Genomic DNA, 72,089 nt, shown 5'->3' with positions numbered 1-72,089 from the left:
TTGAGTAAAGGTAAAAAAAAATATATATATGTTCATTGTCCTACATATTGCCAGTAATGCAAAAAACAAACAAAAAAGCAATTGCTTTGCAAAACATGTATTAAAAAAACACTTATAGAGTCTGGTGACCACTAATTCGAGTTCTGCTAAAATACAGTTTCAACTAAGTAAATAATACACATAAAGATAAATAAAGAGAGAAAATGATGAAGCATTGCTTAATAGTAATAGACATTACCATTGCTGCTTGTAGAACTTGTTGATGTCCAAGCTGAGCTCCTCCTACATACAATTTCAATCGAATACCACAACCAAGCACAAATGCACACGCAAACAAGAACGCACCTTCAAGCACCCACCAACAAGCACACGAACACGAACACCTACCCCTGCACATGCACTCACACCCACACCTGCCCAAAAATAAAGCAAATCGAAGAGGAGAAGGAGAATGCGAAGAGATGAGAGTAGAGAGTCGGAGTAGGAGGAGGATATGGAGATGGTGGTTGAAGACTGAGAAGAATATGAAGAGAATAAGTAGAACAGTGAGAAGGGAGTTAGCGTAGGCATAGGAGTCAGACTCGGAGTAAGAGGAAGAGGAAGATGAGGAAGGAGGAGGAAAAAGGAATGAGGAAGGAGGAGGTGGTAGAAGGATGAGAAGAAGATGAAGAAAATGCGTAGAAGAGTGAGAAGGATGGTGGAGTAGGAGTAGGAGTAGGAGTAGGAGGATGAGGAGTAGAGGAAGGATGAGATGAAGATGAAGTGCGTAAAAGAGGTAGAATGGAATTGGAGTAAGCGTTGCAGTCAAAGTCGGAGTCAGAGTAGGATGAGGAAGGAGGAGGAGGCGGAGAAGCACAAGCACAAGGAGAAGTAAAGGAAGTAGTAGAAGAAGATGATGATGAAAATAAAGACATCGATGACGACGGAGAATGAGAGAAGATGATAAAAATGAAAGAGGAAATTTATATTTTTTAGGTTAATAAAATAAATTTAAATAGTCCCAATAGATGAAAAATTACTGAAGCAATACACATGTTATACCTTATTTGAAGCCATTAGAATGTTGGACGCGACTATTACAGTAAAATTCATGCACTTTATTCTTATATGATGGAAGAAAGGTCAAAACATATGTTCCTTGTCATTGATATTGCTTGCAATGCATAAAACAAACACAAAAAGTAATAGTGTACATGTATTAAAAAAATACCTATAGAGCCTGACCAAGTAAATAATACACATAAATATAAATAGAGAGAGAAATTGATGAAGCACTGCTAAATAGTAATAAACATTACCTTTGCATGCTTATAGAACTTGTAGATGTCCAAGCTGAGTTCCTCCTACATATTGTTTCAATCGAATACCACACAAACACATATACAAGCATGCACACTCACCCATTTGACCCACTGACCCACACCCACACTTTCACCCCTTGCACATGCACGCTTGCCCACACACACCCAAAGCCAAGCAAATTGAAGAGGAGGGAGAGGAATGCAAATAAATGAGAGTAGGGAGTTGGAGCAGGAGGAGGAGGATGAGCTGGTGGAAGAATGAGAAGAAGATGAAGAGAATGCATTAAAAAGTGAGAAGAGAGTTGGAGTAGGCATAGGAGTTGGAGTTGGAGTACGAGTAGGAGGAAGAGGAGGGAGGAGTAGGTGGAAGGAGGAAAGAGGAATGAGGTGGTGAAAATATGAGAAGAAGATGAAGAGAATGCGTAGAAGAGTTAGAAAGGGGTGTTGGAGTAGGGGAGGAGGAGGAGGTGGTGTAGAGGAAGGATAAGATAAAGATGAAGAGCGTAGAGAGGGAGAAGGGAGATAGAGTAAACATAGCAACAAGAGTCGTAGTCGGAGTTGAAGTAGGAGGGGGATGGGGAGGAGGAAGAGAAGCAGAAGCGGAAGCGGAAGGAAAAGAAGTAAACAAAGGAGTAGAAGAAGAGGATGATAAAAATGACGACGACGCTGACAATGGAGAATGGGAGAAGATGAGAAAAATAAAGGAGAAAGTTTATAATTTTTAGGTTAATAAAATAAATTTAAATACAGTCTATAAATGAAAAATTACTGAAACAATGAGTACGTTATACTAAAAAAGAACATAATTTTAAAAGTAAATATTGAGAAATAAGTTATACCTTATTAAAGCCATCAGAATATTGGACGCGACTGCAACAGTAAAATTTATGCACAAGGCTTCTTATATGATTGAACAACGGTTAAAAAAGAAAAAAAAAATATGTTCATTGTCTTGCCTGTAATGCAAAAAACAAACAAAAAAAGCAATTGCTTTGCAAAACATGTATTAAAAAAACACCTATAAAGCCTGGTGACCACTAATTGGAGTTCCTCTAAGATACAGTTTCAATTGAGTAAATAATACACATAAAGATAAATAGAGAGAGAAAATGATGAAGCATTGCTAAATAGTAATAGATTACCTTTGCATGCTTGTAGTGCTTGTCGATGTCCAAGTTGAGCTCCTCCTACATACAATTTCAATCGAATACCACAAACAAGCACAACGCACATGCGAATAAAGACGTTCCCTCACCAACCCACCAAGATACACACGAACACAAACACCTACCCATGCACTTACTTGCACTCACACCCACACCCACACAAAACCAAAGCAAATTGAAGAGAATGAGGATAATGCGAAGAGATGAGAGTAGGGAGTTAGAGTAGGAGTAGGAGTTGGAAGAGGAGGAGGAGGTGGTGGTGGAAGACTAAGAAGAATATGAAGAGAATAACTAGAACAATGAAAAGGGAGTTGGCGTAGGCGTAGGAGTCAGAGTCGGAGTAAGAGGGAGGAGGAAGAGGAAGGAGTTGGCGTAGGCATAGGAGTCAGAGTCGAAGTAAGAAGAAGGAGGAGGAGGTAGTGGAAGGATAAGAAAAAGATTAAGAGAATGCATAGAAGAGTGAGAAGGATGTTGGAGTAGGAGTAGGAGGAGGATAAGGAGTAAAGGAAGGATGAGATGAAGATGAAGAGCATAAAGGAGAAAGGAATTGGAGTAAGCGTAGCAATAAAAGTCGTAGCTAGAGTCGGAGGAGGAGGAGGTAGAATGAGGGGCGAAGAAGCATACACGGAAGGAGTAGAAGAAAATGAAGATGATGAAAATGAAGACATCGACGACGACAGAAAATGAGAGAAGATGAGAAAAATGAAGGAGAAAATTTATAATTTTTAAGTTAATAAAATAAATTTAAACAGACCCAAGTAAATGAAAAATTACTAAAGTAATGAGTACGTTATACTAAAAAAGAACATAATTTTAAAAGTAAACATTGATAAATAAATTATACCTTATTGAAGTCACCAGAATGTAGGACGCGACTGCTACAGTAAAATTCATGCACGAGGATTCATATATGATGGAAAAAAGGTCAACTTGTCATAGATACTGTATAGTGTAGCTGTATTAAAAAAAAATACCTATAGAGCCTGGTAGCCACTAATTGGAGTTCCTCCAAGATATAGTTTCAACCGAGTAAATAATACACAGAGAGATAAATAGAGAGAGAAAATGACGAAGCACTGCTAGATAGTAATAAACATTACCTATAGAACTTGTAGATGTCCAAGCTGAGTTCCTCTTACGTATAGTTTCAATCGGATACCACATACACACATACACAATCCACACACACGCAAACAAGCATGCACACTCACCCCTTGCACATGCACGCACACCCACATCCACCTAAAGCCAAGCAAAATGTAGACGAGGAGAGGAATGCGAAGAAATGAAAGTAGAGAGTTGGAGCAGGAGTCAAAAGAGGAGGATGAGCAAGTGGAAGAATGAGAAGAAGATGAAGAGAATGCATTGAAGAGTGAAAACAGAGTTGGAGTAGGTGTAGGAGTCGGAGTAGAGGAAGAGGGGGAGGAGTAAGAGGAAGGAGGAATGAGGAATGAGGTGGTGGAAAGATGAGGAGAAGATGAAGAGAATGCGTAGAAGATTGAGAAGGGGGTAGGAGTAGGAGAATGAGGAGTAGAGAAAAGATAGGATGAAGATGAAGAGCATAGAGGAGGGAGAAGGGAGATAGAGTAAGCATAACAGTTAGAGTCGTAATCGGAGTCAGAGGAGGAGGAGGAGAAGCAGAAGGAGAAGAAGTAAAGGAATGAACAGAATATGAGGACAATGGAAATGAAGACGACGATGACGATGGAGAATGGAAGATGAGAAAAATGAAGGAGAAAATTTATAATTTTTAGGTTAATAAAATAAATTTAAATAGTGTAAATGAAAAATTACTGAAGTAATGAGTACGTTACACTAAAAAAGAACATAATTTTAAAAGTAAACATTGATAAATAAATTATACATTTTTTAAGTCATCAAAATGTTAAACACGACTGCTACCGTAAAATTCATGCACGAAACTTCTTATAAAAAAAATAAAAATAATAAAAAAATAAAAAAATAAAAAAAAAAAAAGTTCATTGTCATAGATATTGCTTGTAATGCAAAACAAAAAAATAAAAACAATTGCATTGCAAAATAGTGTACATGTATTAGAAAAAACCTATGAGTAAATAATACACTGAAGATAAATCGAGAGAAAAAATGGTGAAGCAGTGCTAAATAGTAATAAACATTACCTTTGTATGCTTGTAGAACTTGTAGATGTCCAGGCTGAGTTCCTCCTACGTTTTCAATCGAATACCACACACATAGACAACTGCATGCACACTCACCCACCAACCCACCCACAAGTGCACACACCCCTGCACATGCATGCACAACCACACCTAGACCCACACGCACCCAAAGCCAAAGCAAAATTCATTGATCTATCTATCTAAATAAAAATAATAATAAATAAATAAAATCAAGAATAAGTTGAGAAGTAGAACAAGAGAGCTTCCAAGGATCAAGAGAAAATAAATTGAAGGAGAAGAGAAGAATATAAGTAGAAAAGAAGGTAAAGAAAGGCATAAGAGATAAAAATGATGAATTGGACAAAGAAGACGAAATGAAGATGATGAGAAGGCGAAGAAGAGAGTATAGAGTTGGAGTAAGAGTATGAGCAGGAGTAGAAGTAGGGATCTGATTCGGAGGAGGAAGTGGAGCCAGAAGTAATAGGAGAAGAAGTAGAGGAAGGACGAGAAGAAGATGAAGAGGAGAAGGCGAATAAGAGGGAGAAGGGAGTCGAAGTAGGTATAGGAGTAAGAGTAGGCGTCGTTGTCAGAGCAGAAGAAGGAGAAGCTGAAAATGGTGATGCTGATAGTGAAGAATGGGAGAAGATGAGAAAAATGAAGGAAAAATTAGAACTTTTAGATTAATAACATAAATAGAACATTCCCTAGTAATTGAAAAATTATTGAAGCAGACTACGTTATACCAAAAAATAAAATAATTTCAAAAATAACATTGATAAAATAAATCATACCTTATTGAAGCCATCAGAATGTTGGACGTGACTACTCTAGCAAAACTCATGCACCTTCTTATATGATGGAACAAAGGCCAAAAAATATGTTCCTTGTCATTATTGTGTAATGGAGAAAAACGAAAAAAAAAAAAAACAATTGCTTGTATTAAAAAAAGCACATCAAGAGCCTGACTACAACTAATTGGAGTTCCTCCAAGATAAAGTTTCAACTTAATAAATAAAACTTAAAAATAAATAGAGATAGAAAATGAGAAAACACTGTTAAAAAGTAAGACACAATACCTTTGCATGCTTGTAGAACTTGTAGATGTCCAAGTTGAGTTCCTTCTATATACAATTTCAATCAAATACCACACTCAAGCACACCCACCCACCCACCCACCCACACGCACACGAACACAAACCCCTGCACATGCACTCACACTCACACGCACCCAAAAAGCAAAATGAATAGGAGGAGGAGAATGCGAAAATATGAGAGTAGGGAGTTGGAGTAGGACAAGGTGGAGGAAGGATGAGAAAAAAATGAAGAGAATGCGTAGAAGAGTGAGAAGGGAGTTGGAGTAGGCTTAGGGGTCGGAGTTGGAGTTGGAGTATAAGTAGGAGGAGGGAGGAGCGGAAGGAAAGAGGAAAGTGGAGGGAGGAGAGAAGCAAAAGTGGAAGGAGAAGAAGTAGGGGAAGAAGATGACAAAGACTAAAGCGGTAGAGAATATGAAAAGATGAGAAAAATAAAGAAAAAAATTATACTTTTTAGGTTAATAATATAAATATAAATATTTCCCAATAAAAATGAAAAGTTATTGAAGTAGAGAGTACTTTATATTAAAAAGAAACATAATTTCAAAAGTAAACATTGATAAATAAATTATACCTTATTGAAGCCATTATGATGTTAAACGCAACTGTTACTGTAAAATTCATGCACCTTCTTGTATGATGGAACAAAGGAAAAAAAATATATATTCATTGTCATAGATATTGTCTCTAATGCAAAAAACTAACTAAAAAAGAAATTGCCTTGCAAAGTAGTGCATATATAAAAAAAACACCTATAAAAAAAGCTTGTTGACAACTAATTGGAATTCTTCCAAGATATAGTTTTAAGCAAATAAATAATACTCATAAAGATAAATAGAGAAAGAAAATGAGAACGCACTATTGAAATGTCATACCTTTTCATGCTTGTAAAATTTGTAGATGTTCAAGTTGAGTTCCTCCTATACAAAACAATTTCAATCGAATATTACAAACATGCACGTAATTACGCGCACACGCAAATAAATACGCACACTTACCCACCCACGAACACGCACTCCTACACTTGCATGCACACCCATACCCATACCCATACACAGATGCACCATGCCCATGCCCATATCCATACGCACTCACAACCAAACACACACACACGCCTACCCACACACGCACGCTCGCCCACATACGCACACAACTAGACACCCACCCTCACATATACACAACCAAATGCACGCACACCCACACGCACACCCCTCCCCCGCAGATGCACAGAACCACACACCCCCCATCCACGCATGCACAACCTCTCACACCCACGTTCTTTGAAATCATATGATACCCTAAATTTAGTTCAGGCAATTTGCCATGCAAACCAGCTTCATACGTTCCTTTTCCCCGAGAAATGAATTGCAAAAGGTTCTCTAAGTGTTGTACTTCAAACTATAAATTTCTACCATTTTCGAGAAAGCAGAATCAACCTAGATATTCAAAGTCAAAGATGGGCAGGACATCAAAAAGGTTCGATTACATTAACCACCACATCACAAACCATTCCTGGGTTTCAGACTTAAAACTCGCCATGATATTGACAAACATACAGGAAATAGTGAGATTTAAATGTTCAACGGGGAGACCGTTCCGCTGTTTTGTCAACGCCCCTGTTATGGGGCAACCAAACCTATGCCAACACCTGAAACTTTATTTTCCTCAATTTCAGAAATACCATGCTTTCTGGATTTCAACTCTAGATTTCAAAGTACAAATAACATTCCCAGTCCAAACTGAGAGTTGTCAAACAATAAAAAATTTTTAGGAAAAAACTTTTTTTTGAGTACCTGAAATCTCATCCTTCAGTGCGTCACCTCAATGTTCCTGGAAGAACTTCCAGATTCTACGATGGAGCAGAGAAGCTAAACCGAAAGCCAGTCTTGCCACGGTCATGATCATGTTGCTTGACTATGTAATAGAAGTTGCCCTCTAGGCGGAAAAGTTTTGTGGGGACAACAATCCCAACTCCTACAGAGCTTCGGAATGACTCTAGGAACTTACGAAAAGAGAAATTCCGAAACTCATTCTCTGTCAGTTTAGCAAGGTTTCCAGCACCAGCAAAAATAATGTGCCCATGGATTCCCCGGTATCTTAACCACTTAATTGGAAGATCAAAAGAAAGGTCTGCAAAAGCAGTAACAGCAAGGTCTCCTCCTCCAAGAAAATCCCTTCCAGGAAAATCAGAATTCAGATCATTAGTTTTATCTTTAATTTGCCTTCGCGACTCTGTAGGTCCCAATCCCCTTGTCTTAAATCTCCACACAGTTGTTGGGCCTCCCAAGGTGCAAATTGGAGAGAAATCACCCCCTAGGAAGAATCTTTCAGGCAAGGGCGATGGCTTGTCCAAAAATCCACGGCCCCATGGAAATATAATGAACCACCAGAGATCCCAAAGTTGAGTGCAGCATGATAAAAGCCAAAGGGTACAGCATAACGAAGATCTAACTCCTGACGCAAAAACCGCAAGCTCCTGGGTTTCACACTTAAGAATAAGTTCTCGTGAGTAAGAATATAAATAAGCTTACCTGAATCAAATCCTTTTCAATATCGACATTCATCATGTGGGTCCTAGTGATTTGCTCACCCTGATGATGCAACTTCTCAAGGGTCCTTCTTCTAGCATCTTCCCTGTCGTCCACTGTTGTTTATAGCATAATTCTCCAGTTCTTGACACTCTGTTTCTGCAATCCTCCCTAATCACGGAAATTATTTCTATATATCTCTTGCCACTGCAGAACTAGATAGAATACGAGGATGACGATGAAGAAGGCCCTCCTCTTCCATCATCATCGTCCTCCTCTTCAAAAGGGTTGGTATTAGAATTTGGGGTTATCGGCACATGTTCCGGAGCAGTTTGTCTTGCAGGCTTAGCATCAGATTCATTATCTGAATCAAAAGGGGTTAGTTATAATTAGAAGAAGATGGAAACCAGAATCCGCCGTTTTCTACTTAGAAACCCTATTGGCAGGCGATTTCAAAAATCCAACATTGTGACAACAAAATAAGATTCCTATAGCAACACGAATATTGCTTCGTTCAAGGTCTCTAAATCAAAAGAACCTGCCTTTCATTCAAGTGTTGAACCGAGAAACTTGGAGTTTTTGAATCAGTAAGAAAGGTGTGGATCTCTTTGATGGTTCAACTATGCTCTAATCTGAAAGAATGATATTATAGGATAATTTTGTAAATGCCACAATTGACTATTCATATAATGTGTTCTTCACGTGAAACTGCAAAAGACCCTTAATGACGAACAGCTTGGAGCGACACCCAGAATGCCATCACTTATGTCTACTCAATTTTTTTTCCTTAGATAAGTACTTTGAACTTTTAATTATTATAAGAAAGAAAACCCGGATGTTCCATAAGTAAGCATGGAGTTTAACAGATTTTTACTCAAATCATGTCAATACGAATAAAACATGGCAGAGATATAATTTGACCTTTTCGGAGACGATGTCTAGCATACTTAGGATAGATGCAGCAATGTGAATCAAGAACTATATGTCACACTAAATTACTTTTCTGAAAGCCAATGACAGAGAAGTAAAGATCCTAAGCACACACAGAGAGAGAGAGAGAGAGAGAGAGAGAGAGAGAGAGAGAGAGAGGGAAGGAAAATTAGAAATGGCACTACTGCATTGCATTGGTGTGCAAAAGAAAAAGATGTACCATTGAATACAACTAAAGCAGCCATTCCCCCTTTTTCTCCGCTACCAAAGAAAGCAAGAAAACAAACGTATGAGAAGGTAGAAAGATCGAGATCCTGGAAAAGAATCAGAAGAAAACAACAAAGAGCAGAGGAGTACCAGATGGGTGCCTGAAATCAATTACCAAGAAAGAAATTCGTACACGAACCAATCTCTCTCTCTCTCTCTCTCTCTCTCTCTCTCTACTTATGTGTGGGTGAAGAAGATGAATCACATATGAGAGGCGTCGAGGAAATGCAGTACTTAAACGTTGGAAGTTTTCGACTAAATTTCGGACCGTTGGAGTTCCTTGCCCTTTTTTTATTTTTTATTTTTTTATTTTTATTTTTTTTTATATATATATAGCCGTTTTTTGAAATTTTGGATCCGTTATTTTTTACTGCAAATTTCATTTTTTATTACGGTTATTTACAAGTTTTTTTTGTAAGGACGGTTATTTACAAGCTAATGGTACACAATAAACAATAAACACACCCATATGAATTGTCACTAGTATAAAACTATATATAAATATAAATAGAAATATATATTTCTTATTAAAAAAAAACCTCTATTTGCAAATTAACTCAAATTGTACTAAGATATATCATATAAAAATGATTTTTCGTGCAATCTATTTTTAAAAAAGTAGACTCCACCATGAAAATGTGTAAAAAATTACTTTTTTTTAATAAGACTAACAATTTTACAAAAGATCTGCACGGAAACTTGTTTATTTTGAATTTTTACCCGTTGGCATTACTCTATATCATAATCGTGGAGGATATAGAGACATAACACGTTAACACATATAAAAAATAAATAAATAAATAAAAACACATTAACAGATAGTTTTATTTTTATATTTTATAAGTAATTGGGGTAAAAAAAAAAAAAAAAAAGTTGTATAAATCATCTGTATGCTTATAATCTTCTCAGCATCCAATCATGGGATCCTATAACATTAGTACGTTGACGCAACAAAAATTACAAATAACAAAAGTATATATAAAAAATATTTAAATGGCATGCTTGTGGGTATTTAGTAGGAAACTAAACAACCTTCCAACAGAAATTTTAAGAAAAATAATTAGAATGCATGCATTTAATATAAGAAGCTATTTAGCCAAAGACCTATGGTCTGGTTAGCATAACCCCCAACCTCCAAAGTAGAGGTTTAGAGTTAGAAACTCCCCTCCTCCAAATCAAAAAAATATAAAAAGCCATTTAACACACATTTGTTGGGCTCAAGTTTAGATTAGTAGAAACCCGACACTCAAACTTAGCATGATTTTCAAAACTTCAACGTATGGTGATGGGTTATTGGAAAAAATGATAGATACATTTTGCACCCTCAGATTATTGTGATTTTATATTTTGTACTTCAAAAGACAAAATTAATATATTGCATTAGGAATAACTACATAATTTTATGTTCAGATACTTTGCAAAAGTACCCTTGCATAATTGATTATAAGCGATTAGAAGTTTGCATGGTACTTTTAAGTCCAAAGTGGTTTTTCATATTCAAGACACATCAATGGACAAAAATGTCTCTATCTTTGAACACAGTTGATTCATAAATTAATAGTGTACTATTGATCATGAATAAGCTAAAGACATTATATGTCGCATCTAACCTTTTATAATATCAATTATCAAATCCTCCATATATACATATTTTTAAAGTTGTCGTAGGGAGAGTAGTAGCATTGTGAATATATCCCAACAATCCCTCATTCACGATGACGCTTTTACATCTCAAACTCATAAATCTAGTTCTGATACCATTTGATGCACCGAGATCTGTCAATCCACCTCAAATCAATTAGTATTAGGGAAGACATTCAAATTTTTATGGCATTAGACTTGAACCATGTAGGCCAATTTTTAGAGTCATCGCAAGGAGCGACATTAGACTTGCACCATACATGCCAATTTGTTGAGAAACTAACGAGATCATTATACTTTGTCATATATTCTAAAAGATGTGATGCATGGGTCTAATGGATGAAGATGATGTTTCTAAGATAAGAGATTGGTCGTCGTATTCCCAAAACGGCAGAGTCACATGCAAGGGGTCACAGATTTCCTTTGTGTCTGGTCACTAGGGCAACCATTTTTTGGATAGCAAAAGTGGCGCATGCACACACGCAAAATCCTTCTGATTTGGAGCTTTTGGGTTGCATTTGGGTAATAAGATGATTTCAGATATTCTGTGAATAATAATAAAAAAGTAATGAAAAAATATTGAATAGTAGTAAATAGTAGTAAAAAGTAATGAATATTATGTGAAAAGTAATGATAAAATAATTAATAGTAGTGAAATGTTTTGAGAACACTCCAGGTGATGTCATGTTTCACTCACCCTTAGGCCGGGTTCCATCAACTCGGATCTTCCGATCTTCAGGCTTTTGGGTCTTCGGACCTTCACCTGCACACTTAAGCGGCCTTGGTGGTGGCCGAAGAGTCTCAAATGCTAAAGTTAGTATATCTCCTTAGTAGTTTGTGTGTGAGCTTAGAGGAATCAAAAAGAGTTCTTCGTACCTAGGGATCAACTTTTATACTAGGTCTTTGGTGGGGACGACTCGTACCTGACTTTGAGGAGCCTATGTCCTTTCCACAGCTCGTTTTGTTAGAATCCTTTAATACGGCATAGAGCATAGGGAGTGGCGCCATTAATGTGATGTGGCTCCCTGACTCACTTTTCCTTGCAGATGCTCTCTATTAAGCTCCTCCATATCTGCTGTCAAGAGATCAAGGGTTTCTCGTATTTTCCACTCGAGGGTAGTGTTTCAACAGGGAGGTGCCAGGCCGGCAAGTCTCATCTACCCCTACCGTCTGCTTTCTCCTAGCGTGGATTGTTTCATGGGTGAGTTTCGCTTATGGGCCGAGTACTTTGCAAAAGCTCACTGACTCTTTTTAGACGTTGGCCTCAGCCGGGCTCCCTGACTTACTTTCTAGAGGCCTCTCGTGGACTTGCCCTGTGGGCCGATAGGGAGAAAAACCCCCTTCCAACTCCACTATCCAAATGAGCAATTTGGGAAGTGAGATGAGATAAGAATTTTGTAAATAATAGTAAAATAGTTTGTAAACTGTAATGAGATAGTTTGAGTTGAGTATTTTTTAGATTTTGAGAAAGTAAAGAGAAAAAATTGAATAAAAAATATTATAAATTAAAATATTGTTAGAATATAGTTTTATAATATTATTTTTGCTTGGAGATTTTGAATTATTTTTTATTTTTTGTTTAAAAGTTTGGGAAAGTTGTAATGATTAGTTTGAAAATAATTGTATTTAAATTATGTTTAGGAAGAATATGAAATGAGATGAGACGAGAATTTTTGGAAGAGATCTATTTCTAAACAGAATCAATAGATTTGGAGGTTTTAGGTTGCTATTAGGTAGTGAGGTGATCTCAAATATTCTATGAATAATAATATAAAAAGTTGATAAAATATTAAATAGTAGTGAAAAATAGATAAAAAGTATTGTGAAAAATAGTAATAAAATATTGACGTGATAGAAATTGTTAATTTCCTGTGACGCTGAAAACCAACCCAATATAACTCAGCTTTCCCTTTCAATATTCGACCAAATTGGCCCTCCAAACCAGAATAATTAAAGAAAGTTAAAGGAATTACGTGTTGGGACTCAATTACAAACTAATTCTGATTCATGATTAGGCTTATGTTCTTATTGAGTAATATTCTTTTTTTATGACTTTTTTTTACTTGAACCTCTCGTTAATTATGATGTCATTGGCTCAAATTTTACAATATATATCCTAAACAACATTATATCTATGTCTTCTATAGAACCATAGTACTTTTAAGCTCAAACTTGCTGTTTCAAGATCAGGAACTTTCATCATGTTTCTCTTAAAATGTGCACTACAAACTTGGGTCTAAGTTTTTTGTTGTTCAATGATGCGATTAGTGTATAAATACATCATTTATAGTAAACCATATGAAACTATTTTTTTTTTCAAAAGTGTATATATATATATATATATAGAGAGAGAGAGAGAGAGAGAGAGAGAGAAATGTATGACTGCATGTAATGAGGTTAATGAAGTGACCATAAAATGATGAGGACAGTATCATAGAGGTTAGGATGGATGGCAACATCGGAATACATCATTGACGATGAAACTAGTCATGAGCAATTTTTGAAGTTCAATTCTTAAGTCGATTGCTCCAAGAAGAACTATTGATCGCGAGAGTTGTCAACTCTAACACACGGGTTAACAGTGTGTAACGACCATAATATTGATGAAGTAAAGGTAATGAATGATTGATGATGTTAAGAAGATTAATGTGTATGCTTGAAGATGAGGTAAAAGGATGTTTCTTAATGCCTTATTATTAATGTTTGATTTATGCTAGTTTAGGTGAAGTTTTTCTCCCTGATCTCTTAAAGGAAACCACTTAATTGCCTGTAACTGGAAATTTACACTTATTGACTAGATTGCAATCACTATTTAACTCTTTTTTTTATTATGTTTTTTTCGGCTAATTGATCAATTACATTAACTTGAATCTTAGTAGGGTCCTCTTTAACCTAATTAAACTAGATTGGCCCCTTTCTCGCTTGGAAGCAACGATTTGGTTGTGAAAATGGACATTCACGTACCGCCACTAAAGACGACTTAATTTTATGTAAAATTCAACACTTCCTGATGAGGTTTTTACTCAAAATAAAGCAATGAAACTTGTTTTCATTGGCTTGAGCTGGTTTAAATGTGATGAAAACTACTTTTTTTATTTCACTTTTTTTTTTTAGAAGCTAGGGTCGGGCACTACAACAAATAAGGTCTTTCGGAACAAAAAGTTTAGTCTCAAAAGACTGGAATTTCATTCCAAAATATATTTTGAGAAGAAAATGAATGTCTCAAGGTCGTCCCAATAAAACTGTCTCAAAATGTATTTTGGGATGAAAATCACAAATTCGTTCCAAAAAATACTTTTTTGGACGAAATTAAACTAGATCGTTCGATCACATTCGAACGGAATTTTTTTCTGGGACAATTTAAATTCATCTCAGAAAGTCATTTGAACGGCGTAAATAACGCTCGAACAATATTTCTGTTCGAACGGCTACTTCATGGACGATCGATCGATACCAGTCCATTCGACCGAATACATATGAAGAAACGTTCAAACAAACAAATTGATGATCGAATGCAAATAGTGAATTGCATGTTCGAACGCATTCGAAGGGTACACAACTTTTTTTACCATTCGAACTCTAACTTGTGATGTTCGAACGGTTGTGTCCGATTTATATTTGTTCGAACGTTTGACGAGAGTTCGAACGGTTATTATTTTCATGGACAATACTAATTTAAAACCAAATAGATATTTATATTTCAAAAATATATTACAAATTGTTCAATATAAATAAAACTAATCTAATAAATCAGAACTAAATAAATAAAATACTAATAATACTAATAAAATTATCAGTATATGATATATAATTGATCAATATGCAAAACATTTCTAATGAAAATCAATTGCTTGGAGGTCTGAATTGTTGCATAAGCATTTGCATTTGAAGTTGTATCTGTCTTTGTTGTTCTTTGTTGTTCTTACATTTGAAGTTGCAACTCTCGTTGTTGATCTTTTTGCTGTTTTATGAGCATCTCCATGTTTGTTTGTTTTATCAATTAAGCCTTTAACTCATGCTGTTTTACAATCAATTATTCGATCCTAGAATTTGCATTCTTTAACACAATGGCAGTAGTGCTTGACATTGATAAAGAGCCTGAAGGCTTTACATAGCAACCCAAACCCCTCAAATATCTTGAACGTTAACCCACAACTTGTGTAAAAATTTCAACATCACTTATTGATGAATTCTGATTTGATGCAGCTTTAGCACGAAGGGCAACAATTTTATCCTTTACTCAACATATAAAATTGAAATTGACACAATAATTTAAATATTTTTAATTAAAAGAAATTATAATACTTACATAATTCTCACGAGCATCGAAATGAATCCACTCTCCATTACTATTAGTATGTAATGCAGTATATAATTTTATCAAATCATAATTGGTGTCTAACTCTTTCTACAAGAGACATTGTTAAGATATAAACTCAATATTAAAAACAAACTATATAGAATAAAAAAAATGAGTACATTACCAATTTCTAAGAAAGCCGATGGAAAGATCTTGAGCCTGCATGATGATGAATCTTCAACTTCGATCTATTTGTTTTACTTATAGAATTTCACTCCTACATAGAAGTTGTAAAGTTAGTAAGTGAAAATTACAAATATGACACATAAAGAATTCATTTAATTTACCTTATATGATAAATCCTCAAACATGTCGTAAAGTTTTTCTCAATCTTCAAGTCGGACATCTTGAAAAGGATGCTGGCGTGCATCTTCCTTATTCTCGTACTTCTTGTAAAGCTCGTGACTCCTCGCCTTATACGTGCGGAATGCAGTACACATCAGCTCTTCGACAATCCTACGCTCCTCTCTCTGACCAAAATTTAATTCGAAGTTATCCTTGAAAAAATATATACAAAAAGATATTATCATTTAGAATATTAAATAATATAATATCAATATAAATTTATTATTTAAATATTACGTACCAAACAAAGTTTCTTTATAAGCTCTTTCACATCTTGCAGGATTTTATGCCATGAACTCGTAGTCAAAAGTGAATAAGTCCGTGTAAGAAAACCCAGATGCAATGCAAGCCAAGCTGCTTGTTGTCCCTTGCCTCCGGTATATTCGTTAGAATGTTAATCTTAATCTTACCTATTTTACGATATTTTTCCAATATCACGTCTCTTGTAGTGACTTGTCAATGACGAGATTGTAATGTTATTTCTATAAAATAATATTAGTTATTTACCTCGTATTAATTATCATATATTTTAATTATAAAAATGAGTATTAGCTATTTACCTTGTCCCGTAAAGTCAGTCTCTGATGGTGAGTCAGACATAAAGCTAAGAACAGGTGGAGATGGGATGCGAACTTCCTTCCTCTTTGGTGGCATAATTGCGAGATACTGTACAATGTGAATACAAAACCAGTCAATCATCTGTACCAGTTTCATTTATAAATTCTCTCTCATCATCTGTAGATACTTCAGATGACTCAACACTTTGATTAGCTGTCGCCACAACTATTTTAGCCTCAATATTTTTCCCATGTAATGTGATCATCTCATACTGGCTCAAATCCATAAATAAGTTAAAGGCAGGTAGCTCTCTTGGTATGCTTCTTGAGTAGAAGAATCATCTTCTTTTTCATCTTATCCCTCCGCCTCAACGATAACATCATAAATATTTTTAAGAGAAAACTTTTGTACTACTTGTCATTAATTTCCTAATTGATGATCGTCTAAAGAGAATGCTTGAGATGCTTGAGAAAGTCAAAATAAAATGATCATCTTCATACCATTTTTTTAACGTATTAATACTCAGAAAATATTCATCATGGCATTTTCCACTTCGATGATTGCTTAAATCTCATCAATCACACTTAAATATATAAATCACAAGCTCCCCCACATATCTCATTCCAATTATATTTACGATAACTCCATAAAAATCAATATTGTCTCCATCATGACTCATTTTAACAAGGACACTATTATTTTGTGTTTTCCTATAAAGTTCTCGATCAATTATGTGATACCTACTTCCTCGAGAAATACATGCAGAATATCGAGCAGTACGTCTCAAGGGACCATGCGCCCGTGCATATAGTTCGTCTAATATATCATTCGGATTACTCGCATGGATTTGTACAACCTACATATTACATAAAGTATAAACATTCAACCGTTAACAATCCAGTCTATTTTAAATATGTTAGCTCAAAATTGCATCTGTATTAATGTCATTACCCGTCGTTCGAACCATTTCGGGAACTCTTGTTCATATCTCAGTTCTATATCATTTACTCCTAGTTCTTTAAGCATGTTAATATGATCACTGAAATTAAAAATTACCAACAATAATCATATTCATATAAATGTTTAATAAGTAAATTCAATGATTAATTAACAATTAATTTGAACTTATTTGAAGAAGCTCTCTATCTTTAGGCAATTATTTAGCACGTACCATTGAGTTTTCTCGAACTCCATTTCACACAAATCATAATCACGCTGAGTACCAACTGGACGTACTTGTTGGAAAAATACAGAAAATCTATTCCGTTGTCTTGCTTGGTCAACATCAAAATTTCTTTCTAGCCGATCAAATCTTGTGTCAACGCCGTAAAAATATTTGAAATAGAATGTATGACACTCATCATCAATATATGTTTATGCAATTGGTCCTTTTAGATGGGTCTTATTACCCACTGTACATTTCAACTAATATAGTATATATTGGTAATATATACTAGATATCATATATATAGTATCATATAAATTATACTATACCAAAATATAAAGGAAAATATAAGATCATGTGTATTATCATATATATTATCATATATATTTGTAATCATATATACTATCATAGGTAAAGTATAGAGAAATTTATGACATCGTATATATTAGTAATCTATACTCTATATATGTTGTATAATATCCTATATAACATATATAGTAAAATATAATGGAATATATAGTATTATATATACTAGTTAAGTATAAACTCATATATATAATACTATATACTATCATATATAGATATATATATAATACTATATACTATCATATCTATATATATATATATATATATATTATCATATATATCACACTTCCAATAAAACTTGAATTTGCCCTCTTCCACCATGTTGGTCATCAAACCAGAGAAGACATCCATAGCTAAGACAAAAAAGAGGTAGGGTGACATTGGATCGCCTTGTCTTAGGCCTCTCCGTCTCGGTTTGAAACCATTTGATTCTCCATTTATGTTGATGGGGAACCTGGTAGTTGATATGCACTCCGAGATCCACCTGAGAATCTTCTCTGGGAGAGCAATTACACTCCACACCGGAGAGCAATTACGAATACCGTTCGAACGGTAAATAACAACGTTTGAACAGTCATTTAAAACCGTTCGAATGGTTAAATATAACGTTCAAACGGTTCTGCACATATAAGTTATCACGGGCGGAACTTCCTCGAATGTCGTCATCCCCACTGTTTGAAAACGAGAGAAAACGTTCGAATGCCCATCAATCACTGCCGTCTGCCGTCGTAATCACCACCTACATCAAACACTCTTCCTCCTAAATGAAGGTATGGACCTTAAAAGTTATTTTACTGTTTATTTTGATGGTTTTATGGTTTTATTTGATTTCTCTAGAAAAATTATATTTTTTCATCAATAGTCACCATAGAACACCACAAATCTATCGTAGGATGTTTAAAAATGAAAAGTAGCATGTGTTCTATTGAAGAAACCCATAGAATCGATGTGTTTTTAAGTATTTTTATGGCCGCTGAGTTGACTCAACCATGGGCGAGCTCATTCTGCTTTTCATTTGAACGCATTCAAACGGGTTTAACTTTGCCATTCGAACACATTTTTAAACGTTCGAACAGTTTCATTGTTTTCCGTTCAACCACTTTTTTATCATTTGAACGTAAAAAATTGTCGTTTGACAACTATATATTCCATTCGAACTATTTACTTTATATTAGCTAATTAAATTATTTTTATCATTTTATGAAATTGTTCTATCAATTAATTTATTAAATTGCTACTAATATATAATTTTGTAAATCTTTTCTCATATTAGATTTTATCACTAACGTTGAATATATATTTTATTTTTTAAATTTCAGGTTCATAATAATGCCTTATAGAGGCCATAAACATGGTAGATCAAGGGAACCTTCCATCCAAACAGTTCAAGAGCGGACTGTTTTACTTGAGCAGCAGGTAAAGTTGTTTGATTTTGTAACTTTTATATGGGAGGGTCATTCACTCCCATCAGTATTCAAAGGTCGTGGTTGGACACCAATTTTAAATAAGCAAGAAAAAGGAATGGAGCTCATTTCCTACATTGATATCGTTGCTGAGTTCTATAAAGAGTTCGGTGGTGCCAGCCCAGACGATGGAGTGGTATACAGGATCTGTGTCCTAGGAGCTCCTGTTATATTTTCAGTGGACGGACTCGCTGCATATCTTGGTATTCTTAGGCTGGTCAATGCCAATCCAAACCTACTACCTATAGAGTCTGATCCTCCAGGTGATGCATAGATGTCTCAGGATGAGAGACCATTTTATATAGATGAGGTTGATACACTTGCTGATCATGAGGTCAGAGACTTGATTGCTGGTCTAGATGCTCCAGTATACAATGGGATGAAGTGCATTAGGCAGGTAGATTTATCTTATTTTTTTAAGATCGTGAATTTTATCATCGCCAACAATATTGACCCTACACAACACAAGACCAAGGTTGGCATGGATTTAACGAAATTTATGATACGGGTCACTTATGGCATTCCGATCGACCTCATCGGGTATATATTTGAGAAAATCTGATCAGAGGCTTGATACATTACGACAGATATACTGTCGTTTGGGATCCTCATCACTCGATTTTTGCTACATTCAGGGGTAGAGCCAGAAATTACAGAGCATGCACGGGAGCCGAGGGGACCAATCAACAGCACTACCCTGTCATGAAGCACGGGACACTCGAGATTTCGTTTTCGTGGAGTTGTTCCTGACAGGACTAATATTCAGAAAGATGCACAGCCAGGAGATACTGGAGTATCGGCTGGTAAGGCATCTACATAGGCCGAGGCATCATGCACATTTACTCGAGAGGAGATGTCTGACATACTGCATGCTGAGAACGGCATACACACATCAGCAATGATCGATGCAGTACACACTGTCATGTTTGAGTTGCGTACCAAGATTATTGCTAGCGTCTCTGAGTTATGTACAAAGATTAATGAGTTACGTACAGAGATTAATGCCAATAATTCAACTCAGGTCACACTTAATACTCGACTGACACAAGTAGAGACACGATTAGCTGCAGTTGAAGATGTGTGCCGAGACCTCGCATCACAGTAATTTCTGTTTTTTATTTATATTTTCTTTGTTATAGTTATGGATAGTATATATGGTATTTTGGTAATTTGTTTTAGTTATAAATTAAATATTTAGTCTTTTTTGAAGTAATTATTAATTTATATATTTATATTATGTGGGGTATGGCTGATAATATTTATTTAACTAAAAATCTTATTTAACATAGAAGAAATCAATAAAATATTTTTAAATTAATTACATAAAATTAATTAATGAATTTTGTTATATGATATATATATTATATTTTAAATTACGTACCGAGATTAATATTATACGTTTGAATGTAAAAATGTAGTGTTTAATATGTTTGAACTAAATATATTCTGGTCGAATAGTTTAGAAATCTTCCCACCAGGTTTTACCACCAAATCTTTTCCATTCGAACAAAAAAATTTATCATTCGAACGGTTTTAAACTTTATCCGACATAATAAATTACTTCCCCACCAAAATTTTTATGTTCAAACATATTTTTTTTTGCTCAAACGAAAAGAATTTTTGAGACAATTTAATTCATCATAAAAAATACTATTCGAACGGATATTTATCCTATCGAACGATTTTGTAAAGTCGTCAATTTTTTTAGATGAGGTCCACTTTCATCCAAAAAAATAACTTTTAGGGATAAAATTTAGTTCACTCCTAAATAATTTCATCCCTAAAAGTCAAATTTGTTGAAGTGGGGGCTGCTTCACTTCTAGGTAGATGTTTAATTTGTATGTGAAAGATCAGATCCCATGATATAGATCATCCCCTTAAAATTGTTTAAAACCCGGGTAGAAACATTTGGATAGTAAAAGTATTTCATCTCATCATTATAACCATTTCAAATCGCTACATAAAATGCAATAATTAACAATTCAACTTTTTCAAATTCTAAAATAATAATAATATTAAAAAATAATATTCTAATAATATTTTATTTAACTTTCATCTAAGACCATCTTATCTCATCTCACTATCTAAACCATTGTCTGCCATTTAAAGTACTAGCTAGATCCCAAACTAGCCTAGCTAGCTAATATTCTTAGAAGAAATCAGATTCTAAGATGCCTTGGAATCTTATGATTCATTTTTCAAAAGTTGCTTAATTTGAGGCTTATCTTTCTCAATGTTTTTATATATTAAGAACAATATCGTTGGCTAGTCCATCTTGATCTAAATATGCAACTTTTTTTCAACCTGGGATGGCCTTAGCTAATTAGACTCGGGAGTTCAGTAAGTTCTTATTACAATTAATATATTCCCGACCATTTTGTTCAAACCCCACTTGGTTAATAAATATTCATACACTTGGAGAGAACATTTGGAGGCAATGTATCACTATCTGTGCATTATATAATATAGAAAAACTCAAAATGTAGGCATAAAGAAGTAGGTCTCATGCACGCCAACCAACGTATTAAGATTCTCACAATACACAATCGGGATCTAAAAAATTCTACAATAACAGTTAATTTGTATACATCCAGCAGTGTTGAACTCTAGAAAGAATCACTCACAATTTAGTCAATATAACACTCTTTATTGATGCGAGGAAAAAACAAACCAACTAAAGAGAATAGGAAGTGAAATGAAGACATTGAAGGGATGCACACATATTGGAGCCAAATTGAGGTTTTTAAAAGAGGTTTCCATAGAAAGTAATCCTAATGGGTTTCCACCAAAATTTAACCAAAAAGTTTTAGAGAGAGAAAGAGAGAGAGATGCATTAACTGTGGAAAGCACCTTTCGTTTTCCAAGTGGTTTGAAGTGTAAGAGAAATTTTTTGCCTTGCTTGGTTTATGCAGTGGCAATATTCATACTGAGCCACTACAAATCACCATTACCTCCATACTACAAGAAGTTTCCACCATATTACTACTATAAGTCACTGTCGCCACCATCTTCATCACCTCCTCCTCCATGCATCTATAAATCACCGCTGGCACCATTGCATTTGAATTGATTGGCAAAGGAAAACAATACAACTCAGCACTTGAGCATGATTTTTCTATTCTTATTCTACAAATATGAACTAGCTACTTCCTAATTTAACAAAAAACAAAGCAAAAGACGAGAGTGAGAGAGAGAGAGTATGTTACGGGTCAGGCTATGTTGGGCCACTGATGAGTGAACATGATTCTCTCATTGTTATTAGGCACATAGGCCCACTGCATTAAATTTTTGTTTCTTTAGTTGAATGAGTCAATTACAAATGACCAATCTGATACCAGAAGTTAATGGTCTACAGATTAACGTGTGGATTTGTTGAGTCGTGTCTTTAATTTCGATTTGTTATTCAATTCCAAGTATTTCGGTAGAATATGCCAGTCAGTTATTTAATTCCCTGTAAATAGCTAGGCAAATATTTTACCAAGTCAGTAGAGTCATTTGTCTAAGTATTGTTTGCATCAATAAAAAAGATAGATTATTCAAGCCAACTAATATCTCTGGAGAGTGATCTTCTCAAACAGATCAATTCTTATCCATTCCATTAATATCCTATTTTTTATCCTAATAGAGTACCATGCGACGGAGGGGCTGCCGGCTGGAATTTTCTAGGGATGCGATGGAGGGTCTGGGCTGCTAGAGAGGGGGGGATGCGCGGCTACTAGGTTTTTCAACTTTTCTGGGGGGAAAATGAACTTGGGGATCAGGAGGGGGGTGTGGGAAGACGAAACGACACCGTTTGGATTGAAATTGGACCCAAATGGCACCGTTTCAAGGACGGTTTAGTTTCAAAAATTGATCCGGCAGGGACTTAAACAGTGTTGTTTATGTCCAATTTTGTACTGAACGCCGCCATTTCTTATTTGGCAGATTAGGTGTGCTTTTAACTTGTGATTCTTTTATCTTTTTGGCACATAAATTAATTAAAAAATTTATTTAAATTAGTAAAATTAAAATGAAGTAAACTATTTAAAGTGGATTATTTAATTAATTCATTAAAAAAATAATTAATGATAATTATATTTATGATATTAATTGCTAATTTGTTACTAATTTAGAGTATGTCAATGCTAATTGATATTCATATCATGCACTAGTTAATTACATTAATATTTGTAATTGCTTTATACTCACTTACAAATTGCAACTTAGGTATTTTACAAAAATTTATCTAATATAAATGTATTTATCAAAATTAATATAAATTATAATACTAAATAAGTATAGACTATACCAATACTAATACTAATACTATATACTATATTAATATTGATATTAATACTATATATAGTTATAGTGATATTAATACTAACATATTAAGTTAACTATACTATTATAAATATATTATGATATAACTCTTATAATATATTAATATATATACTAATATTATATGTTATACATTATGGAATATATATTATATATTATATAATAATACATTGATACTAAATTATTACTAATACTATATATTATACTAATAATGATATTAATACTATATATAGTTATAGACTTATAGTGATTTAGCTTAATTATAATTATATTAATGATATTAATTGTTATTTATTATTAACTTAGAGTATGTCAATGTATTATAATTTATAATAGTTCTAAGTTAATGCATAACGAGCTATATACAACTTTTTACATTTTGTATAGGGTTAATTACACTTTACCGCGTTGAATTTTCACTCAATTCACAATGTGTCACTGAAACTACTAATTGCATCAAAGTGGACCCTCGAACTTTCAAAACTTCCCAATCCCCCCTTCCATCTACCAGTAGCGTTAAATCTAACGTAAATTCACTGTATGTGCTGCTCATGTGTATAGCATTCACTATAAAGATGTAATTTTTATTTAATTTATTATCATTGACCATATAAATATAAAATATTATAAACTATCAATTAATAATAAATAATAAATCATTAAATAATTTTTTTACTAATTTATATATGGTTAATGAATATCAAATAATTTTATTGTGTATAATATCAATCATATCATATTATATAAATTTTACATTTATATTTGTATAATCTAATACTAATGCTCTAAGGAGGGAAAAAGAAGTCCAGATAACTCAGACCTGGAACTCATCACAAGCGATGTGGCAAGCCCATGGGTAGCCATTATTATTTGGAAAACTCAATGTAGCGCATATATGGATGTAAGATCATAGATTCAAGTACCACATTATCATTGAAATTGTCCTGTTTTAATGATTTTAGATGGTTTTTTCTTTCCTTAAATATCATTTTTTGGGTAGACCTTTCAGTCTATCTAGCATTTTCCTAAATATCATGGCCTTAAATTAGTATGCAAAGAAGACACCGGCAATTAATGCAATTTAGTTTGAAAGTGTATTGGAAAAGGTTGTGGGAGAATGACATAAAACATAGTTGACCCAGTCCAAAAGAGGGGGAAACGCCAACAACAATCTTGGGCTTTCGCCCATACATTAGGTCACGCGTGACGCAAGATCCCACTTGCAAAGTCACAATTTCGAAAACAAACGAGACAAATAATTGAAGTGAAAAAGAACAAAAACTATGGTCCTATTTATAATTACCATGTTTTGTAATACATACGGTTAATTAGTTTTGAGATTTCCAATTGTTTTGTTTTATTGTAATTTGTCTTCTCGAATATTTATGTTGATTTCAATTTGATCAAATTGGGTTTTAATTACTTTAGGATAGTCAAAGGCACATGGCTCATTGACATAACTATCAGCCTCTAAAATAGAGATCTAGAATTTGAAATCCCCTCCCTCAACTAAAAAAATAAGAATAATTTTATATATAACTGTGAAATATATAAATATCGCGTAATTACTTTGAAAAATAGTGAAATTCACTATTAAAAAATTATTTTTTTTTCTTGTGGGTCTCATATTTTATTCATTTTTTTCGAATCGATTACACGACGGTTGTACAATTTACAGTTGTAAATATTTTTTCTAAAAAAAATAATAATTACTTTAGGATATATATGGTAATTAAAACTAAGAGATCCCAATATCATATGGTCATGAGCATAATGGTAAAAGTGATTTATATGATACGGTGATGTTGGTGGTGATAAGGGACGATGGCGATAACAACAACGGGGCGATTACTTTGACAATAATGGTGATGATCATGTTGCCAATGATGATAGAATGAGAAATACTCTAGTAAAAAATAGATTATATAAAAATAATCTTACAAATTGATATAACTTCATATAATTTATCAAATTATAAAATTATTTTTATTATAAAATAAATCTAATAGATCACATAAAATTATATCAATTTATAAAATTACTTTTGTCACTTGGCTCCACCCCAATTGGCTTGTTCATTGTTTCTTTACTCGATCTCCTTCGTCCTGTAGTTAGAGCTTACGTTCGACCTGACCCAAGAACATAGATACAAGAGTAAACTAACTGATTAAGGATCATTATAATTACAGCAACTGTATTTATTTATGTTACATCTTATGTAACTTTATGTAAGATATTATAAAATGTAACAATTTATAAAATAAGGACCAATAATGGAATGACAGCCATACATTTTTACCTCTATCATGAAAGTATTTTGAGCTGTAGAATGAATGACATTAATTGGTTAGTGCTTTATACCCTTTAATTTCCTTTTGACATAAAAACTTAACAGGGAAGGTAATTCTCTTGCTGATGGCTTGGAAAATATTGTTGCATCTGGGCATGATGTTTTATAATTTTTTAAGTAGTTCTTTAAATTTAAAGCAAGTAATTATTTAATTTTCTTCTAATTAATTATAAGTGACTATGTAATCTTCTTCTAATCTAATTATTTATGTTTGTATTAACTATATATTAATTATTGATAATACACATACTATTAACATTATTAATTTATTATACTCAATTAAAATACTTAATTAGTTAAGTATATACTTAATTAGACAATTTAGATTAAATCGTTCACTTAATTATTTTCTTTTATCATTTTATATAGTTTTTGGTCAAAAACTTGAAAAAAAAAAGAAGACCCAAACCGAAACACCCACTGACTAGATCGAACCAAAGGTCTTATCGGTTTGGTCCAGTCCAAAGACTTTATTGATCCGGTTCGGTATTGACTTTTGGTGCATTGAAAGAATCGATCTGGTTCGAAATCTTCCACCAAGACCGACCGATTACACCCTACGTGTGCAACAAGTTCTTTTCATTTTTTTTTATTTTTGACAGAAAATACATCTCTACTTTCATTAATTAATCAGTGACCAATTCAGACATTAAAAACACAAGGTGTGTTACATGACACCAATGTTACAGTTTGGTACAAACTCCAGATCTATACTCATAGAATTACCGGACAGTAACAGTATGCAGCTTCGTATTATAGAATAAGATTTCAAACTGTTTTTTATTAATACTCATGATTATATATTTTTTAGTTATATAAATACTTTAATTCAAACATAACGTTTCTTGTTTATTTCCTTTTGTTATACAAAATTTTCTATTCTAGTACTATAGTATTTAGAATTTTAAATCTGCAGTACTCTACAAACAGATAGGGTTGTATCTTGACGACAAAATTGTCGGGTTCCCTTATGCAAAACTCGTTTTCTAGTGGGAGGTAATATTTATAGAAAAGGATAGATTTACATACCCCTCATTATCAAGATTCAAGATTAATACAGACTCTCTTAGCCTATCTCTTTTGGTTTTCATCAAAATCCGAACATTCCACATTGTTTTAAGTACTTACCCATTTACTTACATCTTAGAGATCGAAGTAAGCCAGCTATAGATCATGATCAAGACAAAAACTGCTTAATAAAGCCAATTCTAACATGTTTGATCTTAGAGTTGTCATGAGATAAGAATGTTTTAGATGAGTTGAATAAAATATTGTTAGAATATTATTTTTTAATAATATTATTATTTTGATATTTGAAAAAATTGAATTGTTTATTATATTTTGTATATGAATTTAAAAATATTGCAATGATGAGATAAGATGAGTTAAAAATATTTCTAAATCCAAACAAAACCTTTATTAGATAGTAATTATCTAATTAAGACTTTAACCGTCGTGATATATAAGAGCATATTAATGGATTAGTCGAAGTTAAAGGATATTTTTTATGAATATAAGAGAAATTTAACTTTTAACTATTCAATTTACATAAATCTCTACATTGAAATAGTTTTTTTTTTATTATATAATAATAAAATAATGTAAGATGAATTTGATTTTAGTTATTCACATCAAATCTCGATATTAGATTATATATTTATTCATTATATAGTAATGAATAATTAATAATTTCAAAAATATTTAATTTTTTAATTACTAATTTATTTAACTTTATCATATTTTACTATTCTACTTATTATATATTAATTAATAATCATATTCTAATTAAATTAATATATCAATTGTGATAAAATATATGTTATAAAGAAAGAGAGAAAAATAATTGATAAAAAATATATTTGATGTATGTACAGTAACTTTTAAATTTGAAAAAATTTTTGAAAGTCACTGTAGCTCTAATCCATTATAAGTATATTTTACTTTTTAATAATTAAATACTCAATAAATTTAACTTTTAAGAGAATTCTCTAATAAAAACTTTCTTTACCACAATAATTAAGCTGTTATACTGTTATAGACTCTCTTTTACTACAATATTTTGAAGGGTCCTGCTACCGGTACCTATAAATGGTACCGATAGTTGGACAGATAATTATAAAAATATTTCTTTTCTTTTTTTTCTTTTTCTTTACATATTTTCAAACGTATGTTTTTTTTTTCAAAAAAATATCAATATTAAGTTAAAAAATAAATAAACATAATATCAATATTATGTTTTTTTCTTTACACTTTCGCAGCTTCCAAAGTGTCGTATTAAAATCATCAAACCCAAGTATTGACCAGCTTTACACAATCGAACCAACTCTATCTCTTTTTTGTTATCTGGAGTGTAGCAAAGCGCTCTCTCTATGTGACGTCCCGACTCCCACGTACAAAAAATAAGGAAATCGTGATATCAAGATGGTGATAATACGGTCACACATCCCAACGAAGTACCAGTATGTACATGCAACAGTGTACAAATAAAATAACACAACAGATAGTATAAATAAGTCAACTAAGTACCAGAAATTTAAATACAAATATTCAACACAATTTATCTTTAAAAAAATATACAGTCATCTCAAATATAATACAAAAGGTAAATACAGTAATTGATAAAAACATAACTCACTAAACAGGAGCAATCTCAGATCACTCCTCTAACGGAGCCAAGCTAAGGCTCGTCATCAACATCTGCATCAAAATCTGCGATACCATAAAATGGTACCACAGGTAAGTATAAACCAAACAACTCTCGAGATAAAAATACATTAATGCAACCAACAATATAGCAAAATACATTTAGCCATAAAATACCATTTTTTCCCAGAAAAATGATTATTTCCAACACACGCCAAAAATCCCATTTTGGTCCAAAATATCCGTAAAACATTTTTCCATAAAATGATTCACACAAACAACCCATTTATCGGACACTGTAGGCGGGAATCACAGGCGGGACTCTACCACCGTCCCTGCTTACCACCATCCCTACCGCGTGCACCGTAGGCGGGAATCACAGGCGGGACACAACCACCATCCCTGCTTACCACCATCCCTATCGCGTGCACCGTAGGCGGGAATCACAAGCGGGACTCTACCACCATCCCTGCTTACCACCATCCCTACAGTTCATTTACACACAATAAATACTTAACAGAGCACTGTAGGCGGGAATCACAGGCGGGACACAACCACCATCCCTGCTTACCACCATCCCTACAGTCTCTTTTCCTTTTACTCACATGAAAATCCAATTCCAATAAACACATGAACATGTATGCAATCATGCGAAAACCCAGTTTTCTTTACAAACATGATCATGCATGCAATATGAAATGCACATGTACCAACACCATATCCAAACCAACAACCACAATTCACAATACAAACAAATACACAACTCCGTCCACAATCCATCCGACCCCCGAAACTCCTCGGACTCAGTCCGGCAAAACAAACCAATTCACAGATAATATGTGTTAGTGCAAAAATATATTTAAATCACGAAAGTTCTTTAAAGAAAATACTTACAGTGCAATATAACAATTTCCGAAGGATCACGAAGTTGCAAGTGGTGATGTCTGAGCAACACCACAGTGTAAAATATACTGTGACCGTGGGTCACAGATACCCACTTTTCAACGAGGACAAACGAAGACCCAAAAATGGTAGGGTAGGGCCTAGAGAGGTCGGTGAAGCCAATGGTGGTGGTGGTTTGCCGTGGGTGGCGGCGCAAGGGGTGGTTTTAGGCAAAAAATGCACAAATCGGAAATGTAGATGGTGGAGCTTCACCAGTGACGGATCGGAGGTGGGGTTGGGTCCAATGGGTTGCCAAGAGATCGGGGATGAAGTGGTAGGAAGATGGTGGCCAATGGCGGTGCGACGGCGGCGCAACGGCGGAAAGAGTGCCGCGGATTTGAGGGCGCAACCCTTCTTGGAAACGTTCAGCCCGCATCTCTTCCGTAGCAATAAGGTGAGGAGCGAACCGTCCAAGCTCCATAAATTTCCTTGCATACTGCTCGACAGTCATGTCTCCTTGAACCAAATTATTGAAATCCCGAGCCATTTGCCGTCTCACCGAAACAGGAAAGAATCGATCATCAAATTCTTTCTTAAAACGCTGCCAAGACACAGCAGCCAAGGATCCCAACTCCATCTCTAAAAGTGACCGCTTGGTCTCCCACCAATTTGCCGCTTCACCTTGTAGCATATAGCTCCCATATAATACCCTCTGGGCCTCAGTGCATCCACATACTTCAAACGTTCTTTCCAGATCTTGAATCCACCTTCTAGCCCGTAATGGATCCTCTTCACCAGAAAAAGCAGGGGTCCTATGTGCTAAGAAGCGCTCATAGGTGCACCCGGCCTGCATCGCCCTGTACTGCTCTCCTTGCTGTGGACGAAAATTCTGCTAAAGAAACTCCGTCATCCTATTCAACGCCCTTGCCATGGCATAATTTCCATCACCCCTCGGTAATTCATCCTCGGGCTCATTAGCTTGCCTTCTTGGTCGTACCATTTTCCTGCCATAGCGTAACCCTTAACCCCACTATCAGCTTAAAACAAACTAAAAATATAATTATAGTAAAATAAATTAAAATACAACAATACCACATAAAATAAAATAAAATAAAACCAACAAAATAAAATATTATAAGACAAAAGGAATAAAACAAATGAAATAGTACACAAGAAAATAATTGAAACAAGTAAAATTGCCTGCCATATAATAAAATAACTAAATAAACTAAAATAACAAAAATAAGATAAATAAACAAGCAATTAACGTACAATAAAATAAATAAATTAAATTAAAATAATATACTCCCAACAAAATAATTTCAAATCAAAATTTTAAAATTTTCTGGTACTACACCTATGGGACATGTGGTTTTACCCAGAGCCAAACTGCTCTGATACCACCTGTGACGCCCCGACTCCCACGTACAAAAAACAAGGAAATCGTGACGTCAGGATGGTGACAACACGGTCACACATCCCAACGAAGTGCCAGTGTGTGTACATGCAACAGTGTACAAATAAAATAACGCAGCGGATAGTATAAATAAGTCAACTAAGTACCAGAAATTTAAATACAAATATTCAACACAATTTATCTTTAAAAAAATATACAGTCATCTCAAATATAATACAAAAGGTAAATACAGTAATTGATAAAAACATAACTCACTAAACAGGAGCAATCCCAGATCACTCCTCCAACGGAGCCAAGCTAAGGCTCCTAATCAACATCTGCATCAAAATCTGCGATACCATAAAATGGTACCACAGGTAAGTATAAACCAAACAACTCTCGAGATAAAAATATATTAATGCAACCAACAATATAGCAAAATACATTTAGCCATAAAATACTATTTTTTTCCAGAAAAATGATTATTTCCAACTCACGCCAAAAATCTCATTTTGGCCCAAAATATCCGTAAAACATTTTCCCATAAAATGATTCACACAAACAACCCATTTATCGGACACTGTAGGCGGGAATCACAGGCGGGACTCTACCACTGTCCCTGCTTACCACCATCCCTACCGCGTGCACCGTAGGCGGGAATCACAGGCGGGACACAACCACCATCCCTGCTTACCACCATCCCTATCGCGTGCACCGTAGGCAGGAATCACAAGCGGGACTCTACCACCATCCCTGCTTACCACCATCCCTACAGTTCCTTTACACACAATGAATACTTAACAGAGCACTGTAGGCGGGAATCACAGGCGGGACACAACCACCATCCCTGCTTACCACCATCCCTACAGTCTCTTTTCCTTTTACTCATATGAAAATTCAATTCTAATAAACACATAAACATGTATGCAATCATGCGAAAACCCAGTTTTCTTTACAAACATGATCATGCATGCAATATGAAATGCACATGTACCAACACCATATCCAAACCAACAACCACAATTCACAATACAAACAAACACACAACTCCGTCCACAATCCATCCGACCCCCGAAACTCCTCGGACTCAGTCCGGCAAAACAAACCAATTCACAGATAATATGTGTTAGTGCAAAAATATATTTAAATCACGAAAGTTCTTTAAAGAAAATACTTACAGTGCAATATAACAATTTCCGAAGGATCACGAAGTTGCAAGTGGTGATGTCTGAGCAACACCACAGTGTAAAATACATTGTGGCCGTGGGTCACAGATACCCACTTTTCAACGAGGACAAACGAAGACCCAAAAATGGTAGGGTAGGGCCTAGAGAGGTCGGTGAAGCCAATGGTGGTGGTGGTTTGCCGTGGGTGGCGGCGCAAGGGGTGGTTTTAGGCAAAAAATGCACAAATCGGAAATGTAGATGGTGGAGCTTCACCGGTGACGGATCGGAGGTGGGGTTGGGTCCAATGGGTTGCCAAGAGGTCGGGGATGAAGTGGTAGGAAGATGGTGGCCAATGGCGGTGCGACGGCGGCGCAACGGCGGAAAGAGTGCCGCGGCTTCGTGGGCTTCGTGGGGGCTAACGGCGGCACGAACGGAGGTAATATTGGTGGGGTGAGGTCGCCGGCAGCTGGGGAAGCTAGCGGGCTGGGCGGTGAAGGCCACCGCCGGCTCACGGCGGCGCTGGCGTGAAAGTGGCCCGCGGCTTCGTGGGGTGCGTGTGGGCTACCGGCGACGAGGTAGAGGCTGAGATTTGGGGGGTGAGGTGGCCGGAGGGAGGGGGAGCTGGTCGGCCGGGCGGTGTCGCACACGGCGGCGCGACGCGGCGGGCTGGGGGAGAGGAAGAACGGACGGAGAGAGAGGGAGGGAGAGGGAGTTGCGCGGGAGGGAAAAAATAAAGAAGAAAAAAGAAAAGAAAGAAAAGAAAAAGGAAGGAAAGAAAGAAAAATGGAGGGAAAAGAAATGAGGTCCAATCTTCATAACTTGGGTCACAAAAATGATCCAACGGAGATGATTTTAAAACACAAGTTAAATAAAATAATTTAAACGTAATGGTAAAGTCAAATTGAAATAATTAAATCCCACGATAATTAATTTAAATATTAAAAGTAATTTAAATGCATAACAATAAATAAATATTTGGAAAACACATAAAAATAATCTTCACCAAATTAAAATCATAGAAATAAACTTACTAAAAATTCAATCAATTTTAAAATAAAAAGATAAATTTTTAAATAATAAAAAATAATCATTCAATAAAAATATATTAAAATATAAAGTATTACACTCTCTCTCGGCATGATTTTTCAACAACTTGCCAGAAACATCATGCGTCACGAGGAATATGCTGCTTGCTGTAGTAATTATAGAATAATCAAACTCTACTACCGACGACGACATGCGTCATGCATTAGAAAAACCTTTCTTAAAGTTGAGTTGTTCACGATCTACCTCAGAAAAACCTTTCCTGGTTAGTTCTTCTTGGAAATAAATCATTAATTTATTAAAACTGAAGAGAGAGCCGCCAGGATGGACTTCATACAGACTGATAACGAGAAAAATAGCATCTGTCCAATATCAGGATCATTAATCAAGATTTCAGAGCATCCTATTTATATTGAGAAATATTATTCATTATATTTTCATCATATTTTAATAAATATTAAAGGATATATAACATATTTATTATTATTAAATAATAATAAAATATGTAATAAATAATTTTTTAATAATAATAAATATATTACATCATACTCAATAAAATAAAATAAAATAGTAATATAGTGTATAGAATTTTCCATTTCTATTTCCATTTCGAATAATGATATATCTATAATACATTGCATAACATATTAAACAATAATATTATAAAATAAAAATATTTTTATAAAATACTATTATTTTTATAAAATATTTTATAAAAATATCTTTTATTTAAAATATAATTATGTAAAGTATTGTGAAAAATATTATTTATATATCATTTTCCATTTTCCATTCTAGTTGCTTGCTTCACAAGAACTACGTGCACGAGTAGCTGTGATTTTCTTTTCTTTCTTTCTTTTTTTAATATTTCGAGTCGTGAAAATTTAGTTTTCCTTTTTATTTCTCCGTCCCTAATTGGGGAGCCACGTACGTACTGAACTTGAATATATTTATTTATTTTATTTTATTTTTAAATATTTGTGCATTTTTATTTTATTATTTTTTAAAAATTACACCAAGAAAGAAATTGGAGGGTTTATATTAAGAGTAGTGTTATTCTGTCGTCTACCCACTCTACGTGCCGCTTAGTATAAATTATATTTTTTACTTTTTTTTTCAAATATTTTTTAAATATATTTAAACATTTAAAAATAATAATACACTAATAGTCACTTCTTTAACCATTAAGTAAAATAATAAAATTTAAAAAAAAAAAGAGAAATGATAATTGTAGTTGTGAGTGTACAAATGTCGCGCAATCACATTAAAAAAAATGAAAAAATATGAGGCTTACATAAAAAAATTAATTTTTTAATAATAGACCCTTCTTTTTCAAAGTGATTGCACGGTACTTACATACTTCATGACTGCATGTAATATTACTCAAAAATTAAATACATAAATAGTTAAAATAAGAGAGCAAAATAAGGCGGTATAGTAACATTAATCTTATATTAATAATAGTATGTTCTATCATTTAATGAAAGATTAAAATAAAGCAAAATTTAAAAAAAGAATACAAATTTTACAAGAAAAGTTCAATATTCATGTCTAGGCTCACGTAATAAAAAAAAAAATTATGAAAAAATCTAAGTATTAAGTAGGACCACCGAAAATTAGAAATTTCGAGAATTTTTTTTTTTTTCATTTTTTCTCTACATCAATTCCCTGAAGTAAGTAAGTTTTGTACTAACATTTGAGTAATTGTAATATCTTTTCAACAAGATATTGTAGAACTGTAGATTCTCAAGTTACAATCATGTATAAATTGTGCCACCTTAAAATATACGAAATGCAATGATGCAATTAGATAATGAAAAAATTAAAATTATTTAAAAATATTTAAAAACTTCAAAAATTGAAATTAATACTTCGTATCTAAACAACATTATTGAGTAATACTGATCTGGTCCCAGATTTGCTCATGTATTGCTATGCTAACGTATTAAGAGTACTCCGTATAGTATTGTCTTTAATTAAGAAATTTATAATTATTCTATTTTAGAAACTGACGCCCGTACAAATCAATTTGCATGCGACTTGCATGATTACTCACCATAAGAAAATTATTTATTTATAATTAGTTATTTTTAACGAAAATAATTATTAATTTTTTATTAAAATAAATCTATTTTTATCATAAATTATAATTATTATCGTCGCAAATAATCTGTTACGTACAGATGCTTATTTTTATTGTAATGACTTCAAGCTAGTATATATAATATACGATCAATACTATATATATATATATATATATATATATATAATAAGATAAATAAATGTGAATGGCAGAATATTTATTGGATTTTAGTACATATAATACGATAAAACTAATGAATATTTATTGGATTTTAGTTGCACGAAGTTGTACACATATGCATACATACAAGTCCTGGCAATAAGATACAGGGTCGTGTCATGTAAAACTATGATCAATAGAATTTTGTCGGCCTAATTCTATAACTTAGGTTGAAAGAAAAATCGACTCATTTATTCATGATGATCGTCTTTGTAGTTTGGCAATCAGCATTCATCTCATCGATATTCAATAAATACTGTAAATTTCTATTTATGTGTTTATATATATATATATATATATATATATATATATTTTGGTCATTTTCCACTTCGTTTGATTGATCATATATTGGTCTTTTAAAAAATTATCACTTCTTTTTTTTTTTAAAAAAAAAGAACTTTAATTTCTATCTATCCAAACAATATCTTTCAATCTAAAAATGATCTTTATTTCTAATTTTCAATAATCATTTATCTGGATTTAAGTGAAAATGAAAAAGACAACAATCAAAATGACTTTTACAAACATGATGTACATTACCCTAAAATCATATTTAAACAATTTTTCAACTCTATGATCTACAAGTCATCGATCCACTTTCAGAAAACCTCAATACAAAACATATTTATTAACAAAATTATTCAGATTTTCCTACTTATTTTCACCAAATCCAATTAAAGAATAAAGCCCAAGAAAATTCTAAGAAATTTTCAAAATTTCGCTAATCCATAAATATAATATCGATCCTTAATTAGAGTCTAGAGTTTTTATTCCGAAGAACTTCACGGGCATTAATTAGGACTTCATTATATATATTTCATCATATATTTACAAATAATAAATAATTTGTACAAATCTCAAATAGTTAAATTTCATGCAATTTCTTAATAATAAAATAGATTACTATTATTTTTAATAAAAACTACTTCTTTTTATAAAAAGCTTATGTGAAATTACTTGTAACATTACTCTTTACAAATTACTTATAGCGGTCAACCTACCTAATGTCGTTTTTCCTTTCTTTTAGGTGCTGTTTTGATAATGAATTAAAGTAAAAGTTAAAAGTTGAAAGTTCAATAAAATATTATTTGAATATTATTTTTTAATATTATTATTGTTTTGATATTTGAAAAAGTTAAATTTTTTATTATATTTTATTTAGAAATTTGAAAAAATTATAATAATGAGATGAAATGAAATAAAATATTTTCACAATTCAAACAAGCGTCAGGACTAATTCAGCCTGGCAGTGGAGTATTCTCTCATAATACTAATATTTATTATTTTATTATTATATTTCATACACTTTTTATTATTATTCACTATTATTTACTATTTTATTATTAATTTTTAATTATTTTTTTATTACTATTCACATGTACTCATTCTCATGGAGTGATTTGGATTTAGAGATGAGTTAAGATTATTTGTGAATAGTAAAATAAAAATTGAATTATTTATTATATTTTATGTGAAAATTTAAAAAAATTGTTTTGAGATTTGAAAAAAATAAATTATTTATTATACTTTGTATGAGAATTTGATAAAGTTATAATAATAAAATGAGATGAGTTTAGATACAAAATTCTCATCTCATCTCATCTCATCATTACACATTTTTTAAATCCTGATATAAAATATAATAAACAATTCAACTTTTTTAAATCTTAATTCATCTTTTTCAAATTTCAAAACAATAATAATATTAAAATATAATATTTTAAACTCTCAAATAAAATATTAAATTCTCATCTTATTTCCAATCCTCCCCGATTTTTTTTTTTTTTACGCAAAAGCATTTAGATATACATTCAGTCTTGGTCCCACGGTACGTTCAAGTGGCCTTTAATTTTATAGACTAGCTAGACTTTACGTACGTTTTCATAGTGAAAAACTGTTGAGGGTAGGTTTGCATAGAAAAATACATTTTACCTCATTTTATTTTAATATTATAATTTTTTAAAAATTATATACAAAAAATATAATAAATAATTAAACTTTTTTAAATATCAAAATAATAATAATATTATATATTTTGATAATATTTTATTTAAATTTTAATTTTTAATTTTTATTTTAACTTATATCATCTTAATTCATTATTTAAAATTAAAAAAGGATAGACATATAATTATTTTCACAATATTTTATATATGAAGGATATTTTTATAAACAAACTCTTAAAAATAATATAACTTCACATAAATATCCAAATAATATGATACAAATAGTTGTAAAAGAAATGGTAGAATCATTACTCATCCAAACCTACCCAACAGTTTTCCACTATTGCTATTTGCTGCATTATGGGATTGTGCCTGATCAAGTGGAGAGAGAGATCGAAGAGAGAGAGTTACGAGAAACCTCCAAAAGAATCGATCAGTGCCTCGTGAGTCTTCTTCTACCTACCTTCTCGTGCGTTTTTACTCTACATTTATTTCTGCTTTAATTGTCTTGTGACCTACTCTCTGTGGAGTTCGAATAAGGTCTCGTTTAAATTTAAAGATAAGTTGAGATAAATTATAAATAATAATGAGATAAATTATAAATAATAATAAGATTTATGAATTAAAATTGATAAATAGTAGTGAATAGTAATAAGATGAGTTAAGATAAGTTGTGAATCCAAACCAGGCCTAAGAGTCCGACTGATCTGGCACTCTCTGCATACTTCACATAATTTTTTTTTTAACTCAGTGATTATAGACTGATATAAATAATTACACTTTAAATAATCTTAGATACAGTAATAAAATATGTAAATGTTGTATAATAGATTTTTTAAAAAAAATGTAGAATTTATTATTAAAAAATTAATTTTTTATGTAAATTCTATATTTATTTATTTTTTAAAAAAAGATTATTTGATGTTTGCGCACTCTGCGACTATAAATATTATTTTTCTAGATATTCATACATTTAACTTGTACTACTTTTTTTCTTAGGTTACTGGATTATTTTCTCGGGTGACAAAAGTTTTTTCCCAAATCAAATGAAATAAATAAGATCCATTTAGTATATAAAAACATAAGATATTTTAGTCAATATTTCATCTATTTAACTTCAGATAAAACGAAAACGACTGTAGTTCTTCCCGCGCGCTTAATTAAAGACAACATGCAATTACGTATACGGAGCGCTAGTTATAATATATGCAATTACCTTTGGCTCTTAACTCTTGCAACATAGAATATAATAAGCTTTGGTTTTAATTTGTATTTAAAAAATAAATAAAAAACCACGTTGGCAAAGCACCCAACATAGAATATATAATAAGGTCATGAGAAAATCATAGGCATGAAGAAGTCTTTGTAGCTATTTCCACGAAGTTTCATGCAAACAAATCTAGCACTGGAATTGCCATTCCTTAGTGCGTAGAAAGTTAGCTAGGCTACTAGCAATAGATCATTCCAAGGGAAGTCGTCCAAATCATGGAGTCTGGCCAGGCCTTAAAAGTCAAAGAAGCTGCTCAAGAGTCAAGACCCATCGATCAAGGTTTACTTTTCTCGATCTCTTCTTCCTTCGTACTGTAGAAAATTTATCAGCAGGACTGCTAGCGTTTTGGTCGTCCCTGCATGCAGCCAATAATATCGGCGGCTTTAATTCTCAACCAAAACCATGTGTCTAGACTTTAGACCGGAAAATTCCAACCTTTTTACCTCCTCATACCAAATTCAAACACAAAAAATGGTGGTCGATCGTACGTTTCTAACACCTGATATTTTTGTGGCTAAATCAGAAACATTCATTCCTTTAATTTACTCGTGACAATCTACGTAATAGTTATATGCATTATTACTTGTATAAAACTATATCATATATATTAACTCAAGTATGTGATTGACTCTCTCCATTAATTAAGAGAAATATTATATATGATCATGATCACCTTATGTTATGATAGGAAAGGAACTATATCTATAAAGGAAATTATTTGTACAGTTTTAAAATACTCAAATCTTGCTCATCTCCTTTAAAAAAATTGGACAAATTTAGAACTCACATGAAAAAAATTTATTTTTTAATAATATATCTTTTTTTTAAATGAATGAGTAAAATTTACACATCCTAAGATTATATCTAATATTACTCTATATATAATAATTAATTGATTAAAATAAATCAATTATAACTCTATTAATAAATAATATAGATACGTATACATAATATTGAAATTTGTATATCCAATAATATATATAGATAGATTAAGCTTGCATTTGAATGTTGAGATTATTTTAGATGATCTAAGTTAATATATGAAAAGTAATATTTTGTAAGTTTCATTAAATATATTTAGATTTGTATTTAAATGTATTAAATAAGTTGAGATGAATTTACTTTTTTTTATGTGAAGTTAAAAAAATAATTAGTTTTATTAATAATTAATTTAAAATAAATTGAAGTGAATTTATGTTCCAAACATATTATAAGTTAAGATTATTAACATACATTTAAATAAAAAAATAAAAGAAAAGAAAAAAGGCACTAGGGGATGAGGCCCACGAGCGAACACGACATGTAGCCAATAGGAAAAGAGAAAAGGATAAGTAGTCCAATAAAAGAATGCCAAATCATCCCCCCACGACTTTTTCTTTATTTTATTGCGCCAGCTAGCTGTGTCGTCACGCATCTCCTAAACTAATCGCACGGGAGGTTACGACGAAGCTTCCTCAAACTCATTTCTTATTAAGGTATCTCTTCCACTCGGTCAATTCTCACTTCTCCTTTTCAATCCATAACTGCCCCCACAAACGGAGTCCAAAACCATACACTTTTTTTTTTTTTTTTTTTAAATCTATTTACCATTTTTTTATTATCCTCATTTCAATATTCATAATATTAGATAATAAATTTACAAATAAAATTTAATAAATAATTTTTAATTATTTAATAACACATCATAAACGATGATAAAATAGATGATAAGTAGTATTATTCATTTATCTAATTAAAAACAAAAAAAATTTATTCGTATGCATTTCTCCTTTCTATTTTTCCAATCCCGAATGATGATTCACAAGAGTATGAATATAGAAAATTTATTTTATATGACTTGCTAAAAAACATATAAATTGAATTACAAGCCAATTAATGTTCATAAATATATTTATTCGAGTATTGAACACATTATTAACGTAAACATCTGTTAGTATTATTGAGGAATCTGTTCCACTCGTCAATATTATTGTAAGAATAATGTTATTCTTTATTATGAATTATGTTGTTTTCAATAACACATAATAATGTGCGTGGATTCTTCTGGCAATCACTTAAATGATACCCACATCAACAATAATTAATATGAATGAGGGTATTACTCATATTCTAAAATAATAATGAATATAAATACAAAGATATTATATAAAGTAAATTTATAAATTAACTTAGTTTTATAGAAAATTTATAAATTAACTTAGTTTTATAGAATCTGTTATATTTACTTTATAATAAAAGTAATTTTATAATCTGATGTACACTACATCAAATTATAGATTTATTTTTATGTAATTTTTTTTGTGATATTTTCTTTCTAAAAATGTTGCCAATAAAACTAATCTTATAAAATTATAGTTTCAAAAAATCCGTAATAATCTATTAAATTTTTAATTTTTCATAGTTGTTAGGACTCATTAGTGAGTAGAAGTGTAGAACAACTGAAAAAAAAAAAAAAAAAAAAAACATCATTAAGAGAAGATTTCTCAATAAAAATATATTTTTATTAGGTAAAAGTAAAACAAGTTTTATAAAATTCAAACGTCCTAAGTTTTACAATAAAGCTAGGATTTACTCCCAACTTCTCCCGTCTCATTCGATAGTTGAAGTTCTTTTCTCGTTTGTTTTCTTTTCTTTAACTATTTCTCCCTCACTGTTTCTAGAGAAACAAGCACTTTATAAAAAGGAGTCTGGCCTCCAGGAAACCAGTTGGATCTCGGTTAGTTATTTTCGAAATTACTTCGATCTGTTAAATTTATTTCACTATTTACGTTTTTTTTTTTTTTTTTTTTTTTTAATTTTTAAAAGAATTTAGCGTTATATCTTCCTCTATAGATCGGATTGAGACTTTCGGTATCCTCGGCAATTTTTGGCTTTCTTCATATTAAGATTCGTAGTTAGGGCTTCGTACCAGTTGATCATCGTGGCAGTCGGTGATCTCCATGGGGAAGGGAGGAGAAGATTATGGCAAGAGAGAAATCGTCAGCCCTAAGCCCTCCGATCGAGAGGTATTCCCGGCCTGGTCTAAACAGATTTCGGAATGCGAGGAGCACTACAAAGTGAAGAAGGGATCTGGACTAGGGTCCATCGATGTGGAGAGGCGGCGCCAGATCCACGGCTACAACGAGCTGGAGAAGCACGAGGGCCAGTCGATTTGGTCCCTGGTTGTAGAGCAGTTCAAAGACACTCTGGTCCGAATCTTGCTTGTCGCGGCTGTCGTTTCCTTCGTCCTCGCCTTGTACGATGGCGAGGAGGGCGGCGAGATGGAGATCACTGCCTTCGTAGAGCCACTGGTAATTTTCCTGATCCTGATTGTTAACGCAATCGTTGGAGTTTGGCAGGAAAGCAATGCCGAGAAGGCACTCGAAGCCCTCAAGGAGATTCAATCTGAGCACGCCACGGTTATTCGCGATGGTAAAAAGCTCTCCAATTTGCCTGCAAAGGAGCTCGTTCCCGGCGACATCGTTGAGCTTAGGGTTGGGGATAAGGTCCCCGCCGACATGCGCGTCTTGGAATTGATTAGCTCGACGTTGAGGGTTGAGCAGGGGTCACTGACTGGAGAGAGTGAAGCTGTGAATAAGTCCAATAAGGCGGTTCAGGAGGACGCTGATATTCAGGGGAAACGGTGTATGGTTTTTGCGGGGACGACTGTTGTGAATGGGAATTGTATTTGCTTGGTTACTCAGACTGGTATGGAGACAGAGATTGGGAAGGTGCATGAGCAAATTCACGAGGCTTCGCAGAGCGAGGAAGATACGCCTTTGAAGAAGAAGCTGAATGAGTTTGGCGAGGCGCTGACGATGATAATTGGAGTAATATGCGCAGTTGTGTGGCTCATCAATGTGAAGTACTTTCTTACTTGGGAGTATGTGGATGGGTGGCCTAGGAATTTCAAGTTTTCCTTCGAGAAGTGCACGTATTACTTTGAGATTGCGGTGGCATTGGCCGTGGCTGCCATTCCCGAAGGTTTACCGGCTGTTATTACCACGTGCTTGGCGCTTGGTACGCGTGAAATGGCTAAGAAGAATGCCCTTGTGCGGAAGCTGCCGAGCGTTGAAACTCTGGGTTGTACAACTGTGATTTGTTCGGATAAAACGGGTACACTGACTACGAACCAGATGGCTGTGGCGAAGCTTGTGGCAATGGGAAGTAGTGTTGATCTTCTTCGAACTTTCAAGGTTGATGGGACGACCTATAATCCATCGGACGGTAAAATACATGACTGGCCAATGGGACGTATGGATGCTAATCTTCAAATGATTGCAAAGATAGCTGCTGTCTGCAATGATGCCGAAGTTGCTCATTCAGAGAATAAGTACGTAGCCAATGGAATGCCTACTGAAGCAGCTCTAAAGGTAAAACCGTTGTTTTTTTAAAAAATCTCAACTATTCACTTTTGTTTGCTGTCTTTTGTGACTGATTCCCCCCTCGAATGGACTCCATTCTTGATAGACAACGGAGCATGAGAACTTTTGGGTGGATGATAACTTGTTCTAAAAGAATTTGCAAAATTGAGTTACTGTATCGTATTCTGTTGATTTCCACCTGCTCTGACAAGCAACTGACGTTGTTGAGATTCCGATTGAATATTCACTCTATGCCTTTCAGGTTTTAGTCGAGAAGATGGGCCTCCCGGAAGGATCCAACCATGAATCAACGAGCAGGAGCGCTTTACTGCGTAAGTTGAAACTGCCGAATTTCTCTTTCGTTCCACACTCTTCACCATCCAAAGAAATAAAAAGTTTCAACCTAGATAATTTACTTGGTCTGCTGTTTATAAAAAAATAATAATAATTTACTTGGTTTGCTGATTTTGTTTTTTAAATTAAAATTTTTATGCTGTTTAGGTTGCTGCCAACTTTGGAACGAGTATGAACATCGGATTGCTACTCTTGAGTTTGATCGTGATAGGAAGTCCATGGGTGTAATTGTGAACTCAAAGTCAGGGAAGAAGTCATTGCTAGTAAAGGTACTCTCTCTCTCTCTCTCTCTCTCTCTCTCTCTATGCTGTGCTGGTTTAGCATATTAAACATTTGATGCTCAATTGTGGCAGGGTGCTGTGGAGAATGTCTTAGAGAGGAGCACAAAGATTCAGTTGCTTGATGGTTCTGTTTTACCACTGGACCAGAATATAAAGGAACTCATTGTAGACTCTCTTCAGGAAATGTCTACTGGTGCACTGCGCTGCCTTGGTTTTGCATACAAAGATGATCTCCACGAGTTTGAAACCTATGATGGCAATGAAGATCATCATGCTCATGCGCTTTTACTTAATCCTTCCAATTATTCATCAATTGAGAGTGACCTCATTTTTGTTGGCTTGGTTGGACTGAGGGTAAGTCTTGACATTGCGAAAGTCCTCATTTTTTACTCATTTCATCACTTCATATTTCCATCATAACCTTCTTGGGTTTATCATTTTTCCAAATCTTCATAGGACCCTCCCCGGGAAGAGGTTTTCGACGCAATTAAAGACTGTAGAGCAGCTGGGATACGTGTTATGGTTATCACCGGAGATAATAAGAATACAGCAGAAGCAATATGTCATGAAATAGGTGTATTTGGACCTAATGAAGATATAAGTTCAAAGAGTATAACAGGAAAAGAGTTTATGGAACTGCGTGATCAAAAAGCCCATCTACGACAAAATGGCGGGCTCCTGTTTTCTAGGGCTGAACCAAGGCACAAGCAAGAAATTGTGAGGTTGCTGAAAGAGGAGGGCGAGGTGGTTGCCATGACCGGTGATGGAGTGAATGACGCGCCTGCCTTGAAACTTGCTGATATTGGGATTGCAATGGGCATTGCTGGAACAGAGGTATTGTTTCTTTTCATTTAGTAAATAATAATTTTATTCATGCATTTGGGGCAAATTTCTTGTCAATTGGTTGATCTAAATGACTTGCATAATCAGGGGGAAGGTGACTCGTAAAAAAGAAATCAGTTTGTGAAAAGTGCCTGTATTAACCCTAGAACTACCATAATGAGACGCATGCTACTAAAATGAATTGGTCGGTGTTGTGGAATAGGACTTATGTGGCATATGCACTAGTAGTTGGGATAAGGGATATGGATCTGTATTTTTTTCACTAAAATTGCAACACCAATGTGTTGAGTCCTGGTTAAATTTGGAAATTTTTTATATTGACTATTACACCTAGAGGAAGTGAATAGGTGTTTTTGTTAATTTTGACAGATTAATATGAATTAAGAGATTTAAAAAGTCACGCTCCGATAAAAATACAATCAATCACCAAATATGTACAGTAAAAAAATGAAGACAGTAATTTGATGACTTCAGGTAGCCTACCCAGAGAAAACCAATCCATTGGAAGAATTCAATTGTACAAAATAGTTCCACTTGTAACCCTGGTAACAAACTCTCTTTGTAACAGAAAGTGACTCACTTGCCTCCTGCTGCAGCAGCTTCCATGGCCTCTAGAAATTTTTTCTATATGGCTTCCTCCTAAACTCCGGTGGCTTCTTCTCAAATCTTCAATGTTGAGAACTTTGTGTGGCTTAAGAACTACTATGGGTTTTCCTCAATCAATTCGTGCATAGAATCCATTTATATAAACTATGAAACCATTGAACAACTCGGAGAATAAGAAAGTCCTGTTTTGGGAAATATTCTTGTGACGCGTCTGGAACTCTAGCATCCAGTGCTTCATTCCCCATTTGTGCAAAACTTTACTTTCTCCGTTTGTCCCTTAAGTGACCATAGCTCTGTTCGGTCATTTCTGTCCAGATTTTTCAGTGTTCTCTTCACTACATATTTCGGCCTACTAAACATTGGAGTTGGAAAGTTTTGATGAAACAAAGATGTAGAATTTTGAATTACCTTTCCAATGCCACCAAGCGCATCTTCATCAGATTTATATAACAAATACATGACCATTTTACTCAGACAAGATCTTTTTTGAACTTGAACTTCAAGTATGAACTGGGATTTTTTTTTGTTTTGTGATGAATGACTGACTTACCCTTAATTCATCACTAATCTTTACAAATCAAAAATATGTTTTCAGGCAAGGATTTTCCAACACAAAATAAAGCCTAACAAAGTTTATAACTTGGCGTCTTGCTACATTCATTGTAACTCAAATTTTTGTATCTGACCATTTCCCTTCTTTCAGGTTGCAAAAGAAGCTTCAGATATGGTGTTGGCAGATGATAATTTCAGTACAATTGTTGCTGCTGTTGGTGAAGGCAGATCTATCTACAACAACATGAAGGCTTTTATCAGGTTTGATCAATGTTTACTTGTTCTTTTCAATAGCTCTCAAAGGACGACTAGTCACTAGGAAAAGAAAGCTCTTAAAAGGGCGTGCCTCAAAGTTAAGCTTACTTCTGTTTAGAGATGGTAGGAGTTCGGTCTGTTTGGTGGCCTGTGTATTGATATGGAATAGTCTAAAGCATATAGATTGTTTTGGCTGATTTTTGTAGACGTCAAAGTACATCATAGCCTTGACAAGGTAGATGAATGGCTAGGAACAAATTCTTCTTTATTCGGTTGTTAGTAAATAGAATCTAACTTGATGAATAAATTAAATTGCATTAGTATACCAGAGGCCTGATGCGTTCTGAAGTGTCATTCTAATTTTAGATTGATGGGTCAGATCATATCTAGGGGTGGTCATGTGCTGTGTTGGGTTGTGTGGATCATCACCTTGGGCTAAAATTTGTGGCGGCGCTGTTCCTTGCCCAGCCAAGTCTGGACTTCTGCCTCAATTTGCAGACAAACCTGTGCCTGCACTTCAATTGTTCTTTAATTGGTGTGAAATTGTCTTTGTATTTTTTATTTTTTGATAGGTATTTTAATTTTTTTAAAAGTTTATTATGAGAAAGAACAAAAGTCCCTTCTCTTTTTTGTTTTGGTTCATGGATCAAGGTGGATATTAAAGGTCTTAGATTCCAACATCTTCAGTCAAATTAAACTCCTCTTTTTTCTTTTCTTTTTTTAAAGGATTATAATGTAAATTCTTGGGGATAAAATGAGTGAGTAATTATGAGCCCACCATGCTAGGATGTATGAGAGAAAGGGAGAAAGAGAGGGTCTGCCAGCTGCAAGACTTGATTAGAAATAAAGCTAGGAGGGGACATAAAACTGAGGGAGGAGGGGACATAAAGGAAGGCAATTGACTTGAAGAGGGGGGGAGAGGCAAGAGAGAAGGGGACTTTGACTTCTGAAGAGGGGTGGTGAACTAGGGGCCTCTGGAGGGTCTTTCCTAGCTATCTCCATGGGAGTGATTATAGAGAGCTTAGAGAGGATTAGAGAGCTTGTATTTAACCCTATTTATAGTGGATTTCGCATCCAAGACCCATGGATGTAGGCCTCACTGCCCAACCATGTAAATCTTTGCCCCTTTATTTTCTCATTTATTATTAAGCTAGCCAAGGATGAACACTTCAAGCACTCCCCCCGCCCTCTCCCTCTCTCCCCACGAAGGAAAGGGCCATCTGACTATCCTGGTGGGCCTGTGGTTGAAAAATGCACCAACAGAAATCAAAATATTCTGTCAGGGCTTGGCTTTTAAATTCACCAAACCCCAAGTCTGCTCTGAAATTTGATTTGAACTTATACCAGTTCAAGGTCTATTTTAGTGGTTCTAGCTTTATCTCCTGTGGGTTGGGATGGATGAGCTATTATAGCGTGGACACCTCTATGTAGCTTTTAGATTGTTAAGAGGGGTATGTTAAGTTTTGTACTCCTTCAGTGGTGTGGAAAGCATGGAGTTGTCCACAATGTTTTGACTACCGTACCGGACGCCGTACCGGTCAAGGCACTGGAACGAAATATTTCGGTACCGGTATCGTTTCGGGATAGCGTTTCGGGATAACGTTTCGGGATAGTCGATATATAAATAAATTATATATATAAATATATATAAAAATTATATTTCAAAATAGTAGTCTATATATAAATACATATATATATATAAATTATAAATAGCCTAGTCTGAATTGGGGGTTAAAACAGGCCGAAATATAGGCTGGTACAGGCCGAAATTCAGGCCGGTATGGCCGGTATGGAACAGGTACGGCCGGACGGCCGAAACGAAAAATTTTGGCCGTACCGGCCGGTACGATACGAAATTTAAAGCACTGGTTGTCCATGTCATACTAGTGGCATCATGGTTTTGTGGGTTTATGATCTACTAGGTGTGTGCACAAATTATCAATTAAAAAAAAATGCTTGATTTGGATTAGTTATGATTAAAAAATGTATTGTCCTTTTTGGAGGCTTCAGATACTTCCTACTTTAGGCTTGGGCTATTTTTTGTTTTTTCCTTTTTTGGTAAGGATTAGAGTTTTCTGTATCCTGTATATGTTGGTCTCAGACCCTTCATTTGATTATAAATAAGGACATGACCATTCTACTTGTAACTTTCCATTCAAGTTTTTCTGATGTGCTTTCTGTTTAGATACTAATGTAGTACTATGTTGGTGTTGAATTTGTTCATTTTGTTTTTGCATTAACAGAGTCTAATCTTGTCAGTGATCATGGAATATTTATAGGCTAAATCATTTACAATGGAATTCAGTGTGCCCTGCATCTTTACCATGTGAAAGAGAAACTTGAGTGTATGCTACAATACTGCCAATTTGTTGATTTCGTCATCACTCATTCTCCAAAAGGTTACTGTGAAAAAAAACCAATTATGATGATTCTTACCTCATTGTAGAGCTGGAATTTATGCTTGATATCTGTTAGTCCATTTATCAGAACTTCCTGCAACTCAAGCTGTATAATTATCTAATCCTTACACATGAAGGAAAAATAAATCTAATCCTTGCATAAGCCAAGATCAGGTGTAGTTTGGAAGGCATCCTCGGTTGAGTTTTACACGTTAAAATTGTATATCTCCTTTCAACAATTTGAGTACTATTCTGCCATTTTAGTTTAGACTCTTTGTACTAAGACATGGAAATGTGTATTCTATGATAATTCAGGTACATGATTTCGTCCAATATGGGTGAGGTCGCCTCCATCTTTCTAACAGCAGCTTTAGGTATTCCTGAAGGTCTGATACCTGTCCAACTTCTGTGGGTTAATCTTGTTACCGATGGACCGCCTGCAACTGCTTTGGGATTCAATCCTCCAGATGCAGACATAATGAAGAAGCCACCTCGTAGAAGCGATGACTCACTAATTAATGCTTGGATTTTATTCCGCTATCTGGTATTTATCCTTTTTGTTATGCTCCAAAATTATGTTGACATTTACTATTTATAGTTTCTTTTAGGTACTTTCCACTAATAATACTTGGGATTTTAATTGAATTTATAATATATCTACCTAACTACCACACAGGTTATCGGGCTGTATGTTGGAATAGCAACCGTTGGTGTATTTATCATTTGGTATACCCATGGTTCCTTCCTGGGCATCGACCTCAGTGGAGATGGTCACACCCTTGTCACATATTCCCAACTTTCCAACTGGGAGCAGTGCTCAACCTGGAACAACTTTACTGCTTCACCCTTCACAGCAGGCAGTCGGGAGATCACTTTTGATAGCCCTTGTGATTATTTCCATGGTGGTAAAGTGAAAGCCATGACACTCTCGCTCTCAGTGTTGGTTTCCATTGAAATGTTCAACTCCCTAAATGCCCTTTCTGAGGATGGAAGCCTCTTAATGATGCCCCCGTGGGTGAACCCATATCTGCTTTTGGCCATGTCTGTTTCATTTGGCCTGCACTTCTTGATCCTCTATGTGCCATTCCTGGCAGGAGTATTTGGCATCGTGCCGCTCAGCTTCAATGAATGGCTCTTGGTTTTGGTTGTTGCATTCCCCGTGATTCTGATTGACGAGATTCTAAAGTTTGTCGGGAGGCATACAAATGGGTCTCAAGCATCCAGTAGAAGAAGAAAACCAAAGTCAGAGTAAAGAGGTCTTGTTGAGAAGTAGTTCCTAAAATAGCCTCTATTGGTCGGTGTTCTCGACATGGTCGCTTCATTGCAGCCAGCGCATATGCCCAATATATGTGATATTCTTAGGCTTGTCCAACTCCCTCTCTATCGTTCCTCCGATGCCAAAAGAAAACCCATCTCCAAAGCGGAATTATTCAGCTTCTTTTGCTCCCTGAAAACTGCAAGCTATAATCCTCAACCTCATTTCTCAATGAGAAATGGTCTGGCCCTTGAAGAACTGGCTATTACATTTTGCTACTCTTCTTGACCCTTTTCATTCTTGTGCTTTCTAAATGTTTTATGGGGATAAACAACGAAAGGACATTATTTTTATTTACTTATTAGAAAACCAATGCAGCATCTTATCATGCTTACCAGGATGTTATGTCTCTAGGTTATTCTGGTTTGATTACAAATTTGATTAGCATTCTGTCAGCAATTTATAAATTGCATTCATATGTACAATCCAGCAAACCCTCACCCATCCTAAAGAAAAAAGGTGAAGAAATCACCCCACTCCACCCCCCATGGGGCGGCGAAAACCACTGCCTGCTTTCAATTACTCAGACTATTTTTTACGATGCTCTCTCTAAACTATTGAGAATTTAGCATGTACCAATTGAAAGGTGAAATATCCTTTATTTTTTTTTGTGGGAAAATTATTCATGTTTTGTTAATTTTTTCTATCAGTTTTCTTTCTTTTTTAAAATTAATTTTTATTTTTTTCATTTTTGATGTTTTTCCTTCTTTATCATTTCCATTTTTTTTATGGGTATTTATTTCAAAGTTTTAAGGAGAGAATGGATTATGATTTTTTTTTTCTAGTTTGAGAAGATGATTTCTAAATTATGCTTCGGAAGAAAAAAACTTATAGCAACTTTTTATAAAAAAAGAAAACAAAAAGTTATTTACTAACTTGGTGCAAATTTATTAAGTACTTTCCATCGCCATGCTCGATGACTCCTTGTCAAGTAAGCTACAGCCTTCTTGGCTTCCTCGTAGCCTTTCAGTTCACATCTCGTTCCTTTACTGAAAGCTACAAGAAAGCCAGCTCTTTATTGTATTTAGATATTGAGTTGAATTGAATTGAGTTGAGTTTTTTATAAATAGTAATAAATTAAAATGATAGAGTGAATTTTGTGAGGTCTACCTATGATGAGTTTAGATATATTTATAGAAAATTAAAAAAAATTATAGATCTCATATATAAAGAAATGTTGAATTGAAAAAATTTGTGCGTCTCACGTGTAAAGAAATTTTGAGTTGAGATAGATTTAGAGAGTTAAATATTTGAATGTTAGATTTATCTTAAAATTAGAGTTATCTGAGTTTAACAACTAAAGGGGCTAACCTTTGTGAACAATCCCATTCGGTATGTTTGCTATATTTTCTGGATGCCATCAACCAGTTTATCTCCTTGATTTCTTGTAAAGGAGATAATTGACCAATGAAATGAGTTCTCTCATTAAAATCAAAATATAGTCGTCCCTCTTTTTTTTTTTCTTTCTCTAATCAAGCATATTATAGATTAAATAAACGATACAAAGTTTAAGGACGATCATTTTCACTATCAATATACAAAAAATTCTAGGAATTTTATTTAAGGGTAGGCTTCCAAAAACATGATTGATAGTTGCCTATTGCACAACTGAGTGCGCACATCGATTTCGAGATCGACGTATTTTAGCAAATTTTCAATCTTGATAAAGATTGGCTATGTGCTGAATGTCCTCAATAATAGTTGATATTTTCCAGAATGAAGAGGTATCTGGGCTTTCAATGGATGTAATCACTTATTGAAAATCTCCTTCTATTATCGTAAGACTTTGAGATGAAGCCATATTGGATGCTAGTAGCCTGCTTATGCTTATGCAATTAAAGGGATAATAGTTTGTACCTTTTTTGTTATTATGCCCAGAATAAGTCCACTATGATTTCTTTGAATTGCTAAAACTATTGAAAATTGATCAAGTATTGCTGCATCAAAAGAGAAACTTTGATAGTTTGGAGGAGGAGGATACCATTTATCTTCTTTGTTTTGTTGATCAATTTTTGCCTTCCACGCTTCTTTATAGTCTTCATAGATGTGCTTGATCTGAACATTTGCCTCTTCAATTGAAAGAGAAGTGTGATTATGAATGATGTCATTTCTCTTCCTCCAAATAAAATCTATCATTATGACTGCAAATATTTGGAAGTGGTGCCTTTCCTCTTTTCGAAGTCCCAGCTCTTTTCCCGAATATATAACCATTTGAATCTAGTCTGATATAGAAGCAATAGGCAAATTTGCAAGGTTAAAGGCCAACTGCTCTGTTGCCATAGAATTATGTTGATTGGACATTTAACAAAAAGGTGCATCCGAGTTTCTTTCTCATGGTTACAGAATACACATTCTTCTGTTTCTTGGTGGGAGATGATTTCACCAAGACTTGTTCTAGCAGGAAGAATATTCTAAAGAAGTTTCTAAATCAGTAGTTTATGACGATCATGGATTTTAAGACTCCACATTGGCTTGAAGAGTGCTATTGAGAGGTTTTGCTGAATTGGAACTTGATCTATCATTGTTGCTTGATATGCAAATTTGACTAAATATTTCCCATTGTGGTTTAAAGCCCAAACCACTTTGTCCTACTCATCTGTTCGTATTGGGATTGTGGTTTTTTGTATTTCTGATATGCTTTCCTGATAAAAAAGATCTTATATTTTTGGCTCATCCCAAATCCAATGGTTTATTTGTATGAGATCTGAAACTGTAAGAGTTAGATGTTCTAGATCCATACCTTGGATTGGTTGTGGTTTGAAATTGATTAGTGAAGGAATCCATGGATCCAGCTAGATATTTACCGATTCTCCATTATAAATTTGGAAACATAGACCTTTTTTGAGCAAATCTTTTGTTTTGAGTATTCATTTCCACATGGATGAATCTGATGCTTTCTGCAAAACTTCCCAAAGTGTTGTATTCTTCAAATACTTAGTAGCTAGAATTGAGTGCCACAAGCAATTTCCAGGTTCACTTAATTTCCATCCTGTTTTTGCTAGTATAGCTTGATTCATCTTTTCCATCAATCTGATATCAAGACCACCTTCTTTCTTCGGTTGACAAATAGATATTCAGGACTTTAGTGTCAAATTATGAGTTTTGTCTTTTGAGAATCCCCACTAAAATTTTTTGAAAGCTGTATCTACAATTTTGCAGACTGATTTTGGTAGTTGGAAAGTATTCATATGATATGTTGGTATCGTACTTACCACATACTTTATTAACATGGTTCTGCCTGCCTGGGCTAGTAGCTTTGACTTCCAGCCTTCTAATTTTTCTCCACTTTGCTCAACATATCACTATAGTTTTCTTTTTTGCTTCTGCTAAGGAAGTATGTAATCCCAGATATTTTATTCTAGCATATGTTTCTCTGTAAGGCAACCACTGAGAAAGATATTCTTGTTGCCTGGCTAGTGTTTCTGGTGATAAACATTGAAGATTTGCTCAAATTGATTTTTTCTCTTGACCAACTTTGATATTTTGCGAGACACTCTGAAATATTTTGAGCATTTTTTTTCGTGGCATTTGCAAAAATAATTGTGTCGTCTACAAATAATAAGTGTGAGACAGTTGAACTGTTTCTGCTAATTCGAATCCCTTCCAGCTTCTGTTGGGCTTCAGCTTTTAATAAGATCTTTAAAAGACCTTTTGTGACCAGTATAAAAAGAAAATGGTGATATTGAGTCACCTTGCCTAATACCTCTCTGAGATTTAAAGAAGCCTCTTGGTAAACCATTGATGAGAATAGAGCATGACATTGTTGTTATACACTCATTTATTAGATTTATCCATTTATGATTGAATCCCAGGTTTTGCATCACTATAAAAATAAAATCCCACTCCACTTGATCAAAAACCTTTTCTATGTCAAGCTTTATTGCCATCAAACTTTTTTTTTCCTGTTTTCCTTTTGAGATGGTGAAAGAGCTCATGAATTATGATAGTATTTTTTTTAATATTTCTTCTTGGAACGAAGGTAGTCTGGAGTAGAGAGATGATTTTTGAGAGTAGGATTTTAAGACGATTGACCATGATTTTGGTTATAATCTTGTAGATGACATTTGTGAGACTGATAGAGCGATATTGGCTTGGACTATTTGGACTAGTCTTCTTTGGGATAAGAGCAATGTCGGTATGATTAATCTGCTTTAGAAGCTGCCCAATGCTAAAGAAATTTTGAACTGCCAGTATGAATTCTTTGTTAACAATACTCCAATAATGCTTATAGAATAGAGCTGTCATTCCATCTGGCCCTAGAGTTTTATTGCTGGGAATTTGTTTTAGAGCTTTTAATATTTCATTTTCTTCTGGTATGACAGTTAATGATTCATTCTCTATGTTTGAAATTTACTTTTCAAATAGATTATCCATTTGTCCCGAAACACTTGGATTCGAATAGGAGTATATAGTTCTAAAAAGATTAATAAAAGAAGACTATATAACAGTAGGGTCCATTGACCAGTTACCTGGCGCTAGTTTGATTGATTCAATATCATTCATTCTTCTCCGAATGGTTGTTGTCAAATGATAAAATTTAATATTGAGATCCGTTGAGGTAAGCCATGTGAGTCTAGATTTTTGCCTCCATAATATTTCTTCATATTCTCTTTGCCTATGAAGTCTATGTTGCAAAAATATTTCTCTCTCTTTGTTAAAATGAGTCATAACATCATCTTGTACCTTGAGAAGCTCACTTTCAATCTGATGTATGTTGTGGTTGATCTTCCCTAAGTGATCTTTGTTTCAGACTTTAAGTGCTTCTCTGGTTGATTTGATTTTCTTACATAAAATGTAAAACGGATCTCCTAGGTGGGGTTTACTCCATGTTTCACTGATTATTTGATGACTTAATGACTCACGGGTCTAGAATGCTTCAAACTTGACAAAAGGTGTTTGACAATTATTGGCCATAGTATATAACAAGAAAGGATGATGATCAGATGCTGATGAGGCAAGATGTCGCAGTGTTGCATCTGAGAAAAGTAATCACCATTCTTGATTTGCAATCACTCCGTCTAATTTTTCTCTTATGAGTGCTTGACCCTGTCTATTATTAGTTCATGTAAACGTTGGACCCATGTAGCCAATGTCTATGAGACCATTTCTATCCATGAGAGCTTTTAGACCCTTATTTGGATTGTAAGAGATAGGTCTTCCTCCATATTTTTCAGATTGATCAATGAGGTTGTTAAAATCTCCCAGACAAATCCAAGGCCCTGGAACAACTTGATATAATGAATCTAAATGGCTCCAAAAGCTAGCTTTGTTGTTCCATTGGGCCGGTGCATATACATAAGTAATTAGCCATGGTTGATGTGTAAGATCAGAGTAGACTAAAACTGAAATTGCATTAATATTTATATTTACAGGTTCTATTTCTACACCCGGTCTCCACAAAAGTAACAAGCCCCCTTTTTTACAAACTACTGGAGTGTGAACAAAATGATGAAAACCTAAACTATTTACAATAGATATGGTGCGATCATCTATTACCAAGGTTTTCGATAAAAAAACTACATCCAGGTTATAGTTCCTAATATTAGCCTTTTAGATTATTATTCAGCCAGCTTGTTTTGGATTAGTTTCCATTTCAATCTGCATGGGACTATTTGCACAATGAACATCTAATATTTTACCAGTTGAATATTCATCTGATTTGGAGGCAATTCCAAGACTTTTTCAGGAGTTGGATGTGAAGGAGTGACCATGGTAAAAAAATCTGGTTCACTTGAAGCTGAAGGGCTATGCTTTTAGGCCATTAACGGGCTGGTGACTTCTAAAGGCTTGTAGAGGAGTTTGAGCTTATTACCAAAGAAGAAATGCTGAGGCCTATTAGAATAAATGTCTTGTGGGTTCATAAGAAATGACATTGTTTCCGTTTGAGAACCCAAATTAAGACCAAGTGCAATGCCTAACCCAAGCCCTAGCCCAATCCCGAGTTTATCCTTCTGAGTTTTATATTTCTGAATTGCCGTATATATCTGCTTCCATTGAGTTCTCCATGGGGGGCGATGTTGCGTTGACTCGATGGCTGAAAGTAAATGAGAAGATTCATGTACCCGAGTACTAAATTCGTCTGCCACCTGCGCTTCTGTGCATGGAGACAAAATGGATATTTTGCTGCGATTCGAAGTGAGGCTACTGGATTCTGTAGTTGGTGAACAATGAAGAAATTAATGTTTCTTGGTGAAGAAATTAATGAGCTGGGATCACTGTAGCTATAATGTGCTGCTTCGTCCTCTCTCATGGAAATTTTGCCCCGTTGCAAAGAGCTTGATGAAGATGAAAGCAAATGATGTAAGTCCAACTTGGTTGCTGAAATTTATTCAATATGATCACTGGAAAAGTAGCTCTGGCTCTTAATAGCAAGCTCCTGTTGTTTACTCATTTTTAGAGCTTGTTTTCTTTTGTTATAAGTGCCTATGGTTGAACCCAAAGGAGATAAATCTTCAATATGCTCTCTTTCTTCATACTGCCCAACACCCGTTTGATGAAAAGCCTAACTATTATCAAAGTTGTTTTGAAACTCTGGTCGTATCCAAGGGCCATACTTTAATCTTGTTGGTGGTAAACTTAAGAAACCACAGAAGATTTGGGAATGGCTTAGCCTTCCACATGCGTAGTAAAAGTTTGATAACTTTTCATATTTTAGAGCTATCCAAATTTCATGATTGCCGAGTCTTGCCATCATAAACCCTTGTTGAAGTGGTTTTGTGACATCTAGCTCAACTTTGATTCTAATAAATTTTCTGAAAACTAAACCATAAAGAGGATCTTCCTCAACTTAGATCAAACTACCAAGGGCTTTCCCAATTTCTATTGCATTATTGAGAGTGGTGTGATCTAGGAATAGTCTATGAATTTGTACATTAAAAGTTGCATGATTTAAACTGATTTCATGGAGAGTGGCTCTTGGAGACCACGGTTTCAGAATAAGCAAGTGCCCTTTGATATTCCAAGGGGCTTGATTCAGCACTTTTAACTTGTCTTGAGAAGTTCTAAAGGTGAATATAAACTTGTTTATATCCATGTCTTCAATGAGAAAGTTTTGGACAAAATTCCAAGAGGCTTTAATACTTGAATAAATTGCATATTTGTTCAAAGGTCTGTCTGCAATTAACCTTCCTATCAAGATTTTATCTGAAATAGCTTTTGCTGTCTCTGGAGCAGGTTGAAGATTGAGATCATTTCATGACAAAGCTTTTGTTTGAAGGATCAATGAATCCATATCCATTTGATGTTGATGTTGAAATTGTAATAAAAGTGGCTATTTTTTGGATTAAAAACTAAGAAGGGTTTAACAGTCAAGATGTTGATATTCTTTGTATATAAAATAATTACGTGACAAGGAGCAGCAATAAGTACAGGATAAATTTCCACCTCCTAGATAGAGAAGCTCTGACTTTTCTCTAGTTGATCCCTTTTTCATTGTCCTTATAGTCGTGTCCCTCCTTATTTCTAAGGGTTTATATAGTTGCCAAATAGGGCCTCGTTTGGAGAGTGAAAGTATTTCATCTCATCTCATCTTTTCATTATAACTTTTTCAAATTCTTATACAAAATATAATAAACAGTTCAATTTTTTAAAATTTCAAAAAAATAATAATATTAAAAAATAATATTCTAACAAAATTTTACTTAACTTTCAATTTTCATCTCAACTCACTATCCAAATGGTACCTAAATCTCTTGAATTGACGTCTAGACCGTGTGGTGTTGTTCGCTATTGTTCTTTTCTTATGCCCATATTCAATGTGCCCTTGACATGCCTATCGTGATATTGTAGGTTTCATTGTTCGCTCATATTTTCTTAGTGGTACGCCCTCTAGGCCTTCTGTCGTTCGCATTGAATGCTCTTTCTTGATCAGTCTGACTCTTGATCAAGATATTTGGCATTTAATGCTTTGCTCATATCTAATCATCGTATTAAATGTTATTGTTGCGGACGTGCTTTGTAGCGCTGACAACCTCTGCCGGTAACCTACAATTAGGGAGTAAAGGGGTCTGGGGTGTCTAGGGACACCTTCGATGTCTAAGTCAGTTCTTTTTGTTCTTGGAAGAATTTCCTATTTTCTTACATGTGGTTATGTTTTATATCCTTTTCCTCAGACCGAGTCATCGCCTCTTCCCTGTGCTCGGGGTGTCTATCTCCCATACATGGCACCATGCTTCTAATTCTGTAGGTTTTGCTCGTGCCTTCAATCGTATCCCTTAGGACATTTGATGAGGCACGACTCCTTTGTGATGTTCTGTCATGGATAGGTCCTTTCTTCGAGTTGTCTTGCCCTTGATTCCCCGTATGGGATCATTTAATATGGCTGGGCTCTTTGCAGTAGTCCCACGCCTGTCGTGGTTAGTGTCATGCTGACCATAGATCTGGCCATTTAATACGGTGTGGCTCCCTACAATCTTCCCAGGCAGGGACATGTCTGTTGGTGTGCTGTCTTGCATTCCCACACTTATTCGAATCTCTGATATTCCCGCCTCATTGGAGCTAACCATTCATGTTGGGTCTTCCTTACTTTCCTCTTTTTGGGTCAGGCTTGAGGGCCTTGTCTTCGTGAGGGGCCATTTAGCCCCCAATTATCCCATAAATTCCTATCACATGAGTGTGGCGAGAATTTCAAATTTTGGTCTTCATTTATTATCTCCTTCGTTTTCGAGTGGTGGCTCCGTCAATTTGTCTTCGCTCATCTAGGATGGTGTGGGGCAGTTTATTTCCCACGTCCTTTTGTGCAACACAAATAACGGGATTTGCTCATTCGGCATGTGTCAATGACACATGTTGAGTTCTGTTTGGGGCCGTTTAACCGTCGTAGCCCCTATTTGAACTCATCTCTTCATAATTTCTTGTTTCCTGGCGTTGCACCTTCTTTCCAAAACCCCAATCATTCCTTGTTGCCGTATTCTCCCTTAAGCCCTAATGATTATTATTTCTTTTCACCTTTGTTCTCCTTTCTATCTCCGATGGCTCCACAAAATGCCTCCCTTTTCGGTTCCCGCGGCTTGCGTTCTTCCCATCCTCAGGCCCCTTCCCAGAAGGCTGTGGGCAACAACTCCTACAGCCCTAACGATCTTGAGGACAATCGTTGGTCCACCACGACTTCTCAAGCTGATTTGGATTTCGTGCAAACTCGTGTGGGGTTCTTGACTCCATCGTATTGACCCCTAGGCCCAATCGCAGGGCTACTGACATAGAAGGATTTGCTAGAAAGGTGGCCCTTTTGATGACCTTGTTTTTTATGGGGCTATGTCTTCTCTTTTGTCGTCCGATTAGGGATGTTTTGGATTATTTGGGCCTAGCCGCAGCCCATCTTCATCCCAATGCCTAGAGGGCGCTGCTGTCATGCTGTGTATTGGAGCCCTCAGTAGAAGAATACCCCGACCTTACCACTAGGGAATATGTGTAGTTTCTGCTTGAGGCCCAAGTTTTGGGTGGCACACATTGAACCTCATTACTCCCATGTCAAGTTGTATGATTTATATTTAACAGTTGTATGATTTAATTTCTTTGGGGCTGGGTTTTTGTCAATGTGTTTTTTTTTCGATATGTTTAATTAGTCAATGCGTTTTTTTGTCAGTGTGTCAATGTGTTTTTGGGGCTGTGTTTTTTGTCAATGTGTTTAATTTGTGAATTTATGCATATGTTTTAATTTCAATTTGACTTTGCGAATCTATTGGTATGATTTAATTTATGTGTTGTGTTTTTAGGGATGTTTTTGTGGGGGTGTTTTGAATGATAAACCTGAACACGTAAAGCTATTTAGTGATTGTAAATCACTGAAACAACCCGACTTGGAGTTAATATTTGAGCTAATTTTTCATCTTTGTGTTTTTGGAACTGTTTTTGTGTGGATGTTTTGAATGATTAACTCATTTATTTTCACAACACATCTCATCTCATCTTATTTAATCATTACTACTTTCTCAAATTTTCACACAAAATAAAATAAACCATTCAAAATTTTCAAATCTCAAAACAATACTAATATTAAAAAAATATATTCTAACAATATTTTATTCAATTTTTAACTTTTATCTTAACTCATCTCATTTCATTTATGAAAACAAACGAGGAAATGTGATTATACTTGTTTTTGGAACTGTTTTTGTTTGTGTGTTGTGGTTTGAGGTTGTTTATATATTAATATGATGCAAAAGTTGGGGTTGTGGTGAATGATTAACCTGAAAGTAAATCACTAAAACAGTCCCAAGTGTGATTATTATAAATTTATAACAACCCTGACTATGGTTATTATAAACCAGTAAATCAACCTTTACCATAAAAATTGTAAGAGTAAGTTGGACAAGGGTCAACAATTCTTGGTCTTGAAGGCAAGAGTTGGAGGGAAAGGAGAGAAGAATTAGAGATGACCAAGTATAATGAGAAAAAAATTAGGACTGCCCTTGTTAGGATGATGATAGTAGATAAGTTACCCTTTAGGGTTGTTGAGGACCAAAGGTTTTGGGACTGCACTAAGGCCCCATTTGGATGCAAGACTCAGCTGAGATCATTTCAGTTCAGTCTAATTTTAAGCTGAATTTAACATCCAAACACCCAACTCTCAAATTACTAAACTAATCTCAACTCAAAACCTCCTTATATGTGGGACCCACAACTTTTTCAACTAAACACATATTTATGTATGAGATCCACAATATTTTTCAATTTCTCATAAATAGTATTAAACTCATCTTAACATCCAAACATATCTAAACTCATTTTAGATGGACCCCACATGACTCACTTCACCAACTCAACTCACTACTATTCATAAAGAACTCAGTTCAGCTCAACATCCAAACGCAGCCTAAATTCCTTGATCCTAGGTTTCCTATTCCTTCTTGATTTATGGTAATAAAAGATTGTATGAAGTTATTCTTGAGAGAGAATGATATCTTGAAGAAAATATTTTTTACAACCAAACAAAGAGTGTGTTTGACCATCAGCACATGGACTTCTATCCAAAACATTCATTACATGTGTGTCACGAATCACTTGATTGATGGTAGTTAGAAGTTAAATAAACAGATCATTTCATTTATCCGGAGTACTAAAAAGTAGTAATTGTAAATAATTATTCAATTATTACAAAAATAAACCAATTATTGATGGGATCTATAATTTTCTCAAACTCGCATAAAAAGTTAAAACTATCTCAACTTACATTATACATAAAAACATATCTCAATAAGACCGACACTCTTACACAAAATTCACTTAAATATCTTAAGTCATTACTATTCACAAATATTCTGAAATACTCTTAGCATTCAAATGGAACCTTTTCAACTTAAGTCAGGACATTAGGCGCTCAGTGAGTTACCTGGTCTAATTATATTGAATCCTCTTTATTTACGTCCTATTGCATCAAATGCTCTTCATGGGTCCGTTCAACTCTTGGCTAAGGTTTTGGGCGTTACATGGTTTGTGCAAATCACATCGAATATCCTTCCAGCTCTCTTCCTTTGGGGTTTCTGTGGCGCCTACGACCCCCATATAAGGAGACATGGGAATCGAGATGCCGGGATGATGACAACAGGGTCACACATCTCAATGTTAGTGCCAAATGTGTGTACATGCAACAGTGTACAAAAACAACGCAGCGGATAATTAATACAACTAAGTACCAGAATTGTTAATACAATTTAAATAATCAGTAAAAAAGTTTAAAGTTTATACAGTCATCCAAAATAAATATTTACAAATCTCAAACCAAAATGCGAGTGATCCAATCACTCCTTAGGCGGAGCCGACTCCTCAGGCTCACCCTCATCCTCCTCTGCATCAAAATCTGTGTTACCACAAAATGGTACCGCAGGTAAGTATAACCCATAACCACGAGATAAAAATACATTAATGCTACCAACATGCATGCATATGATGAGATATGCATTAAATCCAAAAATACTATTTTCTCCGAAAATAGATATTTTCCATATACGCCAAAATCCCATTTTGGCCCAAAAAGAATGCTCCGTCATTTTCCCAAAAAATGACCCAAATCAATAAAATCTTATTTTCCCAGAAAATGAATCACATAAAAACCTTTTAATCAACACATGCTATTTTTCCAGAAAACAGCTCATTATTCCATTAACCAATGCACCATGATCTCCCCTAGGGATCATCCGCACGTCCTGGCTTCGTAGCGATACTCAGTTCCGCGCCCAGCGCGTTCGTGACCAAGCACCCACTACGCAACGAGCGATGCCTAGTTCCGCGCCCAGCGCATTCGTGGCCAAGCATCCTCTAGCCCTCACCAATAGAGGGGCCACGGAGTAGGCACGAGACCATCTCGTCCGATCCCATCGTCGCCCAGCGACAATCTAGGGGACGTCACTCAGTATATTCTGCTCCCGAGTGACTAGAGGAGCTCCACCGAGATAATACCCCATCTCGGCTTGGGGTCGTGATACACACGCACCCAAAATCCTTTAATACATGAAAACCCAGTTTTTATGAAACACATGAACATGAATGCATGTACACGAAAACCCAGTTTCCTTTACAAACATGATCATACGTGCAATATGCCATGTATATGAACAACACCATACCAACAACCAACATTTCACAATACCAACCAAATACACAACTCCATCCACAATCAATCCGACTCCCGAACTCCTCAGACTCAGTCCGGCATGTCCAACCAGTTCATAATAACATGAGTTAGTGCAAAAATATATTTAAATCACGATAATTCTTTAGAAAAATACTTACAGTGCTATATAATAATTTCCGAAGAATCATGGAGCAGCAAAAGGTGGCGACACAGTAACGTAACAGTGTAAAATACACTGTGGCCGTGGGTCTCAAATACCCACTTTTGAATGGGGACAAACTAAGACCTGAAATTGATAGGATATGGCCTAGAGAGGTCGGTGAAGCCAATGGTGGTGGTGGTTTGCCGTGAGTGGCGGCGCAAATGGTGGTTTTAAGGCCAAAAAGTCTGAAACGGAGATGGACTTGGTTGTGCTTCACCGGTGACGGATCGAAGTTGGGGTTGGGTCAATTGGGTTGCTAGGAGGTCAAGGATGAAGTGGTGAAAAGATGGTAGCTGGAGGTGGCGCGACGGCGGCGCTGGAGCTCAAGATGCGCCGCTGCTGGGTGTTGCGCGTGGAGGCTAACGGCGGCGATGGAGGAGCTGAGATTTGAGAGGTAAGGTCGCCAGCTGATGGGGAGGTGAACGGAAGGGGCGGTGTCGGTCATGGGGGCTCACGGCGGCGGGCTGGGTGGAGGAGAAATCGGACGGGAGAGAGGGAGGACGCAGCGCGGGGAAGGAGTTGTGGAAGAAAGAAGAAAAAGGAAAGAAAAAGAGAAAAAAAGAAAAGTGGGGGAAAGAAATGAGGTCCAATCCTCACCTCTTAGGTCACAAAAAATGATCCAATGAATATGATTTTAAAATAGCAAATCAATTAAAATAATTTAAACGTAATGATACAATGAAAATAAAATAATTAAATCTCACAATCAATTAATTTAAAAATAAGAACAATTTAAACGTATAACAATAAATAAATATTAAGAAAACATAATAATTTAATTTTTTTCACAATTTAAAGATCATAAAATAATTCATTTAAAATATCTGATAATTATAAAATAAGAGAATAAATTTTTAAATTATTAAAAATAATCTTTCAATAAAAATATATTAAAATACGGAGTATTACAGTTTCAATCTTTGGTACGTTTTAATATTTAGATTTTGCACATTGCAGTGATGTTCCCTTTTTTGTCTCGTTAGATGGCTAGTGGCCCAATAGGCCTACACATCCTTTCCACGAAATTGGTGTAGGTACCCAGTTGATCTGATCCTTGATTTGAGAAATGTAGGACTTGATCTGCACGTTCTGGGACCCGAGAAGAAAGGGTGTCGTCCATGCCATATGACAAGCTCCATACGAGAAGGATGTAGACAGGCAACTAACGAAATAACAAATTAGGAAATAGACGACACACAATGTTTGTGTAAATCAGCATGACTCGGCCTATGCCCCCCAATCTATTTCAATATTTTGTTGTAAATGGTATTTGCTTTTTGGTTGTGCCAGTTGGGGACCCATTTTTACAGCAAAATAAATAGAAAATTAAAGAATGTGTAGAGCATTGGTGATCATCTTCTGTGTTCATCACTCAGCGCAGAGTTATTATTCAGCTTGGTATCGCATGTCTTTTTGGAACTATCCCTGGTTTTTATAGGGGGAGTAGTGATGGAAGACTTTTCCTTTGAGATAATTAGGAAAAATCTTGAGAATGTTCTCCTAAAATTGTTAGCCTCAAATCCCACCCTTTATTTTTTGCTAAAATGGTTAAGACTTGGCCACATCAACATTTAATAATCTTGTCTAACATGCATGTTCATGTACTTATAATTTTATAGTATTTGTCATATTTTATACATTTTAATGTAATAAATATCTGTTACTAAATCCCTTTAATTAATCATATCATTTCAAAACAATAGTTGAGAATTGAATAATTATAAGTACTGTTAAGGAAACCTAGCTTGATATTTATTAGGAAGGGTTTTGCTATGCATTAGTTACTATTTACCTCTGTAGCCTACACCCCATACCTGATAACTTTTTCTACATTTTTTATAGGGTGTGAAGTGTGTGCAATGAATAGTGACTCATGATGAGAAAAATTATTAAATCTAGGCCTCGTTTGTTTTTAGAAGACATCTCATCTCATCTAATCATTATAATTTTTTCAAATTCTAATACAAAATAAAATAAACAATTCAACTTTTTCAAATTTTAAAATAAAGATAATATTAAAAAATATATTTTAACAATACTTTATTCAACTTTTTAACTTTAATCTCAACTCATCTCATCTCATGTTATCTGTGAAAACAAATGAAACTTTAGCCTAACCTATAAGAATTATTGATTAATTGTTTACAATGGGCATTAAATAATTGATAGAAAAGAGGAGTGCTGTTCTTTATTTTAAATTTTATGATCGCTAATCGATCGCGTGTGGTATATTTTCAATGATGTGACTGATATGATAAAATTGAGAAGGAATGCTGAGGAATAACATAATATTCCAACTTTAACATAAAGAGATCGAGAAGCAAGAAATTATAAATGTCAATGTAGAAAAGGGAAAGCATAGGTTTGCTTATAATTTTTCTTGCCTACAAACAACAACCCAAGCAGGCAACAGTCCAAACAGTAGATAAATTAAACACTCGGAGAGGTCAGTCTAGAGCAGGAGCTAGCAGATATAACACCCATACCTAACTTAATCTAATGGAATGAATTAAACATGATAGTCAAAAAAAAGGAGCTCCAATTAAAGCATTGGCAATTAAAACACAATCAATTAGCAAAATCCTACTGCATGCATATATATATATATATATATATATATGCACGCCATCATGTACCACGTTGGTCTTTCGTGAAGAAATGAAGGCGTGTGGAGATCAAATTAGGGAATTTAGGTCACCACTCTTTGCTGTACGCAATCAAGCAATTGTTTATGTTTTAACCCTTTCACTCTCTATCTCCAAGTTTTCTGACCCAATACTTAATGCAACACTCATTATAAATATAAATTAATGTACACTATCGTATAATTCATTTTTTTTTTATAAAATATTTGTGTATTTAAAACTTGCATATATCATTTTTCTAACGGGTTATTCGGCGCGTCAATAAATACTTCTGCGCATAAATTTATTTTTTATTTTTAAAAAAACAAGTGGATGAAAATAGTCTTTATCTTTGATTACGACAGTACTGAGTAGCTCTTGGTGCAGTGGGGAAATGCTTAACGTGTATTAATTAATTATTTTTTTTTTTTTGAAAGATATGGAGGGAACTTCCCATCAAATTATTTTGTTGCATATAAGATATTATTTGGTGTCCAGTTCAATATAGCTGTCTGTATTGTCTAGTATATCTATTGGCACAAGCAAGTTAATTTCCTTGAAGTATGTCCAGTATATTGCTTTAGGTTCCTTGTCAATTCAAGTATATGTATCAATAGATATTTTGTACTCTCAATCATGATAACATGATTTTTCAGAAAAAATACTCTAATTACAAAGTGATTATATAAAAATAATCTCACAAACTGATGTGACTCGATGTGATTTATTAGATTGTAAAGTTACTTTATTATAAAGCAGATATAATAGATCACATTAAACCACGTCTGTTTGTGAGATTACTTTTGTTTAATCTATTTGTGACTGTAGCATTCTTCTTTTTTCAGTTCTTGCTGATTGAAGAAACTGTGAAAATAAAAGAATAACCAACTTAAATGTATGATTTCAAAACAGAGTTATTTGCATAGAAGTGTTAACTTTGCAAAGAGATTTTTAGAAATAATTTTTTTGATATGGTTCAATGCATCTGATATGTTAGATGTTCTTTTATAATAGAGTGATATTATATCTACAAAAGAATTATATAAAAACAATCTCATAAATTGACGTGACTTCATCTAATCTGTTAGATCTACGTTATAATAAAAATAACTTTATAATCTGACGAACAACATCAAACCACGTCAATTTATGAGATTACTTTTATATAATCTCTTTGTGGCTTGAATATTTCTCTTTATAATATAATGTACTATAATACATCGGTGCATAAACTTTATTTTCATTATAAACTAATCATTACGTATTAAAGTTGTGTTTGATTAGAAAACTCAGACTATTTCATTACTATTTATAAATAATTTATTATTTTTTACTATATTTTTAATTATTTATTATTTTTTCATTACTATTAAATAATTATTTTATATCAACTCAATGTCCAAACCCAGATGCAACTTCAATGTACAATTTCTGTTTTTATTTTTTTTATAGGGAAAACAGAGTTTGTGTCGTTAGCTGATCTCCTGCACAAGACTTGACTTGGTAGAAATGCACAACACAACTCCTCTCACCAACTATACATACACCATTACGCAACGGTTGGAATTGGATCCTCCAATATTCACCAAACCCTACACTCTTTTTCTCTGACTATCTCTGCATATTTCTATAAATTTCTGCCTAAACCACCCAACAACATAGAACACACGGATGTCTCGTGCTGATGAAGCTCCGAGCATGGCGTCGTCGGCAGAATCACCCTTCACCGACCACAAATTCTCTTTCTTCAACCAATATCCCCATGCAACGGAGCTCAAAAAGCTCCCTCAAAGATCCAGACCCCATGTCTCTCCCAGCCTCGGCGAGCTCTTAAAGCGAGTCGAGGATGCACAGTCCGACTCCGAGTCTCCGGCACATCGTGTTCTCGACCTCTCCTCCTTCGCTTGTAGCTCCGTGTCTTCGTCCTACCCATTCGTTCTCTCCTTCGAAAACCTTACGTATAGCGTCAAGGCTGTCCGGAAGATGCCATTGTCTTCGTGCTTTTCTCGGGACGACAATGCATTTGACAGCAAGATTTTACTGAATGATATCTCCGGTGAGGCTCGGGAAGGAGAAATCATGGCGGTTCTTGGCGCCAGTGGGTCGGGTAAATCCACCCTCATTGATGCTCTCGCGGATCGAATCGCCAAGGAAAGCCTCAAAGGGTCCGTGACACTCAATGGGGAAGTGTTGGAGTCCAGGCTTTTGAAGGTGATCTCTGCTTATGTTATGCAAGATGACCTCTTGTTTCCCATGTTAACCGTGGAAGAGACGCTCATGTTCTCTGCAGACTTCAGGCTCCCTCGCTCGCTCTCAAAGTCCAAAAAGAAAGCCAGAGTTCTGGCTCTAATCGACCAACTGGGTCTACGAAACGCAGCCAAAACAGTGATCGGGGACGAAGGCCATAGAGGCGTTTCCGGGGGCGAGCGCCGACGTGTTTCTATCGGAATCGACATCATTCACGATCCCATAGTCTTGTTTCTCGACGAGCCAACTTCCGGACTCGATTCCACCAGTGCGTTCATGGTCGTGAAGGTTTTGCAGCGAATTGCGCAGAGTGGAAGCATCGTGGTCATGTCCATTCACCAGCCAAGTTACAGAATTCTCAGTTTATTAGACCGATTAATCTTCCTCTCGCACGGGCAGACTGTGTACAGCGGCTCTCCTGCTACCTTACCCCTCTTCTTCTCCGAGTTCGGGCATCCGATCCCTGAAAACGATAACCGAACGGAGTTCGCCCTCGATCTTATTCGCGAGCTTGAGGAAGAACCTGATGGGACCAAGAGCTTAGTCGAATTCAACAAGTCATGGCAAGCAAAGATTAAGAAGCAAAGAAGCAATAGTAGCCAAAATCGAGCAAAGCAGCTTTCCCTCAAAGACGCCATAAGTGCAAGCATTTCCAGAGGAAAATTAGTCTCTGGTGCTCCCAACAGTTCGACTCTCACATCTTCGGTTCCAACTTTTGCCAACCCTTTCTGGATTGAAATACTGGTGGTAGCGCGGCGGTCGCTCACAAACTCTAGAAGAATGCCCGAACTCTTCGGAATCCGATTCGGTGCTGTGCTCGTAACCGGGATTATCTTGGCCACCATTTTCTGGCGCCTCGATAATTCACCCAGAGGAGCCCAAGAACGCTTAGGGTTCTTCGCCTTTGCCATGTCCACCACCTTCTACACCTGTGCCGAAGCCATTCCTGTGTTCCTGCAAGAGCGATACATCTTCATGAGAGAAACTGCATACAATGCTTATCGCCGTTCCTCCTACGTTCTGGCCCATTCTCTCATCTCCATCCCTTCTTTAATCTTCCTGTCTCTCACCTTCGCCGCCACAACCTTCTGGGCAGTGGGCCTCGCCGGCGGACTCTCCGGCTTCTTCTTCTTCTTCTTCACAATATTTGCCGCATTCTGGGCTGGGAGCTCGTTCGTAACGTTCCTATCAGGAGTTGTCTCTCATGTCATGCTGGGATACACTGTCGTCGTCGCCATCTTGGCCTACTTCCTTCTGTTCAGCGGATTTTTCATCGGCAGGGATCGAATCCCACTCTACTGGATTTGGTTCCACTATCTCTCTCTGGTGAAGTATCCTTACGAAGGGGTTCTGCAGAACGAATTCGACGATCCCGTGAAATGCTTCGTGAGAGGGGTACAGATGTTCGACAACACGCCGCTCGGAATTCTGCCGGAGAGTGTGAAGTTGGATCTGTTGAAGAACATGGGAAATACGTTGGGTTTCAATATCACGAGCACAACCTGCGTCACAACGGGTTTAGATATACTGAAGCAACAGGGAATCACAGACTTGAGCAAATGGAGCTGCTTGTGGATCAGTGTGGCTTGGGGTTTCTTCTTTAGATTTCTGTTTTACATTTCTTTGTTGTTTGGGAGCAAGAATAAGAGGAGGTAAGACATATACAGCAACAAAGCTTAAATATATATATATATATATAAATTGATAATTATACATTATTGCTACTATTATTGTTATTATTTTCTTTTTTTGGGGGTAAACTTTTGTTATTTTGTTGAATTTATCTTTAAGTGGGATGTAATTTGCCCACTTGGCTACATTCATGTAAAACTGTAATTCCATATATTTTCCACGTGTTTTCTGTTTAAACATTCTTTTTTGTTGTGTTTCTTTCCTTGTTAATTAGTCTTTGAATATGATATACTAAAGCTGAGGGTATGCCTAAATAGTAAATACCAGTAGCTTTTTATTTTGAGAAGTAATACAATTATAAAATAAATCTATAAAAATAAATTCATAAACTGTTATCGTTTCATAATATCTTAAATTTATTTTATAATAAAAGTAATTTTATAATTTAACGTATCACATCAAATCACTTTAATTTATAAATTTATTTTTATGAGATTTCTTTGTCGTTAAACCATTTTTCTTACTTTTTTTAATCTTAAAATATACAAATTATTATAGTTTTTGGATAAGATAGTAAATAACATCTAAAATGTTGGTCATGAAATGGAATGAAAGGGACTAGTTTCCTCTGCTGCTATGATGAGCAAGGCACGCAGAGCTTCCCCTGTACTGCTGTACACACGGATCTGCATTCCTTAACCAGCCGTGCGAAGAGAACAGTTCTATAATCCCAACCTCCCATTTAGTTTACAGACAAATTAAGGAGGCGAGTGGCCAGAAAATGTGGAGCGTCCATGCAAAGGTGTGAAATCCTCCCAGGAGATCATCCCAACCACAAGCTAATTAGCTTAGCTTCCCATGATGAAGACTTCAGATATGCATGAATCCAAATTGCATGCTGTAGTATATATAGCTAGCTAGGAGTGGGAACCATGACTAGGAAGTTGGCATAGGGGAGGACCAATGATCAGTACTGATCATCTGGCCAGGTCATATCTCTGACTTATCTTTGAGACAGAAGAGAGGAGACTGATAGAAGGTAGCCGTCACTCTGGGAGAATTTAATCCAAGAGTCCGAAATCAGATGAAGGACAACACGGAATATACTCTTTCCATCTACATAGAGATGCCTGAATAAGTTTATAAAATGATCTGGTATCATATTAAATTATTTCGGTTTCTGAATTTACTTGTTTTAGTATAGAGCTAGTAAACATGGCGTTAGGCCGAAAGCTATTTTGGACCTGACATCCACATTCACCGAAATCAAAATCAACTGATCGATAACCTGGCCCTTGAGCCACTTGGGCTTAACCTTTTCTATATCAACATGACAACGTACATCACTACTCAAACGTGACAGCTGGGTGAAGCTGTGGCAACTGGCAAGAGAGCTCTTGCTATTCTGAAGGGGAAAGAAAACAGGCTATTTAAGAAAATCCATCTAGGAGAAATGTGCTAAACGGGTAGCGATGCATTGGAGACAGTTTTAAAACTGGTACGAGGTGTGCAAGTTTGGTTTAATAAAACTTCCAAGTCTACTACGAAGGGTCAGTTAATCGGTATAATCTCATCTATAATCACTTAGTAATTATGTCTTAGAAGATGCAGTGTGAAAATAGAAGGAAGATGCATAATTACATAGGAAATATGGGGACAAATAAAATATTAGATTGTGAAATTAAGTGAAAAACTCAAGGCTGTAAAACCGTTGAGTGCAAGGGATGAAAAAATCCTTACGGATATGCATATTCCATATAAAGCTCCAAAGGTGAAACCTGTTTTGTTTGTTGCTTGGCAGAGACCATGTATGGGTTGGTATAGATTAAATGTTGATAGAAGCAGTAGAGGTCATCCTGGTATGGCGGGTGTTGGAGGGATGGTTGGAGATGAATCGGGGAGGTTGATTTTAGTGTTTGCAGCTTCCATTGGGCACGACACAAACACATTTGCTAAATTTTTATCGCTTTTACATGGCCTTAGAGTTATTCGGCAAAAATATATTACTAGAGTGGAGATAGAGATGGATTCTCATGTGGGTATTAATTGGATCAAATAATTTTCTTGTGATGTTTGGTACCTTGAAGAATTCTAGGAGGAGCTTATGATTCTTTTACAACAACTTACCTTCAGTCTGCGGCATATTTACAGGTAACGAAACTCAATTGTTGATTTTCTTTCACGATTGGGATCTCAGGGGGTTACTAATATCTGGGAGTCAATGGCTTCGATTCCTCATTTATTGAGAGGTATTCTTCCCACTGACAGGCTTGGTTTACCTCAGATTAGATGAATTTGATTCAGTCTTGTGTTGAATGTGTAGCTGGTTTTTTTTTTTTTTCCACGTGCTGGGTCATTGTTTATTTGTTATTGGAGTTTTTGGTTCTTCTAGTTGTAGCAAAGTAGAACATTCATAGATAAACTAGTTGTTACAAGATACAAGATTTAATCGGATGAGAGTTCCCTACAATCTTCCCAAAACCAACATATTACGACACAAAAAAAAAAAAGAGGGATTTAGAGCCAAAAGTATGGCTCTCACACATTTCTCATAAGAAGAGACCGCTTGGTGACAGTTTTTATATAGTCTAATAAACAAACTATAGAACTGCGATTAGAAGCCGCAGTAAAGGATTGTGTGCTGCAACTTGTTGGTCTGGACTGCCCGGAAGAAACTTTCACGTCCACTTTCATTCGATCATTAGTTAGGGAAAGCGGGAACATAGCGTACCAACCTAAAATTGTGACGAATCACTGGCGAGGGGCAATTACTGGTGGTGGCGGCGTGTGCAGGCCACGCACCACATCTGGAGATTGGAGTGAAGAGAGCAATCAGATCTGGAAGATCTGATGCCGCTGGTCCCGAAACTGTTGCGCGTGGCGGCGCGTGAATCTCACGTGCAGCATAAGCCGTGTGTGAGGCGTACGCGCCACACATATGATTGAATTTCTTCCACCATTTGGATGATCGACACTCGGAGAAGCTGATGGAGGGGCGCGTGTCGGCCCTATATCGCTGGAAAGCAACAGTTCAGCAAGTGACAATATTAATAGAGAAAAAGTAAAAAACTAATCGAAAATAGATGAAGTTAAACGAAAATAAACAAGGTTATGGCCGGCAAGGAGAGGAGGTAGGTGGAGCCGAAGTACCAACCCCCTCCCTCATGTGAATGGAAGAGCTTCCCGGGTAAGGCGATGGAAGTCTTGGCGGGAGAGAAAACAGA

General features: G+C 35.0%; 2 protein-coding genes and 1 pseudogene across 2 annotated transcripts; 2 read left to right on the top strand and 1 right to left on the bottom strand.

Moving 5' to 3' along the window:
• Nucleotides 1-7,336: 7,336 nt before the first annotated feature.
• LOC121265890 lies at nt 7,337-8,246 on the bottom strand (annotated as a pseudogene).
• A 32,971-nt stretch (nt 8,247-41,217) lies between these two features.
• On the top strand, nt 41,218-49,923 carry LOC121264098 (calcium-transporting ATPase 1, endoplasmic reticulum-type-like). The gene is made up of 9 exons (XM_041167152.1): nt 41,218-41,357; nt 41,474-42,993; nt 43,247-43,316; nt 43,486-43,607; nt 43,692-43,973; nt 44,076-44,453; nt 45,772-45,881; nt 48,590-48,818; nt 48,951-49,923. Exons 2-9 carry the CDS (start codon nt 41,581-41,583, stop codon nt 49,524-49,526), a joined length of 3,180 nt encoding a protein of 1,059 aa, XP_041023086.1. The 5' UTR covers nt 41,218-41,357; nt 41,474-41,580; the 3' UTR covers nt 49,527-49,923.
• A 16,628-nt stretch (nt 49,924-66,551) lies between these two features.
• LOC121266159 (ABC transporter G family member 20-like) lies at nt 66,552-69,102 on the top strand. The gene has a single exon (XM_041169896.1). The coding sequence runs from the start codon at nt 66,658-66,660 to the stop codon at nt 68,887-68,889; it is 2,232 nt and encodes a 743-aa protein (XP_041025830.1). The 5' UTR covers nt 66,552-66,657; the 3' UTR covers nt 68,890-69,102.
• Nucleotides 69,103-72,089: the final 2,987 nt, after the last annotated feature.

Source organism: Juglans microcarpa x Juglans regia, chromosome 5D (assembly GCF_004785595.1).
Source record: "Juglans microcarpa x Juglans regia isolate MS1-56 chromosome 5D, Jm3101_v1.0, whole genome shotgun sequence".
NCBI classification, from domain to species: domain Eukaryota; kingdom Viridiplantae; phylum Streptophyta; class Magnoliopsida; order Fagales; family Juglandaceae; genus Juglans; species Juglans microcarpa x Juglans regia.
Note: the sequence above shows the minus strand (reverse complement) of the source record. Positions and strands in the feature narration are given on the sequence as shown.

Bases quoted from the DNA above. Each gene is read 5' to 3' on its own strand.
- LOC121264098 (XM_041167152.1), top strand. From the start codon at position 41,581: ATGGGGAAGGGAGGAGAAGATTATGGCAAGAGAGAAATCGTCAGCCCT. The intron at 43,317-43,485 runs GTAAGTTGAAAC...TATGCTGTTTAG, and splicing joins GAGCAGGAGCGCTTTACTGC to GTTGCTGCCAACTTTGGAAC. The intron at 48,819-48,950 runs GTATTTATCCTT...ACTACCACACAG, and splicing joins GGATTTTATTCCGCTATCTG to GTTATCGGGCTGTATGTTGG.
- LOC121266159 (XM_041169896.1), top strand. From the start codon at position 66,658: ATGTCTCGTGCTGATGAAGCTCCGAGCATGGCGTCGTCGGCAGAATCA.